This window comes from Apium graveolens, chromosome 9 (genome assembly GCF_009905375.1).
Source record: "Apium graveolens cultivar Ventura chromosome 9, ASM990537v1, whole genome shotgun sequence".
Lineage (NCBI taxonomy): Eukaryota > Viridiplantae > Streptophyta > Magnoliopsida > Apiales > Apiaceae > Apium > Apium graveolens.
In genome coordinates, this window is record NC_133655.1 from 258,112,846 (window position 1) to 258,184,934 (window position 72,089).

At 32.9% G+C, this 72,089-nt stretch overlaps 5 protein-coding genes across 6 annotated transcripts; 3 read left to right on the plus strand and 2 right to left on the minus strand.

Annotated features, from left to right (window-relative positions):
• Nucleotides 1-10,845: 10,845 nt before the first annotated feature.
• On the plus strand, nucleotides 10,846-13,937 carry LOC141684130 (RAN GTPase-activating protein 2-like). Of its 2 annotated transcripts, none has more exons than XM_074488971.1 (2): nucleotides 10,846-10,983; nucleotides 12,081-13,937. In XM_074488971.1, the coding sequence occupies exon 2, from the start codon at nucleotides 12,084-12,086 to the stop codon at nucleotides 13,704-13,706; it is 1,623 nt and encodes a 540-aa protein (XP_074345072.1). In that variant the 5' UTR covers nucleotides 10,846-10,983; nucleotides 12,081-12,083; the 3' UTR covers nucleotides 13,707-13,937. The 2 variants fall into 2 exon arrangements, with proteins under 2 accessions (XP_074345072.1, XP_074345073.1); XM_074488972.1 differs by having other exon boundaries at nucleotides 10,866-10,983; nucleotides 12,076-13,937.
• Nucleotides 13,938-14,226: 289 nt separating this feature from the next.
• LOC141682444 (uncharacterized) lies at nucleotides 14,227-16,919 on the plus strand. The gene is made up of 6 exons (XM_074487145.1): nucleotides 14,227-14,381; nucleotides 14,490-14,633; nucleotides 14,762-14,884; nucleotides 15,741-15,992; nucleotides 16,092-16,256; nucleotides 16,489-16,919. The coding sequence occupies exons 1-6, from the start codon at nucleotides 14,331-14,333 to the stop codon at nucleotides 16,723-16,725; spliced, it is 972 nt and encodes a 323-aa protein (XP_074343246.1). The 5' UTR covers nucleotides 14,227-14,330; the 3' UTR covers nucleotides 16,726-16,919.
• A 114-nt stretch (nucleotides 16,920-17,033) lies between these two features.
• On the minus strand, nucleotides 17,034-19,644 carry LOC141682445 (uncharacterized). Its single transcript, XM_074487146.1, has 5 exons — nucleotides 19,496-19,644; nucleotides 17,904-18,248; nucleotides 17,725-17,802; nucleotides 17,560-17,631; nucleotides 17,034-17,412 (listed from the first exon to the last, which is right to left on the minus strand). The coding sequence occupies exons 1-5, from the start codon at nucleotides 19,526-19,528 to the stop codon at nucleotides 17,188-17,190; spliced, it is 753 nt and encodes a 250-aa protein (XP_074343247.1). The 5' UTR covers nucleotides 19,529-19,644; the 3' UTR covers nucleotides 17,034-17,187.
• Nucleotides 19,645-20,357: 713 nt separating this feature from the next.
• LOC141683486 (putative transmembrane GTPase FZO-like, chloroplastic) lies at nucleotides 20,358-28,819 on the plus strand. The gene is made up of 11 exons (XM_074488224.1): nucleotides 20,358-20,920; nucleotides 21,448-22,007; nucleotides 22,127-22,195; nucleotides 23,396-23,593; nucleotides 24,521-24,652; nucleotides 25,084-25,170; nucleotides 25,257-25,697; nucleotides 25,847-26,014; nucleotides 26,181-26,411; nucleotides 27,125-27,240; nucleotides 28,303-28,819. The coding sequence occupies exons 1-11, from the start codon at nucleotides 20,443-20,445 to the stop codon at nucleotides 28,574-28,576; spliced, it is 2,754 nt and encodes a 917-aa protein (XP_074344325.1). The 5' UTR covers nucleotides 20,358-20,442; the 3' UTR covers nucleotides 28,577-28,819.
• A 1,177-nt stretch (nucleotides 28,820-29,996) lies between these two features.
• LOC141683834 (mitochondrial Rho GTPase 2-like) lies at nucleotides 29,997-48,572 on the minus strand. Its single transcript, XM_074488600.1, has 14 exons — nucleotides 48,176-48,572; nucleotides 47,946-48,078; nucleotides 47,630-47,779; nucleotides 46,855-47,031; nucleotides 46,489-46,740; nucleotides 36,994-37,062; nucleotides 35,977-36,032; nucleotides 35,463-35,544; nucleotides 34,708-34,919; nucleotides 34,393-34,462; nucleotides 31,335-31,447; nucleotides 30,874-31,024; nucleotides 30,489-30,675; nucleotides 29,997-30,256 (listed from the first exon to the last, which is right to left on the minus strand). Exons 1-14 carry the CDS (start codon nucleotides 48,376-48,378, stop codon nucleotides 30,183-30,185), a joined length of 1,929 nt encoding a protein of 642 aa, XP_074344701.1. The 5' UTR covers nucleotides 48,379-48,572; the 3' UTR covers nucleotides 29,997-30,182.
• Nucleotides 48,573-72,089: the final 23,517 nt, after the last annotated feature.

The window sequence follows — 72,089 nt, forward strand, 5'->3', positions numbered from 1 at the left end:
TCAACCTATTCTGCATATCTAGTTAAAGTCAACATGACTTATATGCTACTACAGATTCTATACAAAGGTGCATACAACACTGTGCTACAAACTTATCATTATATAAGCTACTCACTCGATGGATAATAAATTACTCATCCGTGGGTACTTAAACTGAGTTATCCGTCGGGACTATAATTCTTATCCGTCGAGTGCTACATTATTTCACTAAGTAAAATCTATTTAGATGTTTTGTTTAGGTAATCATCAAGTGCACAACATATTCACAACATCACCCTATAAATTACAGATAGGACAATTAGAAATGGGGTTGTAAGATAAAACAAATTATAGATTCTTGTAATATACTTAGCACGTATTGTGACTAAAAAGTGATGATATTTGATGAAATAAAAATCAGGGTTGGCAATTAATTGAGAAATAATAATTAGGGAAATTCAAAAAAGAAGGAGAATAATAAGAAGAAAGATGATAAATTAACGATGGAGATCTCATTGTCACGGACATCGAGGTGGGAAGCCATGGAAGATAATCTGCTGCTAAAGAAACGCTCTCTTTTTGTTTTTGATTGACTACTCTTGCTTGATAGTGTTTGTAGAGAAGATGAGAGTGATTTTTAACATTATATAGATACACACATTTACTCAAGCTAATTGATGTAGGTTTTACAGAATGGAATGCACCAATTTTATCACTTTCTGTAAACTATTGACAAGAAATACTACAAGTTAAATCTTGGCATATACTCATATAGTCTTACCCAGACTTTTTGTTTCACCGCCCTGCATCAATGATGAAAAGAACAAAGAAATTTCCACATAATTATTAGAATTTTCATTCTACAAGTCCATAAATTCGACTTCATTGTAAAAAAAGAATAAATACATCAATTATTTTCATTCATTACAAGAAAAAGGGCCACCGGTTTGTTATTATGTGCTTGAACACAAAAAATAAAGAACAAAGTGGTATAATTATAACAAATTATAAAGAGTCTATAAAATTGGATAATAAGATGATAAAAATAATCTTGTATTGCAAATTCATAAACAATCCTAACGCATAATCATCTACTTTAGCATTTGTCAGAACAAACAGCCAAATGTGCCCTCAATTATACAAAAACTAAAATTGACAACAAATTTGTCCTCTATTCCCATTCCCTTCCATATGAAAATGAGTAGCAAATTAACAGATAAAAGCAGTATTGATTAACACACAAAAACCCTTATCAAAGAATAACATACAAAATTAGGCAGATAGATTAACACACATACATGATATACATCATAATTAGTATATGATTTACATATATAAGCATACAATGTATAAAATTACCGGCCGATTAAAAGAACACTATGGTTTTAATTACATGGCATGGCCACAGTGATTTTGTGGAGAAGAAGAGAACGGCTGAAGAACAGAGGCCATATTATTTATTTGATACTAGATCGTGGTAAAAAAATTATATATAAATTCATCAACAACTATAGCACACAGACCTCAATTGTTAATTTTATTTTCTTATTCATTACTACTTAATATATATTTTTTCTTGAAATATATGCATAATTTTGTTATTTCACATTTTTGTTTTCTTAAAAATAAAATAAAATATTTTTATTTTAAACAAAAATAAACTGGAAGACATATTTTCGTTAATAATATAATAAAAACTAAACCTCCATTTGTTACCTAAAATATATTTACAAACAAAATGTTTCCTGTATTTTTCAACAACATTTTTTTGTGATTTGAATTTTAGAAAATAATTTTCATATTTTCATATGTTTGTTTTGTACTTTAGAAATAAAATATTTTTTAGAATTTATTTTAGGAAATTTTCCTAAAATATTTTTTGTTAGGAATTTTGTCACCGAAAATTTTCAAAAAAAATATTTACAAATAGTTATATTGATTTTGCCAAGAGAAAATAATTGCGAAAAAAATTAAAAAAAAATCAAAAATATTGAATTTTTTTATTCAACTAAGAAACAAATACTAAAAATAATATTTTTAATATTAGGGTAGACTGGTCGCTAAAAAAATGTCCACAAAACTACATGAAAAATGAAAATAAGTAAAACAAATATTTTGCTACTCAGCGACGGTCGGAAATATGTTTGGGTCGCTAATCTATAGCTGATGTGGCACTTTCTGCTACTATTATCGGTCGTAGATAAAATCCGGTAGCTAATAATAAAGCGACAATTTTCACCGCAATTTTTTTTTCCGGGAAAAATTTTGTGCCGACTGATTAACAACGAAAATTGGTCGCTAATAGTACATTAGCGACGCTACTTTGTCTGTCGCTGATGCTGAGTATTAGCTACCATTTTGCGGTCACTAAAAAAGTTAGGCGCTGATAGACCAGTTTCTTGTAGTGTGAGTTAAAGATTTGTCGATACTAATTGTAGTTTGTGTAGGTCCAATATTTATGGGTATACGATAACTGAAATTTGTTGTATTTAGAATCGACAATGTCTTCGTCAACATTCATTGATACCGTATTGAAGTGTCCGTACAAGATTGTTATATTCATGGCGACGACGTGAAGTTAACAATATATGTATGTCGTATGAGATACGTATTTGGGAATATTTTATAGTGATGATCGTGTTGATATAGGTCATACATGGATTGTTTTCTAGTATATGGATTAATATAGCATTATTTTAATCGTTGACGACTTTTATTCGTGAATGATTTCAATCTTTCCCCATATACTAATTCAATAATATTATTAATTTATTTTTCAAAATTATTTTTATAAATTCGACTTAATTCTCGTGATTATTTGTTTAAATTTGTAAATCCTTCTAGAAGTTTATGAAGTAATTCTATGACATTTTTTGTGATTAATATAATTTTATTTCTATAATTATTATAGAATGAATCCAATCAGATAATATAATTAGTGTATTTATATATATTAATTATTTTAAATTAAATATACGTTATTAGTAATAAATTGGGATCAAATATTTATATTGAACTGTTGTATATATTTCATCGTAAATATATAATACTTGATTTCAATTTGATTAACCATGCTTCATATCGTGTGTATTTAACAAAATATTACATATATATTAATTAAAAAAATATTATATGAAAATATGATACAAAATAACAAATGTAAAAGAAAATATGATTATAAGTTATTAGTAAGTCTCAAAAATTGAAATACCAAATATTTATTCGTTTAAAGATACACAAGAATACCTAATATGTGTATGATTAGTAAGACTCAAAAATTGAAATACCAAATATTTATTTGTTTAAAGATACACAAGCATACTATGTGTATGATTAACAAACACTTATGATCTAAGTAGCACAGTGGCTAGAGCTCTTTCGTAGCAATTGTAAAACCTGGATTCTATTCATTAGAAAAATATTTTTTTAGTAACTTAGGACATGTTTAATTAAATTCATCTACAACAATGTGCCTTTTTCTTAATATATCTTCAATATTTTATTATTAAAAAATTATTTTATCATTAAAAATAATAAATAGTAGAGAAAAAAATAGTGTGTTCATGAAAGTTTATTGTAAACTAACTTACAAGGGAAGATGTGCTTTAAAAATAAGGTTCAAGTGGTGATATAAAGTATCACTAGGACTGTTGGAATTACTTTTTTTGTCAAATGCCCCATATTTTGATTTAGGACATCGTATAAGGCACGCGTTGGACTTACTCTTATATTTTATAATAAACTTTCATGAACACTCTCTTTCTCTCCCTACTATTTAATAATTTTTTAATGATGAAATGAATTTTTAATAATAAAATATTAAATATATAGTAAGAATAAGGCACATTGTAAGAGATGAATTTACTCAAACATGTTCACAGTTACTAGAATATAATATTTTATGTTATTATATTCTTATATATAATTAGAGTAAAGGAGATCATATGGTACGCTATGTTTAACTAAACAACTAAACTTAACTAACATCTAATAAAGGCTCACCAGGTGTTAACACTCTTTTGAAAAAAAAATTAATTCCCTAATATGTTTAATGTATGCTATTAACTTATACGGAAAATTATAATATAACAACTTAGATAAAAGTTATAATATGGTCAAGGGTGTTTTTTAATATTTGGTTATAAAGGAAAAATAATAGGAAGATATATTTTGTATAAATAAAAATAAAAGAAAGAATTTTTTATTAAATTTAAAAAATATGAAAAAAGGACACCACTTGAAATACATAAAAGTTACAACAATATAAATTATATGACTTTATTTTTATATGTGTATGAAAATTAGGATTATAATACAAGTTAAAGAAATAACACATGATCAAATTTTATGTAAATAGAAATGCAACTAGAAATTTATATAAAAATTGGCAAACAATTTTAAAAATTGAAATAATAATACTATTTATATTAAATATGGAATACATAAAAGTTACAACAATATAAATTATATGACTTTATTTTTATATGTGTAAGAAAATTGGGATAATAATACAAGTAAAACAATTAGCACATAATTAAATTTCATGTAAATAGAAATGTAACTAGAAATTTGTATAATTTTAAAAATTGAAATAATAATACTATTTATATTAAATATGGAATACATAAATGTTACAACAATATAAATTATATGACTTTATTTTTATATCTGTATGAAAATTGGGATAATAATACAAGTAAAACAATTAGCACATAATTAAATTTCATGTAAATAGAAATGTAACTAGAAATTTGTATAATAGTTGACAACAATTAAAAAAATTGAAATATTTATATCCTATATATAATTAGTGTAAGAATTAAAATAGTGGGGTTAGATGGTTTGGTCTTTAGGATTAATAAGGTCATTTAAAAACTAAAATTAGTTATCTACATAACACACAAGCCACAGGCTCTTGGGTTGTACTAACATTATATTGAGTAAAAATAATAAAATTTTAATATTTGTTAATTTCAAAATATAATATATTTATTTTATTTATTCTATTATACTATTATAATAGTTAATAAATTGTATAATAAACACAATAAATAAGTAATTAAGAAATTGAACTATAAATATAAACTAATAAAATAATTATTATGTTATATATGTGTGTGTAATAAAAGTAACAATTATCTTGATAAAAATAAATATAAATAAAAATTAAGAAATTATTTATTAATCGGGCTAAAATAATATCATTTTTTACAAAAAATTGAAATGTGCAAGTTTGATTTAAAATATTGTTGAATAGATATTTTTTTTTATCTTATAATATAAAAAACCCATTTACATCATATTTAGGTATAAATATTACGTGTATATTGTTTCTTTTAAAAAATTAAATTTAGAGTACATCATCAATCCCATAAAACATTAAAACGAGAAAGAAATATAATAATAATAATAATAATAATAAAACTATTATAATTTCAAATTGAATGTAAATCTAATAAAATTATGTGCCTGTAATCAATTAACAAAAAGAAATAATAACATTATTTATATTAAATACAAGTGAAAACCGTATATTCAATAAAATAAATAGTAAATAGAAGCGAAGATAATTTATATAAATAGAAATGCAACTAGAAATTTATATAAAAGTTGTCAAACAATTTTAAAAATTGAAATAATAATACTATTTATATTAAATATGGAATACATAAAATTTACAACAATATAAATTATATGACTTTATTTTTATATCTGTGTGAAAATTGGGATAATAATACAAGTAAAACAATTAGCACATAATTAAATTTCATGTAAATAGAAATGTAACTAGAAATTTGTATAATTTTAAAAATTAAAATAATAATACTATTTATATTAAATATGGAATACATAAAAGTTATAACAATATAAATTATATGACTTTATTTTTATATCTGTATGAAAATTGAGATAATAATACAAATAAAACAATTATCACATAATTAAATTTCATGTAAATAGAAATGTAACAAGAAATTTGTATAATAGTTGACAACAATTAATAAAATTGAAATATTTATATCCTATATATAATTAGTGTAAGACTTAAAATGGTGGGGATAGATGGTTTGGTTTTCAGGATCAATAAGGTCATTTAAAAACTAAAATTAGCTATCTACATCACACACAAGCCACAGGCTTTGGTTTGTACTAACATTATATTGAGTAAAAATAATAAAATTTTAATATTTGTTAATTTCAAAGTATAATATATTTATTTTATTTATTCTATTATACTATTATAATAGTTAATAAATTGTATAATAAACACAATAAATAAGTAATTAAGAAATTGAACTATAAATATAAAATAAAAAAATAATTATTATGTTATATATGTGTGTAATAAAAGCAACAATTATCTTGATAAAAATAAATATAAATAAAAATTAAGAAATTATTTGTTAATCGGGCTAAAATAATATCATTTTTTACAAAAAATTGAAATGTGGAAGTTTGATTTAAAATATTGTTGAATAGATAATTTTTTTATCTTATAATATAAAAAACCCATTTACATCATATTTAGGTATAAATATTACGTGTATATTGTTTCTCTTAAAAAATTAAATTTATAGTACATCATCAATCTCATAAAACATTAAAACGAGAAAGAAATATAATAATAATAGTAATAATAATAATAAAACTATTAAAATTTCAAATTGAATGTAAATCTAATAAAATCATGTGCCTGTAATCAATTAATAAAAAGAAATAATAACATTATTTATATTAAATACAAGTGAAAACCGTATATTCAATAAAATAAATAGTAAATATAAATAGTAAATAGTAATTTATATAAGTAATACCTAACACCATTTATGACAAAAAAAATATTTGTGTAAGGAAAATTGATATAAAGTTTTAAATAAAAGTTCAAAACAAAATATAATAATAAAATTTATATGTAACAAACACATTAAAAATATTATTAAAAATTTCTCGTGCATTGCAGGGGTAGAAAGCTAATATATAAAACTTGAATTAGGACATTGTTGAATTTACTCTAAATTATTTAAATTTATGTACAAATTGTACGCCACTATGGTAGTACCAGACTATATGATCGAATTAATCGAAATGTTTGGTTGTCAAAAATCAAATACAAACTCGTTTATTCAATTTTCATGTAAATTATGAGAGTTTACGTAAGGATAAGTCATAAGGACAAAGTGCGAAGTGTTCGGTTTGGCTGGTGCACCCTGCACCTAATTACAATCGCACCGTCGTACCAAACATGATAACATTATTCATTTATGTAAATACTATTTTTTGGTCCTATCCGCCGAAAATCATGTTAATATATATGGATCTCATTAAGGAACTCGGCCCAATCCAAAATCCAACCCACATAGCCGGCCCTATTTTAGCACGGTTTTGATTTCATTAAAATGACTTCGTTTTAAAATCACTTACTTTTTGGGAAATGTTTCCTCATAGTAAAAAATGGTGAAAATACCGAATCATCGCATGCATTCATTTTGTTCGGAGCAGTCCTAAAAATGGTTTTAAACATGTTTCAAAATGATATATTAGGTGATTTTATTCGTTATAATCGTATATATACGAGTGTTTTATATTATTAATGAGAAAATAATCAATAATATAACGATAATTTATCATTTTGAAATCGTTTTTGAAATACTTTTTGGGGAACTATCAATTTTTTCGGGACTTTGATTGTTAATGCAGGAGAGACCATTTTATCTTTTGAAATTTATTTTACTCTGAAAAAAAAATAGTATTGAAAATAACATTTTACTTTTTTTTACATAATTACATGAACATTTACTTTGAAATTTATGTTGATAATTTGACGTTAATGCATTTACATAGTTATTATTTTTAGAATAATATAAGTAAAATATTAGAAAAATGCCACATACGCAACACATTTTATATGTTCTTATAAATACAATTTTTTATGTTTTTATTTTATTTTGTGAATATAATGTTTGAGTTTTAGTTTAATAGACTAACAATTACGAAGCTAAAAATATAACTAAATATCAAAAAAAATTAAAAAAATGTTCATTTCAGCATGGCATAATGTTATAAATCTTTTTTTTCCTTTACAAATATCCATGATTACAGATTTAAGAAAACGAAACTGACCCGTTGTGACACTGATTTATCGGACGATTTTTGAAAAAATTGAATAATCAATATATATATATATACTTTTATATAGGAAAAGACATGGGCGGTTAGGTGGCGCATCTAAAATCGTCTCATTCTATTTTTTCTAATTTTCACAATTTTTTGAGATAATAAATATCAAAAATTACAATTACTCTTTATTCTCTTAAATGTATTCTTTTAAATATATTCTCATCATTCGTAATATTCTTATAAAGTTTCTATAATATATTCCATTAAACTTATTGAAATCAACTTACAATCATAAAAAATTTCTGAAACTGCTACTTTTTTTTTAAATCAACTTACCATCGTGATATTCTTCTAAATTTTCTTTTTAATACAATTTCTTCTATTTCTCCTAAAATCAACTTACTATATTCCTACTCCCTGTGTGCTTAAGTTACTAATAATCTTATAAGTCGGCAACAACTTATCGATAAATATTTATTGACCCAACTTATAAGTTTGATTTATAATTTAATAAATTGAATGTTATAAACGACTTATTTTTTCTCAACTTATTTTGATTTTTCGCTTTTTATTAACTTAAGTTCTTAAATATATGTTTTAAATTTCACTCTAATTTAAAATTCATGAATTAAGATAAATATATTTAAAAATGATTTATTTTTATTCATTTAAGTTAAAAAAAATCTTACATATAAGTAAAATTATCCAAACATTTATATAACTTATAAGTATTTACTTACTTCTCACTTCTAAGTCACTTGTTCATTTTAATTAATAAGTTACTTATTTTAAAATTTCTCAAACGGGTAAATTATATTTTCCTAAAATTTTTCTTTTCATTTATAGCCTATGAAATATTATACAAACAAGTATTTATAAATATATTTATCATCATTTTTAATATCCATATTCTCCTAAAGTTCCTACAACATTATCCATTAAGATTTTTAAAATCAAATTACCAACGTATTCTCCTAAAACTTCTCATTTTTTTTAAATCAACTTACCATCTTGATATATTTCTAAATACTCTTTTTAATAATATTTCTCCTATTTCTCCTAAAATCAACTTACTATATTATATTTTCATAAAATTTTCCTTTTAATTTTTAGCCTCTGAAATATTACAAAGACAAGTGTTTATAAATATGTTTTGTTAATATTTTTAAAAATTATTATATCATTATATTACTATACTTATGTAAAGAAGAAGACGACTATTTATATAATTTTCACATTTTTTTATATATATTATAATATAGGAAAAATATTACATTGATCATTAATTATTAAAATAATATAATTTTATGATATTAGATTTGTGAATAATGAGAGAGCGGTTCATTGGAGTAAATATGTTTAACGAGAGAAAGATTTTTTAAATTTCTCGATTTTAATACATATTTATTGTTCATAATTTCAGAATAATCAAAATCAGACAAGAAATATAAAAAAGAAAAAAAGCATATGTACTATATTATAATAGACGAAACATTAAAAGTTTGGTAGTCGGTCGGTCGAAACTTGTTGAAATTACTTAATTACCCTTAATTATTCTAATTCTAATTACTGGGTCGATCAATTCTATTTCTAATTGATATCGAAGTCAACTTCTTCGATTGATTTACCAATTTCAATTATATTTTATAACGAACTCTATATCATTATAATATATATTAAATTCAACTTCTTCTACCAATTTATATTTTAGTTCATATCGAGTTCTATATTATTTTACTTCAGGCTAAATTAAATTTAAGCAAACTAAATATAATTATTAAGATTTAGTTGATATATCACGTGACTCGAGCTAAGATAAAATAACAATACTATCAATACTCCTAAATAAATTATACTAATGAATTTGGATAAATAAAATAATATATGTTATTTATCTAATATAAAAAAATACATTATACAATCGATTCAGACTAACATAAAACTAAAATGAAAATACAATTCAACCAACAAAAATAAAATCATATATAATAATTATTCAGTCTAAAACAAAATTATCTTATTGATCGAGACTTAAAAAAAATTAAAATTAAACTAAAAATAATTAGTTTGATTTGATCGGTGTATTGGGCATCAGGCTAAAATAAAATAATGTAAACCAATGATCTGAGATAAATCAAATTTATATTAGACTAAGTAAAATTCGTATCCTATTGATGTGAACTAAAAAATTAAATTTTAATTAAAACATAAATATTAATTTTTTAAAAATACATATAAAATTATCAATAAAACTATATTGTTCAATTAGTAATATTGTTTTTTTTCAAATATTTTTTTATAGAATTATAGTTAATCGATTAAGTAATCATCATGCTAAAATAATATTTTTTTAAGCTCCCAACATAATGGAGACATTATATTTTTATCCTCAATAAAATAATAATTTCGTTATAATTATATTATTTCTACCAATTCTATCACTTTAAATTAGTTTAGATGTTTTAAAAAGTTTTGAACATATATGTCTACTAATACAATTATTATCAATTCATATCATTTAAAGTTCTAAATGAACAAAATTAAGAATTGAATTTAAAATATTTTTTTTAAAAATTATTTAATATTAAAAAAAAGTCTATGCGATCCGTGCATCGTACGAGTTTTAAGTTATTTTATTTTAAAGGGTCAAACATTGAAAAAAAAATTGTAACTTTTTCCTAGTAAATTTCTCCAATTTTTTAAAAAAGTTTGATACACAACAAAGTATACTTATATAAATATTCAGCATTTATCCATCTCCATTTTCCCCCAAAGCATTTGAAAATTAAAACGCTCCTTCCGCCACCACACTACCCACTCTAGGGTTGCGCTTTTCTCCCTCATCCTCTCTCTCTCTCTACCGTTTCATCTCTCCCCCATCTCATTGTAAGTATCCTTAATTTTTCTCATTCGATGCATTTTTTGTATCTATCTTGTATCTCTATTTTTACAGATCTGTTCTTTTTTGCTCTATTTTTCGATTAAAGGTCAGATCTTTATGCACATTTTTGCCCTGATTATAATAATTCTGCTTTTTCTGTGTGTATCCCTTTTTGCTGAGATTGTATATGCTAGAATCTGTGTTGAATATTGTATACCTGTTCTTGAATTGTTGGATGCTGTGTCTTGTTTTGTTGATTTGATATTAAGTTTTACGGAATGTAAGTTATGGGGTTTCGTTTGATATGCAATTGCGAAATGTTTAGATTTATGTGGTAGCTGTTTAATTTCAAATTACTGTCGAACCTAGATAGAGATTACTCCGTAAATTAGTAATCTTGATAAAATTAGGCTTTTTTATCATTCCAAAGTGTATTTAACCTCGATAACTTATGTTTAATACTTTTCTCCGTTTATGTTTTTTCTTCTTACTTGTGCTTTTAACTTCGTGCAATTTGTATAGTTTTATTTATTTCAATACCATCATATATAATATTTGAAGGCTATGGAACATAAACAATGTCTCTGGGAAGGTCCCAACCAAGTCAGACATGTGTTTCCCTGGTTTGTATGTGTAATTTGCCACTTTCAAAGTCGTATCTGTTCTCGTGCATTAGAGTTTGGAAGCATCTGCACTATGTCCTTGATTTGCATTTTTTAAAGGTTGTACCTTTTTTTGTCCGTATGGGTTTAGGAATTCTTGCCAAAAGTTTAAATTTATTGGTGTATTACTACACCTTTCAATAATATAATTTTTGCAATTCTAATGGTCAGGTCTTTTGTATTTTGTTTATGTCTTGTCTGCAAAGTGCTAATTGTAGTTGCGAATTGTGATAATGTGATTAGTACATGTCACCCGTCAACATGGTAAGAGGAACTCATATGAAACCAGCCGAGCACATTTTAAAAAACTATAGGAATTGTTGTTTCAGGGCTTGGTTGCTTGCCTACTTATTCTTCTTCTTTTTTCTTTATTTAAAAAAATGACAATTTGATTGGCGGTTATTATAATCTCCTACTTTGTTTCTGATTGTTGAGATCAGGTTATGGATACTGCACCTCGAAATCGCACAATTTCTATCAAATTGTGGCCCCCAAGCCAAAGTACAAGGCTAATGCTTGTAGAGCGAATGACCAAGAATCTTACGACTCCATCCATTTTATCTAGGAAGTATGGTCTTCTTGATAAAGTAGAAGCAGAAGAAGATGCTAAGAAAATAGAAACTGTGGCATATGAGGCCGCAAACCAGCACTTTGAGAAGGAGCCGGATGGCGATGGAAGCTCGGCAGTGCAACTTTATGCTAAAGAATCCAGCAAGCTTATGCTGGAAGTAATCAAAAGAGGTCCTCAGCCAAAAGAGAATGGAGAAGCTGTCAAATCTGAGGAAGTTGCAGAATCTCAAAATACCTTTTTTGATATATCTGGAGATCGCCGAGCCTTTATTGAAGGCGAGGAGGCTACTGAACTGTTGAAGCCACTGGGGGAGCCTGGAAGTAAATACACAAAGATATGTTTTAGCAACAGAAGTTTCGGATTAGATGCTGCTCGTGTTGCTGAAGAATATTTATCAGCTCTCAAGGATCAATTAACAGAAGTTGATCTTTCAGATTTTGTTGCAGGAAGGCCTGAGACAGAAGCTCTTGAAGTCATGACCATATTTTCATCTGTTTTGGATGGTTGTGAACTGAGGTATTTAAATCTTTCTGATAATGCGTTGGGGGAAAAGGGTGTAAGGGCATTTGGGAGCCTGTTGAAGTCGCAGGGAAAATTGGAGGAGCTTTATTTGATGAATGATGGTATCTCTGAGGAAGCTGCTCAAGCAGTGTGTGAATTGATCCCTTCAACTGAGAAGCTGAAGGTCCTCCAGTTTCATAATAACATGACGGGCGACGAAGGTGCAATTGCTATCTCACAACTAGTGAGAAATTCCCCGTTGTTGGAAGATTTTAGGTGTTCTTCCACTAGGGTGGGATCTGAAGGGGGAGTTGCTTTAGCTGAAGCACTTAAGGTATGTACCCATATAAAAAAACTTGACTTGCGTGACAATATGTTTGGTGTTGAAGCTGGACTTGCTTTGAGCAAAACCCTACCTGGATTTGGCAATCTCATTGAAGTTTACCTGAGTTACCTCAATCTGGAGGATGAAGGAGTTATTGCTCTCGCCGAAGCTCTCAAAAAATCTGCCACTTCACTTCAAGTTCTGGAGATGGCCGGAAATGACATCACTGCAAAAGCGGCTCCTGCTTTGGCAAGCTTAATAGCTGCAGGGGACTCAATAACTAAACTGAACTTGTCAGAGAATGAACTGAAGGATGATGGTGCTATTTTACTTGCTCAGGCTCTGGAGCAGGGGCATGCCCAACTAAAGGAAGTTGATTTGAGCACAAACGCCATTAGAAGGGTTGGTGCTAGGGCCTTGGCTCAGATTGTTGTGGTCAAACCCGGGTTTCAGCTGCTGAACATTGACGGGAATTTCATTTCTGATGAAGGCGTTGATGAGGTTAAAGTTATATTTAAAAGTTCCCCTGCTAAATTGGGTCCATTGGATGACAATGATCCTGAAGGAGAAGATGACAATGAGGAGGATGAAGATGGTGCGAGCAATGAAGATGAAGATGACGAACTTGGCTCCAAACTCAAGGGTCTTGAAATTAAGCATGATGATTAGTTACAATTTGTTAGCCATCTTGGCATATTATTATTCCTGCTTCTTTCTTATTTAAACAGACTTGTTTAAGCAAAAAGCTCGGCTTGCAACTGTTGTAATAGTCTCATATTGAAGTAGACTAGTAGGAAGCATAATCTTGTTATGTAGACTGTAGTCATCTCTTAAGACTTGGTATTTTCCTTAATTTGCTGTAAGCTTTAAGTAGAGCTGGTGACTATCTGGTTCTTTTTATTTGGTTTTTTTGTACTATTCTCTTGGCTAAAATGGTTTACTAATAGCTAGCTTAAAAATCTCCTCAGGGGTACTGGCATTTCATCTAAAAGACCCAGTGTCTTTTACTCCAGCAATCTATTTTAAAAATGACAATTCAGGTGAAATAAATTATGTAACTATATATGTTTATGAAAATCTTGAATCAGATTACATTGACTGAAAAATAAATGTATCAGACTAATTTATTTTTAGAAACTAAAATGGCATTCAAATGTACAAACATGTTAAAGTGTGGCTAGTCTTGAACTAAGCAATTGCACTTTGGTCTCAATACCTTTAAAAACTAGCCGTTGCATTGTCTTATTCATTATCTATCTTTAAACTCCCCCCAACAAGCAATCTTTAACAATAATGGCAGCTTCAGATTCAGTGGATTTAGCTTCTCCAGTTGTGCTACACAAGGTAATTCTCATTTTCATCTTCCTATTACTACAACTAGTTAGTATATTCGACTCGTTTTATGCTTTTATTAATAAATTGCTATCTCTATTTACTGGCCTCCAATTACAGAAAAATTCTACAAGAGTCATGGAATCCTCATCTCCCGTGTCCAGCCCATCTTCAGAGAAGCGTTTGTGGAGCTCTCTACGTGACCGTGTTGATACGATTCTGGAGAATCACAGCTCTGTTGATCAACCTCTAACAGCTCTATCCGTAAAATTGTTATCTCTATTGCATTTACTAAGATTTTTTATTTTGACCTATTTTTTGAAGCAGACTTAAATCTTGTGAATCTCATCACTAAAATGAGGAAACGGGGTGCTTTCAATTTTTGTTTGTAGAATGGTGAAAGATCGAATCGAGCAAAGCGAATGAAAGAGGACGCGTTGCTGTTGCTTAAAGGATTTGACTCTGTTTCTAGTTCTCTGTCTCAGTTGTCTGCTAATATCACATTTGCCCTTCAGGTTTATAAATCTTTGTGCTATTTATCTCTCACACTTCAATTAACATTAAATTTCTAAGAACTAAAAAGCTATGTTGCGATGTTTATTGTATAGAGTATTATATTTGTACTGTACATGTCCAAATTGGATCCTGGATGAGCTCCGAATTCATTTATGATGACTTAATAATGATGTATGATGAGAAAAATACACACACATTTAGTTAGTATATGTTCATATGGAAAAATATTTCATCATTTTTACTGCATTTGGAAGCTCATTTGGCCCTGTAACATTTCTCATTGTGACATAAGAACCTAAACTAAATACAAGGTTTGAGGTTGAGAACCAACGATAGTGTCGAGATCATCCATCCGAGTATTGTAGGATGATAAGTGAGTGTAGTAAGCATTCTTTCTCATCATTTCAGTTATGTTTATTGGTCTAATACGATCAGATGCATCAAATTCTGAGAACTAAATAACTTAATGAGGTCACATCCGTCTAACATTTGCTGTGAACTGAACTTGATATTGAATTGCAGCATTTTAGTAGAATATCTGGATATGTACTTTTGAGAAGAAAAAGGTTAAACATATAGTTAGAAGTTGTTTTTACAAATTTGAGTATTTTGCCTTTCCCTTTCGGTAACTTCCTAGTTTTTAGTCCAAAACTCCCTGTCATTGAACCAATAAATTTTCTTAGTTTGGACTTGCAAACAATAGCCTTATAAGTTAAATCTGATTTGGTTCCCTTGGATGCTCTATCACTTACCCCAAACATAAAGAAGGATCATTGTGAATTTAAGGGCACACCGGCTTTCTCTTCAACTAGTTACTTTTTTGCCTTGCTTCTTTCTCATTGTGTTATTTTTTAGGGAGCAAGGGATCTTAGTAGACAACCTACATTATCTGAAATAGTTCACAGCACCCTGGAGAACACAGAAACTGAAGAAAAACAATTAAAAGATAAACAAGAAGAAAAAGAGGAAGAGACTAATGGAAGTAGTAGAGGATTAAAAAGAAAAGTAGATTCACAAGAACGTGCTGAGAACGAAGGAGAGGATAATACAGTGACAGAAGATCGGCAAGGTCTTAAAGAATTGGGGAAGTTCAAAAAATGCAAGAACGTAAGTTTCATATGTTGCTCCATGTCTTCTTTTTATAAACTTTGTTGATCATATAATATATATGTCATTTTACTTAAATTGTTCATTATTATTCTGAAGATCGCAATTGTCATGGCAAATAAAGCTGCCTCTCTTGCAAGAGAGCTAAGATCGGTAAAATCAGATTTATGTTTCATGCAACAACGGTGTGCTCTTCTAGAGGAGGAAAATGGAAGATTCCGAGATGGATATACTGACGGACTTCGGCCTGAGGAAGATGATATGGTAAGTTATAATCACTTAACTGTTGAAACCAGATATATGCATGTAACATGTTCAGAATAGTTCATGCATTCAGGACCCGCCCTGAGCCAAAAAAAAATCCGAAGTTAAAATTTTGTGTACGTGTGATTCTTAAAATCAGGGCTCTTGAAGTTTGGAGGCCCTGGGCTCAAATTTTTGCCCAGTCTCTTAGCCCTGTGCGATCATGTTCTAACAGTAATGTATATTTGATCAGATGAGGCTACAAATGGAGGCACTTCTCGCTGAAAAGTCCAGGCTGGCAACTGAAAATACAAATTTAACTAGGGAGAACGAATGCCTAAATCAGCTTGTAGAGTACCACCAGCTCACCTCCCAGGACCTTTCGGAATCTTTTGAACACGACGAAATCAGGGGTTTGTGTTTGGAGTTTTCATCCCCCCCATCTGTCCTACTTAAAGAGGGAAGTGAAGATATAAAGAAATTGAAATGAGGTAGCAGGAAATATACTGGACGAGGTTGCTATGAAGTTCATAGTAGCTCATGTTTATTTCATTCATCGCATCTGATTTTTAGCTGAAATTTTAGTTGTAAGCAAATAGGGTGAAATGACGTAATGAAGTTTTGAATTCTTAATTTACAAAGTCAGAAGCTAACTATTGCTAATATATCTGGTTAATCCTACTCAACATGCTTGGTATCAACAATTTATACGTTTTTTTTAAAATGTGACCTTCACGAAAGATCACCGCAAGGGATGGGTATCTTCTAAGATGATGTGGAGGAAAATAAGTCAAAAGATGCATCTAAAAACATAAACTTCAACATTGTACACTGGATCAATTTACGTCCGCAACCATTACATGAATAAATCTCAGAACAATATGAGTAAAGCTCATAATACCCAAAATGCTAAAATTATATGGAGCCTCCAAGAAAGTTAAGCGATATTATTTTACTTAGCAATAGCGTCCTGTTTGTTTCCCCTTTTGCGACGCTCATCTCTAGATGGCGACCTAGTCACGTGTGTGTGGCCCGGTTCATTAGAAGCAGAAGGGACTGAATATCCATCAAGCACTCTGTTACATAGATTTACCACTGCATCAGTCGTTTTGCTCATATTTGATACCATTATAACATCCTTCAACTTGTCCAGTACATCATCCTTCAAATTATCATACTGCAATACAGTAGATGTTAATTGTGACTACGATATGATATCATCAGAAGAACATGTTGCAGAGGCAACTTGATGCGCACATAGGTTTTCAGCATAAATATTAAAAAAATAAGTACAATACTGTTTCTGCATAGTAAAGAGGTATACCGCTTCGATTTTTGCTTGAGCAAGTTGTAACTGATTTTGAAGCTGAACATTTTCCTTTGTCAATGCATCAATCTGAAAACCATACACCATTAAAGACTCAAAGTTAGTTACACAATTATCGAGCATTTACCAGAATATAATGAAAAGGAGAAAGAGAAGCATAACCTTCTTCTGAGAATATATATATAGGCCTTTGTAACTGAGGGAAGCCGAGCCTTTAGTTGAGACGTTCTCTAAGTTCACCTACTCGTTAATTTTCTCAAAATGGTGAGTTTAAGCTACTGAAAAGGCACACGAATACAAGTAATGATATATGTATATATATATATAGTTTAGTTTAAGACCTTGTGTTTTAATAATTCAACATCCTCAAGAAGCTGGTCAACCCTTTCTTCTAAGCTTTTGCCTTCTGGAATTGGTTCTGCCTCCTCAACGAAAGGCTCCAGTTCCCTCTCAGCTTTATCAAGATCCGTTCCATCGTCCATCTCACTTTCAACAAGATCAATGTGCTCAACACTGGCGTCTGCCTCTACATCTTGAGCAGGCTGGATTAAATTTTGAAGACGCGAGGATCGCCTAGGTGTCACAGTTCCAGGCTTTAAAGATTTCTTTCTCACTGATAAGCCAGCAGAGTTTTTCTCTATGTGGGATTCAGATCTCTCTTCTCTAGTACCATTTGTGTTTTGAGGCTGCTAATTTAGAATTTTCATTAGCAAAATGATGACAAGTAATGATCAAAAGATTTTACATCCTGAACTATATTACTACATAAAAGGGCAGTCTAGCACATAAAAAAAGGCAGCAGATTCAAGTCTGTTCTTATTAAGAATAACTTTCCCTACTGTAAACGTCAATGACGATGTTGCATATAAATTGCACCCCCTCCCCCCAAAAAAAATTAAAAAGAAAGAGGCAATACAAACATACATATATTACTACAGGAATGCCTATATAACGATGCAGAACCAGCTGGATAAAATGATAAGATTTTTTTCAACTCCTTCCAGACCTTATTATTTATGTATTTCCAAGAACACAAGTAACTTATCTGTAGAAAATTTGTTACATTGATTTAATACATAAGAACAGTGCTGTGTCGAAAAGGCAAAGACCAGAAAGTGTGAAGGGTGATAATTTGGTATTGCAGAAATAAAACCTTATGCATACACAGTACAGGCATTACAACTGAAGTATTCCAGTGAATTGCATATAAAATTATCAGCAACGAGCTAAAACTTTAATTAAGCCTCCGCCAGTCACTTCATTAGTTCTCATTTCTCAACTAAGAATACCTCATAGGTTTTTAAACTCCATACCAAAAGTTAACATACAGTTTGATAAGCTATAAGTTTCAAATGTATTTCCTCGCTTTCTCTTGAAATCTCAATTACTAGAAAACTCTCAATCGAAACTACTTCTTCTCTCCTTTTCTCCATAACTTGTTTTCTTTTAATAAAACTCGGAACTTTAAGCCACAACATAGACATGAAAGATCAGATAAGTTTATCATCATAAAGCCCTAGAGTTAGACTATTATTAGGCTGACAGATGATTTAAGCTTGGTCCCTGTATAAATTGACAAGGTTTTTTTGTGTGTAAACTTAAGATATATATTAAATTGACAAGGATTCTTGTTTTACCACATCAATTAAGTTCTTTATTAACAAGTAAACCAAGCCAATGCTATACTCATAGATCATAATAAAGTTCTTTAATAAGATCCTTTAAAATCTGTGATCCAACTGCTGCCCAGTGCAGCATGCATCTAGAACTACACATAGAATCCTAAACTAACATCGAGTTAGATTAGAGGCACAAAGATGATTAAATCGCCTAATATATAAAAAACAAACAAGCACAAACATCATGCATGGAATAAAAACATATAGAAAATCTCGAAAAGGACAGATCAATTAACAAATAAAAACCAAATTACCTCTACTGCTGCTGCTTTGCCTTTATTTGCCATGCTTAATCCCTTCCCTCTCTTCTCTTCTCTTTCTTTTTAATACATACTCCCAACTTTTTAGGGACCAGACATATACCCCAAATACCAAAACCCTGATTTTTATTTTTTACTTTTTCTATGCAACTTAGGATTATATTGTATTTAAACTTTTCAATACTATAATTATTTAGTGATCTTTATTTAATGACAGTACAAATATGAATGTTATAGAAAAGGTAGTCGTCAATATGTTTATAATATATTTTATTTTTATATTATGTCAATAATATAAAGAGAAATTATCAAAATATTAAATTTTTTAATTTTTTTATAATTATACTATTTTTTCAAAAATATATACTGTAATATCTTGTAATCAAAATTAATCTAATAGACATCTCATTTTCATGGCAAATGTATATGGTTGCACAAACTCGTTTAAGTTAAATTGAATTAATTCGCAAAAAAATATATTTTATAAAGAATATTTTTTTTTTAAAATAAAATTAAAAACAATAAATTCTTACAATTTTTTCAAATAATAATATTTTACAAAAAAAAAACTTTTTGATCTTGGATATTTTGAAAAGAACCCTAAATATAAGCCGAAGATAAATTGTTTTTATTTAAGTTTGATAAAAAATTAACATTATAAACCTATTCCTCAATTAGAAAAACTAAATATAAATTCTTTATTTTATTATAAATATAACATTTTCTGTTTTATTATAAACTTGCTTCGAACTTAATCTGTTATACAAAATTGATTACGATCCGTCGGAATCTTGATTTATCGGTGCATCTGTGATCCAAACGCGGCCTTAAAAATTCAAACATTTCACAACCATAAAACCAACCCTCACTCTCCATTACAACAAGATAAGCTCTCTCTCTCTCTCTCTCTCTCTCTCTCTCTCCACATTTCACACTTCCCAATGGTTTTATCACTTCTCTCTCACTCCACCTCCATCACCACACACACTTCTCTCCTCTTCCACCGCCACCTCCATCCACCACCGCCGCTCCACCTCAAGCTCCGGCGACACATCTCCGTCACCTCCGCCGTCAGCAACAGCTCAACTTCTTCAAACTCTCAGAACCAGCCTCGAACGTTGTTTCCAGGCGGTTACAAACGCCCGCAGATCAAAGTACCTGCTCTCGTGCTCCAATTGAATCCACAAGATGTATTAGATAATAGAGATGATGCTTTGAGTTTGATCGACGACGCCGTTTCGAAGAATTGGATCGGCATTGTTGTGCTTAATGATGGCGGTGATGCCAGTGGCGGGAAAATATACGAAGCGGCGCGTTTGTTGAAGGAGGTGATCGGTGGGAGAGCTTATTTGTTGCTTTCGGAACGTGTTGATATTGCTGCTGCTGTTAATGCTAGCGGTGTTCTCCTCTCTGATCAAGGTCTCGTAATCGAAATCGATATGTCCTCGTGTTTTGTTACTCTTAAATTTGCAGTCATTTTTATAACTTTAATATTTCGGCATTTTTTATTGTAGGATAAATGTAGATTGATAATACTTGGAAGATGTACATGTTTGAACTTCTCGTACAGTTGTAGTTAAGTTCGGAAATTATTAAAGTTAACTTGTACAATCGAAATTAATTGCAACCTGTTTTTAGATATTGTAGTATTAATTGCAGCTAGTGTTGTGCAGATTGAATTTTGTGTTTCGTGCTGAAATACTGAATGGTCAAGTACTAGTTGTATTAACTATTACGTGTAGCTAGTGATGTTGCACCTGAAATACCAGATATATGTTTACTGATAGTGAAGCTAGTGTTATCAGATTGAGTGCCTTCATATTATCGAGCCTTTAATAGCAAACTCTTAGTGCTATACATTGTGTTTTTCAGTATCAGAATTTTTCTTTCTCATTCAAATTACTTAGTGTCGTGCCGGAAGTAATAGCCTGCTCTTTATTTTACAGGTCTTCCTGCTATTGTGGCAAGGAATACGATGACGGACACGAAATTTGAATCTGTCGTTCTTCCATTGGTTGCAAGGAATGTGCAAACTCCAGTTGCTGCTGAAAATGCTTCTAACTCTGAAGGTGCTGATTTCCTAATATATGATGTTGATGGAATAAAGCCTCTAGATGAAGGGGTTAATACTATTTTCAGGCGTATCAAAATTCCAATTTTTGTTATGACCAATTCATTCAAGGGTGAGAAGTTGTTTGACGAAGCATCAAGATTGATAAAAGCAGGAGCTAGTGGATTAGTCATTTCACTGAATGAATTAAAGCTTTTGAATGATAATGTTTTGAGCAAAATGTTTGAGAGTGTAATTTTGTCAAATAAGAGACAACAGGAGAAATTGCCTTACTTCGGTGACAAGCTCAGAACTAATGATGCTAGTAATGGTTCTTTTGTGACGAAGGGGGTTGTTGGTTTTATTAACCTGGAGGATAAAGTGCAACAACTCATGGAAACAGAGAGATCCGTGTTGACCGAAGCTATAGACGTTATCCAGAGAGCTGCACCACTGGTGATCTTTTAATGTTAACATTTGGTAGATAAAGTTGTTTCTAATTGCAATAGATTATTCTTGCTCATTTTAATATTTCGTTTTCTTATCTAATCCTTAGACATTGTTTTGAATGACAGACGGATGAAGTCTCACTTCTTGTTGATGCTGTTTTGCAACTAGATGAGCCATTTTTACTGGTTATAGTGGTAATTGTGTGCTGAACTTCAACAATTCTGGTTCCACGGATATACATGGGTATTAGCTCTATATTTCAAATAAGTAATCTAGGCTATTTGGTCCAAAAAACAACTTGACTTCCACAATACTTTCTCATATTAAACATTTCTTACATTTACCTTGTCAGTAGTTTTCCAGCTTCTATTTGTTTGGTTTGACGTGTTGTTTACTTTGAACTTAAACAACATATTGGAATGGATATGTCTCTAGCATGTATCTTCGTATATTTAATAGATATATAAGCTCCTTCGGGTTTCAGTAACATCCAAGTGGAACAAAGGAGATCAAATTAGCATGAGTTTTCGCAGTGCTACCAAACACGACTGATATATCTCAGGGACAGTTAACAAAGTATAACTGATCTTCAACGACATCGTCTTAATTGATAAGAAAAACATTTGTGTAAAATTGCTTACGTTGACTTGCCAATATTTGGAGTATCATTTTATTTTGTTTTTTGCTAAAACATGATAGTAGTATTCTTGTCATGGTGTGTACATGAAGGGCAGGAAATGATTATGATTGTTCTTCCTTCTTTTTTCTTTGTTGTGATTGAGTGCCATTAAGGTATTAACTAACACCGATGGTTTAGTATCTAGCAAATTTTTAATGTAGTAACAGACTGGTGCTTATACTATGCAGCATTTATGTATAAAATAACCTGTAGTTTTACCGGGGAAAGCCAAATTTATCTGGCTGTGGTAATTGCTCTGTGAAAGTTGAATCAAAATAAGAATATTAAGTTTAATCTATCATCCAATATTCTATTGTCTGCTGGTTTATCCTTAAAAAAAACGAGTACATATGTAAATAATATTGGGATAAATGCTATATTTTTTTGGTCTGATTTTGTTACATATAAAATTGTTTACTTCTTGATAGCCTGAATCATGAGAAAATTGCGACTTGAGCTGTTCTGAGTTTTAGCCAGCTACATATAAATTGATTGCTAGAGTTTTTCATCAATTTTGTTTGTTTTTAGATCTGTTTTTGTCTTGTTCCGTCAACATCTGGGAAAGTGATTCTTGGCCTTCCTTTGTGCTTTCCTGGTTTTGGGCATCCAAATAAATCTGCTACTATTGTTAATTTTTCGTATGTTATCTGAGTTTTTTAAGTTTATCACTACATATATACTTATTACTCTTTTCGTGACTTTGATCATCTCCTAGGGTGAATTCAACTCTGGGAAGTCAACTTTCATAAATGCCCTTCTCGGAGAAAAATATTTGCAAGACGGGGTTGTCCCTACAACAAATGAGATTACATTTTTACGATATTCCGACTTGGATTCCAATGAGCAGCAGCGTTGCGAAAGGCATCCTGATGGTCAATTTGTGTGCTACCTACCTGCTCCTATACTTAAAGAGGCGAGTAAATTTTAGACTATTACTTCTAGCTTTTAAAGTCAATTTTAAATCTTAATAATAGCACATATCTACAACATTTGACTGTAGAGATGCAGAAAGTTCAAATTTTCTGGTATATACTTGCTGAATCTGTGGTCTTTTTTAGCTAAATTTCAAATTTGCATTACATCTCTAATTTTTTTATTTACGATTTTTTTTCCATGTCGCACATAGCTGATACTTTCCTGGAAATACCACATATAGTATTTAGCTTACTTATGCATCAACTACAGATTATGGTTGACATATTTCTTTATTTTCGTCATCATCTTTTTTACCAATTCTTTAGAAAAATCTTTAAGTTAATAAAATTCACCACGTGTACAGACCAACTATCCCTCCCAAACCCACCAGAAAAAAGGGATATATCAATAATCGTTATTAAAAAAAAAATCACACATCTACCGAAGTTTGCTTAATTGATTCATTGTAACAGGGAAAAGAACTTTGAAAGCTTTTCCCGTTCCTCTAATGCCACCATTATAATAATATCATCACTTCATGATATTAATGTTTTTTTTAAGATAAAGTTGTTTATATGTAATGGAAAACACATCAGGTGCACAAATATGGAAAAATATAGTGATCTACAGCTGTGTGCCTCCGCCAGCTAACAAAATTGATCTTATTATAGATCTCTGATACTGGATGTGCAAGAAAGAAAAGTCACCGGCTATTATTATGTTATCTGGGAATATGAAATATAATGTATTTTTAGACATGAGTTTATATGAAAAGATTAAAAGAATAATTTTACGGTATATCTACACCTGCTTTGATGTTTTTTGCATGTATATCTCAAGTTTTAATAACTAGCTGCTCTAGAATCCACTCTTGGGGCTTCCTTATCTCATGAATAATAAACTCCAGCTTCTTAATGTGTAGCAGATGATAATCGTTGATACTCCAGGAACAAATGTAATCCTTCAAAGGCAGCAACGTCTTACTGAGGAATTTGTGCCCCGTGCAGATTTGCTTCTCTTTGTTATATCAGCTGATCGTCCATTGACTGACAGCGAGGTATGAAAACTGTCCATTGATAACTAAGGTGAATTAATATACCATCTTATATTGCAAGAAACAAAAGTGGTCACCCGCTTTATACAAGTTTAGCATGATGAATATATTTGCGCTTTGACCAGAAGAGACTAGATAATATGTGGACCTGCAAGTATACAAGAATTTACTTTTCAAGTACAATATGATGCATCAGATAGTAATTTCTTACACATTTCTGTCTTCGTAAGCAGAGCTGGTAAAGGCATTTTCCGTGGTCATTATTCTACCAACTTTCTTTTCTAAAATCCTTTTTTTTTATCCGAGTCGGTGTTCAGCCTCAAAAATCTCTACATTTTTATAAACTAAAATAAGGACTATATTCTTCCTCTTCACATGTTTTAAAAGAATTGATTATCTACCACTTCTGAATACTGATGCATTAAGAAATGCAGGTTAGTTTTCTTCGTTACACTCAGCAGTGGAAGAAAAAAGTAGTGTTTGTGCTAAATAAATCTGATATATATCAGAATGCCACGGAGGTACAGTCATGCACCTTATTCAGTTTTATTAAATTTATCAATAAGGAGTGCAAGACCAGTAAGTAAATTTTGAATGTTTGATGCAGCTTGAAGAAGCTATATTATTTATCAAGGAAAACACCAAGAGGTTGCTTAACACTGAACATGTGACATTATATCCTGTATCTTCACGCGCTGCTCTTAAAGCCAAACTTTTAGCTTCATCTAGTGTTGATGAAAAGAATGAAAAACAGTCAATAGATCACACTCACCATAGAACCAGTGGCTTCTATGATCTTGAAGAGTATTTATTTAGCTTCGTAGATGGGTCAACTAGTACTGGAATCGAAAGAATAAAACTTAAGCTTGAAACACCTATCAGAATTGCTGAGCAACTACTCGCAGCTTGTCAGAGGCTAACAATGCAAGATTACCAGCAAGCCGATAAGGACTTAAAGTCGGTCAATGAACTGCTTGACAGTGTAAAAGATTATGCACAGAATTTGGAAAGTGAAAGCATTTTGTGGAAAAGGAAAACATTGTCTCTGGTATACACTCATTTTTTACACGTATGGTATATTAGGCATCTAACTAGCACTGTCAAGTTTGTTTATTTGTTTGTGTTTGTAAGAAAATTATTATTTGCCACTTTTGCAATGTTGTTTTGTAAATTTGAGCTGTTTTGCTGATACTGCAGATTGATGATACCAAAACACGTGCTATAAAGCTTACAGAATCAACACTAGTGATATCAAATATTGATATTGTGACAACATATGTTTTCAAAGGAAGTAAAGGTGCTTTAATTCCTGCTGCCTCAGCGATTCAAAATGATATCATATGTCCTGCACTCTCTGAGGCACAAGTAAGTCACCCACTCTTGCTTATACTGTGGTTTGGCTTTAAACTTATTAAGTAATAGTGGTGGGCTCAACAACTTTTTCCTGTTGAGCTTTCCATATTTATGCTTCTGGTTCCAGATTTCTAATTGTAACGGATCTAACTTTCTGTTACCATATATTGAAATTTAGAAACTCTTGGGAGATTATGTTACATGGCTGCAGTCAAACAATGCTCGTGAAGGAAGATCGTATTTGGAGTCTTTTATGAAAAGATGGCCTTCTGTTGTCAGTGCTGAGAACCTTGAAGAGTTGGAGACTGATAAGTTTTGGGGTAGAAAATATGAGCTGAGCAGAGAAGCTATAGAAAACTTTAATGCTGCAGCGGCTTCCAAATTGTTTGATCAAGAAGTCCGTGAAGCAGTGAGTTATAAACATTCTTTTTCATACTTAATTTTCACCGCCAAAGTAATGCGTGAATTCGTAAATTAATAATGGAAGATTGGAAGCAGACTTTGATATCTCATAAGTATGACTGTTCAATAGTTCACACATGTATGCAGGAGTAAATAATGATTAAATTCACATTGAGTATTCACCTAATTACCTTTCAGTCTTTCACCTGCTTGCTTATAAAACACACCCACATACCATCACTACATACAGAGTAAAAATGTTTTATTTTGCTGTTATCCACACAAGGTTGAACCATGTGATTTTTTTATTGTTGCTGCATGCAGTAAATTGTCATAAATTGTGGGTAATATCTTCGAAAGTCATCTGAATTTCAACTACTCAGTATATGTGTACACATTAGAAATTTGTAAATGTGAATGATGGTGAATAACAGTTTCGAATATATGGTGTACTGTTTCCTCCTGAAAACCTTTCAGAACAATATCTACATCATCAGATAACTCTACTTGCATCAACTCTACTTGCATTAGGCAATTCATGCGGTTATGAAAATTATCTTTGCGTTGCCTGGAAGAGTGACCTACATTTGAACTTGTTCCTTTATATACAGAAAGTCCGGAACAAACGCTGATGATGTTAATTATAGTGTATTATGAACACTTCTTGTAATGTCGCTTCAATAAATAACTTACGGTTATGGATTCTGTATCAATTTTCAGTTCCTTGGAAGTTTTGGGGGACTGGGAGCAGCTGGTTTATCAGCATCACTTCTGACATCTGTTCTACCAACCACATTAGAGGATCTTCTTGCTCTCGGCTTATGCTCTGCTGGCGGGTAGGCTTACTTTTCCGTTGTGCGGCATTGGAATTTATTCTTAGTTTCTTTTTGCTTTCAGTTTCATATGCCCCTCCATTCTGAACTCTTTTGATCAATGTTACTCGGACTCTACATTTTATCTTGGAGTACCGGTGTCGGACACTCGACACTCGGACATGGACACTCGGAATTGGACACTAATTTTAAGCCAAAAACATGTGCATTTTTCAAAATGTTGCACACTTGGACACGCCTTGTCGGACACTTATAGAAGAGTCCGAGTAACATAGCTTTTGATATCTTGATTCTGTAGCTAATTAAAGGCAAATCCTTAAACCTTTAGCTACCTGAAGGTATTCGATTCACAAACAATTTCCAAGCAATAATCAGCTTAATCCCGAGGTCCTTTTTAACTGTTAGTGCATATAAATTGGGTCTTCAGGAGGGTGAGGAGGGAAGGTTTTGGGGGGGGGGGGGGCAATGAAGGTAAAAGTTTAGCCAAAAGTGAGCAGCCCCTGAAAATCCAGTATCATTCTGGTAGCAGTTTAACAAAATGTTATCTAGAACTTGCTGATACGCCCTTGGCATTGTTTGAGATAAAATAATAAAAATTGAATCACTTGCAATTCCAAAATGAATTCTAAAACTACTCTTTCAGAAAGAATGAAGCACTTGCCCTGCGGTAGTTTTTGTTTCTCCATGGGCTATTATTATAAGACAGGACTACATGACTTTCTAATTTTTTTTTGATTTAGGAATATGAATACCATAAGTGTGTGCATGCATGTAGACAGTAGACAAGCACACAATATTATTTATGTAATTTTAAGTAAATGAATATAAAAAGTAGTCGAGCACAAAACCAGCTATTGTCTATGGAGGTTTTTATAAAAATATTGTTAACAATAATTAAAACTTGAATTGTTGATTGAAAATGTTATTATATAAAAAATTACCACGTTTTCTCTATTGTAGATTTAACTTATGGCCTTTGTTATATGCCATTCTATTGCATGGTATTTTGTACTGAACTGTTTTGGCTATATGCTTTTTCATCCTGCTCTTTGCATTCTATGGCAGTTTGCTAGCTATCTCCAAATTCCCGGCACGAAGGCAACTTGTGGTTGACAAAGTGAAGAGAACTGCTGATGGCTTGGGAAGGGAACTTGAAGAAGCCATGCAGAAGGATCTGGTGGAAACAAAGGAGAGTCTGGAAAACTTTGTAAAACTAATTGGCAAACCATACCAAGACTTAGCACAACACAGACTGGAAAACCTCTTAGCCACACAAGAAAAGCTAACTAGCATGGAGACCACAATTAAAAATCTACAGATAGAAATTCAGAATCTCTAGATATCATGACTGCATATGCATGTGCGGTAGTTTTTTGTGCACATATAATACGTGAATGCAATGGCTAGGTAAGCACATATAATACGTGAATGCACATGTATTGGTATTATATCTAGTTTTTGTATCGCCTTTGTGACGTGTACAGTCTGGGTGCATTTAGGAAGGGGCATAAGGGACAAGTAATCCCAATTTTTTTTATTTTAATTATTGAAATTATTATAAAAATGTAGGATTTTTCCCACAGATATGGAAGTTAAGGGGTGTCCTTCCCAAATATATTTTTAGTCCAAAAATATAATTTTGTATTCACTTGAATGTATAGCTCACTTGCATTATCAGTTCTTTTTTTTTTTGACTAGTTAGACTTATACTCTCTCCGTTCCTTTCAATTGTTTATATTTTTTGGAGAATGTCCGATATATATTTTAAGGTGTATATAAAGTATAATTATGTAATTTTTTTTATAAATTTATTTTTCTGAATAAAAATTAAAATATTTAACTTTTGTTCAGAAAAAAAAATTGTAAAAATAAGTTAAATAATTATATTTTTTATGCATCTTAAAATGCGTTTCGGACACTTTTTCGGAAGGGGGAGAGTATGTCTTATGATTAAATTGAGGGAGTTTATGATTAAGTCCTTAATTACTTGAGAAATTATAGGAGACTTGAAGGACCTAGATTTATTACACGTTTTGCTGGTTTGTTAACTTTTAAACCCTCTGGGTACGATTTTCCGAGGCGTGTATTTAGAATTTGAATTTCATTTATAATAAGTAATAAATAAAGGGTTTGTTAAGCACTAAATTTTATGAATTTGTAGTGTTTTTATTGATGTAATTGATGTAAATACAGGGGGGTCTATCAACATTTATGATTGAAAAACCAATCAAATTTTTGCACATATATTCTTATCCTGTGCCCAGCAAAAAATTCGATAAAAAATAAAACAAAGATATCAAAGTTGCAAACAATTATTGCCATGTCTTTTTAAAAAAAAAAATTAAAACTGCTAGCTCTACTAATTAAAATCTTATTCAATAAATCATCGGAAGTGCAGAGGATTTAGTGGCTTGACAGAAACTTGGCTGGGATCAGAAACATTTGATGAATATATTTTGTCTGGTATATAAGGCTACCTTGTTCTGAACTTTCCGCCTATTCAGAAGATTAACTGTAACATTTTACCTAGATCTAGGTCGGAAGTTATGAAGGGAAAGAAAAATAAAGGGTGCAGCCCATTTAGTTTTATTTTTCTTGACTGGAACTTAGAAGATCCTCTCGGCGTTTGCAATAACAAAATCCTGGTACCTCAGAGCTGAGAATAGGAGTACAGGAACTGGTCTCGCTAAATTGCCAATGGCATGTATACCCTATATTTTCAACAAACTGAACCCGGCAAAAATCAACTGCAAACAAGGTGCTTTAATATTTCCCAGACTTTCTAAAATAAATTAGTAGTGCGAATACATGAAAAAAAAACTTTATCTTTAGCCTTTCAATAGAAACTGTAACTTTTTCCTGTATACAAGAATTATCTTGAGTACGTTTATGAACACAACTTCAAACTGTTATGCTATGTAACAAGCTCAAAAAAATTATTCCATCTAACTGGAGGCATTTTTCCTTGCAGCATAGGCACGATAAGCTGCCAGTGCAACCACGGTGACAGCAGCACTCACTGCATGGTAGACAAAAGAAAATTTAAGAAAGAAAAAACTATTATAGTTGACAGAAATGTGAACTTTAGTAATGACAATGCAAGTTATGTAGTGGTAGTTTTAATAAACTTTGTGATTACAAGGCCTGTATTAATATAAATCAGTAGAAAATATATCTTTCAGTTTAACATGCATATATGAGTTCAAAGACTAAAAATATGGGGCCCACTGAAAAACAGAGTCTTATAATACCTGAGACGAACACTAGAGAATTATTTACAATCTGACGGTTTCGCTTCTTGTACTTCCCAATCTCAGTTTCAGGAACACCAACATGAGGTTGTTCGGCCGCATTGACGATTCTATAGAACAAGTTGTTCATATCCCCGTCCTTTACGCTGACACTTATTGGTGCATGTATACCCATATCCTGACAAATCTGAAAGAAATAATTGCATTCTGAAAGTTAAATTCAGTCATATTGATATACATATCAAGTTATCTTGGCTTTCATCTTTCTTCCTCTTCATTAGTGTTTTTTACTAAAAAAATCCATATAACAGGATAGTGCGAACAAGAACATAACTTTATATATATACAGAACACCACCTCTTGATACACAGAGTTCAGTAATTACCATCTCCGAATCTTTTATTGCCATTGGATACGAATCTAGATCATCTTTAGCTGCAATAAAAAGGCAAGGTATCCCAAAACCACTTTCTTCTCCTCGCCGGGCCACTAGCACAAGTAACTCTGCTGCTCTTTTCATAGAATATTCATCCGAGCTACAATATGAAATATAAGTTATGTAGGTAAAGAAGCAGAGTGATTTATGAGTGTTGTTGGATCAACAAATGACTGTAAGGTTGACATTGCTTCTTATTGACTGAAATAACCTTACAAGTCATTGCATAATACTAAATGAAAATCAATTAAAACTAATACAAGTTTGACAACCGACAAAGATAAGGGCAAGCTCAATCTGTAGCCACATATCTAAACTCAGAGTTTTCATATATATATATATATATATATATATATATATATATTCGCTCTTAAATTTCCTACATCTAAAGGACAAAACATCATACCGACCTGTCATACAAAAAGACTGCTACATCAGTAGCCGCCAAACACTCTTTATTAGACAGAAACTTTTTAACTCCATCTTCTGGAATCTCCTGCAATATAAGGGTCTTCTTATTTCCCTACAACAAGAATAAATCCATCAATCATGTAGTCATATAAATGAACTTAAAAATAATCAGATACAGAAATATAGAGTTCTCATAAACAACATTTTGGTTTAGAAGAGTTAGAATTGTAGCTGTGGCAGCAGCCATGAGCAATGCAGGTAAAATATAATAAAGAAGATCTTTCATTTATCAACTATCATTAAATATTTAATATGCAGATCAAAGAAATGGTTGTTAATGTGATAATCTGTATTTTTTTATTAGAAAAAAATGTAGTTCTAGTGATTTAAAATATTCAAATAGATTTTTTTTTAAAAAGTTATAGGTTTGGTTTTAAAAAGAAAATAATTTCATGTGCATGTATGGTATATGTGTGTTTTGTTAAAAGAATGAGTCGTCCTTTATCATTTAAGAAGCTTCCATGGCTAGTAATTCACTCCTGCACTTGTTCAGTTTTGTTGCATAGCTTTGTAATGGTCAGTACACATCTATCTTATAATTTTTAGGCATTTATAATCAATAAAGCATGTTTTCATTTATTTAAATGTCACTGAAGAAGTTATAATAACATCTTCAATGCAGGGATAGCTAAGATGCTAACAAAGGTGTTAATTTAACGACTCCTTTTCCCCTTCAAATAACACGCTACGTGATAAAATGCCATAAACTGATAAGATTGAAAAAATTGCATTAATTCTTTTGTGAGTTAAGTAGGCCTTTATTTTATTACATGTGTTAATAATAATGCATTCGCGATAGTTGTTCTCTTTATTGAAAAGAATGAAGTTATGTGTATTTTTATAAGTATATTTAATAATTATCTCATGATGTTTCGGCCAAGTATTTGTAATAAATAGGTGTAGTTACATGCCTCTGGCTTTAAATTAGACTCGTACCTTATTTATATATATGTAGTAGTTGTCGATGTCTGGTATAACATTATATTAGCTACAGTTTAATACAGGTCATGTAAATGCGCTTACATAAACTTACCGACTTGAGTTTTGTTTGAGGTCAGGGATTAATAATTATATTTGCATCTGTTTTTTTATATTAAATATTTGTTTAAATTTAATTTGTTATTGTGAAATCAGTGACCAATTGATCATTGTTAAGGTAAGTTAATATTTCGTACTTCTATTTTTATTTTGAAATATTTTAAATAATTTTACACTGTTTCTATTTTTAAATTATGGATCAAGTATACTGTTTTAGATATATGAATTGTTGACTTAAGAACCGTCATTAATTGTGTATAGTTCCGCAACTCACCTATGATGCTTTACTAAGAAGTGTCATTTATGATAGCTTCAAGGTTCCACACTCTATGATACCTTCCACCTTTCTCCCGAGTTTTAAAAATGGTGGAAAGCAAGTGAAAGGCAAGTAAAATTATTTCACTTTCACTCATAATTGTCCTCCCGAGTTTTTAAAACGAACAAAAGCAAGTGGTGATCAATTCAAATTTAACATACTTTCACTCTAAAACTTTTATCCCTTACTCCCGAGTTTTTAAAAGGAGTGAAAGCAAGTGTAATGAATACAAATTTGATAAATTTTCACTCCAAAACTCACTCAAAAAATGGGATGAAAGTATTTTACCTCACTATCACTTGCTTCTTTCCCTTTAAAAACTCAGGAGCAAGGGATAACAACAATGCCTTACCCCTTGCTCCCGAGTTTTAAAAAGGATGGAAAACAAGTATAGTTTCATTCCTAATCGTCTTCCCGAATTTTTAAAAGGAAAGAAAGCAAGTGGTGATTAATGTAAATTTTACATACTTTCACTCCAAAACTTTCATCCCAAAAATGGGATGAAAATACTTTACCTCCTTATCACTTCCTTCCCTAATAAAAACTCACGAGCAAGATCTTAGTAAGAGGCGCATTATTGACAAATGAAAAACTAAGAACCTACGATATCGTGTCAACAGACAACGGGTATTTATGGTATTAGCTAGCTCTAAAATTAACTTATATGGTTTGAACTTTTGATTTTGAACAATGATACTGGCTCTATGAAAATTATGAATTTATTGATCCATTAATTGTCGAATTGTTTTAATCTTGGGCTGTATAGCTCTTTACGTGCAAATTTCCACGTACTTGGCTTTTGGATATATATCAAAATAGATTCGGTTTGAGGTTACTTGAAGTAATGTTTAGTGATAGAGTTTTGATTTTGGACCCGCGTCACCTTGGATTTGTCTTTATTTTCGACTAGATGGTTCTGTTTTATTTTCAGATTTTAGAATTTTATTGACATTTGAAACTTATTTTTTTAAGTATTAATGTTGTGTTTGGTTGGGGAGAACAGAATGGAATGAGTAAAATTAATGGGTAATAATGGAGTTTGGAGAGAAGATTAGAAAAAAATTTGGTTGAGTGCAAATTTGTTATGATAGAAATTCTGAAATTGTGAAGAGAATGGGTGCTTGAGCTCTACTTTATGTTGTTATGAATAGAATATTGGAAATAATTAAAAAAGAGAATAATTACATATATTATAGTTTAAATTTCATTCCATTCCTTCCATCTTCATTCATCCCAACCAAACACAACATTGTAGTATTTGAAGTTTTAGTTTAATATTTAAGTCCCAGTTAATAGTTCGAAAGTAGGGTCGTCACACCTTAAGTGACGGAAGAGACAATTTATGTGACAGAAGAGACTGAAGATACTACGAATGACAAGAAAGTGACATCTGACCCCTAGAAGTATGATCAAACAGTTGGCACATTTTTTTAGTACAACTGAAAAGCTATACTTATTCAGTTAGCTATACTTTATCAGTTACCCCGAGTCCAGTTAGCAAAAGTGTAATTCAACCCAATTTCTTTTCTAAAAGAACATAATATGACAACTCAATTACGTTGCCATATTTTTATTAAGTGCATCAATCACTATTATATTACTATTTCATACAGTCATAAACATGTTTTCATGCAAATGCTCACCCTGAGGCGGTCCACGCGATTCACTGCATAACTCCCAGCACTAGTTGGAAAATAATGTTCTGAATAGGGCCTGCATTTGAAATTTGAAATTTGATTTTCATTTTATTCATTCTCATGGCAAACATAAAAGAGTGTATAGTATACACATGCATATGTGTTGATTCTTTCTCGTTATTTGGGGGCAAGAGAGGGGAAGGAAGACGGTGCTACTGCACTGTGAAGAAAGTAGCAAACAATAGGAAGGATTTATAGATCATAGTATCTAACTAATAACAGTTGATTTGAACAAACTTGCATTTCATTTCCAAAATATACCTGCCAATGAATGACTTCAACAGTGCAGTCTTTCCAGCTTTTTTAGGTCCAAAAACAAGGCATTTGAAAACATTTCTTTCTGTTTGTTTTTTCTTGCGGTCTAACAATCTTCTCCTAGTAAGACGTAGTGCTAATGCAGGATCACTATTGTATCCAAGGTATATCAAATTTGCCAAGCTTCGAGACGGGTCCATTAAAGTCATAAAATCCCACTGCAATCACAGATTCAAACATGCACTATAACAAAAGACAGATATGAAATGCCCAAATGATAACATGTTCTTACTCTAAATTGAGACACTAGCCAATGAAAAGGCATGACTTATATAATAGCACCAAACCAAAAAATATATACTAGCACTCTAAAATCTTTCGAACCTATTTAAGAAGCTGAATCATTAAATAAAGCTCTTCTCAAGACAAGAATTAAAACTACACAACATGGATGTCCTGCAATAAAAAATTGATATTACTTGCATCATCCAAAGATCCTCATGCAATTCTTGCAAATGTTATGGATACATTTTTAGGTCATAATTACCTTAAACCTAATGAATGGTCAGCCTAGCAGCATTATGAGTAAAAGACTGGGACATAACATTTTAGCTTACAGTCCATAAATTAACCCAAAACTGAAAATCTACTTGTGGAATAGAGGAAGCACTAATTGTAATTATCATTCTAAAAAGTAGCACCACATCTAGTAGGAGTAGAATATACAACAAAAGTTCTAAAAATCAAATATGCATACAGACCTGTGATAGGAACCCTGAAAGAGATAAATGATCTAGTGCAGTTTTCTCTACTGCATCTTTATATGGAGCTTCCTCCCAAGGGCTAAAGTTGAGAAGAAAAAACAGAATGTGTAAGTATATATGCATTTAAGAGTAAAATTAAGTGGCCAGAGTAAGATCACTGGCATCAGATAGAGCACACAAGCTAACACCACCACATCGTGATACACGAAAAGACTGTATTTATAGATAGCTATTAGCAATTATGGATTACTGGCAATAAGGTTACCGATAGTCAATTATACACAACACGGAACAGCCTGTAGTTCTTCAGAAAAGGAGAAAAGATAATGGTATATAAGATAATGGTATATGAGATTACGATGTGTTGTAATTATTAGTACACATAAATACATAATTCTATGGGCAAGATCACATCTATTGCTGGGTCAAATATGTTGTAATCATCAGTACAGGTAAAAACATAATTCTATGAATAAGATTTACATCACTTGCAGGACCAGAACAGCATTACCTCTCAGGGGCTGTTGAAAATAGATCATCCAGCTCAGAATATCGTAGAGCTCCATCCTATATAATACAAAGTTGTAGTAAATTATTTCGAAATATTGAAAATCACATTCAACTTTAAAAGTAAAAAAATGGAAAGAAAACTTTGCTAAAGATAATATTCATAGCCGCAACTGAAAAGTGATCAGCTCCGACAAATTTTACTTGCCTGCATTAGAACCAGGTCTTATACATCACTATTTTAATCAGTTAAACATCCCCCTTATCATCCCTCCATCTATATGAAAGGCAACTATATTTCAAAGAATGATCGTGATGGCATATACATTAGGACATCTAGAGGTCATTCCTTTACACTATAATGGTTCATAATCAGCCTATGCTAAATCGTTCAGATATTTAAATTGTTTGGATTATTTATTTATTCAGCTGAACAATAACAAAAATTTCAACATTAAGCCTAAAGATTATCCAAATGATTCAACCCATAAATTTGGACTAAACCACTCATAGATTGAAAACATTCAATTAAGACAAATTATATTTAACTAATGGCTACTACGTCTTACAGTGACAAATAATATGATCACTCTACAGCACCGTCTTTGACCCCAGGGTTAAACACACTTCGACCATTGACTGAAACTAACCATTGGATCACCAAAACAAAAGAATATAGTACTCATAAGTTAGACTAAACTAGTTTTCCCGCTCACAGTCTGCTACTACTTGTGTAAAAGATTGTAAGTCATTGGTCTAGTTACACCGAACATGGGGCGTAACAGTGTGTTGTATATGTCAATGATCATAAAAAAACCTATAAAAAAATGTTGAACTCAAGGTATGCCAAACCCCATTCAAGTTTACTTCCTGTTATCTAGGAAGCTGACTAATGCAGCCATACATGTGCAGGTCGCAGTAATGAAATATTAAGCTCTACACCAAAAAAATTGCATTTGATGAAACTATGAAGTAATCAATCACATGACTTAAAAAATTAATTTACAAAAAGAACACATACATTATCAATGTCAAACATACTGAAGACTCCTTTCAGAAATTCCAAGGCTTCACCTGTTAGCTCCATACTCTGTAAAAAGATGAAACATACATTAAAAAAACAGTGGGATGGCATGGCATATATTATATTAGTATTGAATAAAATGCGTAACATATAATGTACGTCTGAGTTTATATTCAGATATCAGTGTTCCCTGGTTGCTAACAGAACCAGATATGCATGACACTATAACAGATATTATCAATATACACAGATCAGGTTCAACATCACTTTTAAGTATAACCGATTCTACAACTATTGCTGCTCAGACATAGCATACCAATTTATCCACATTAAAAAAATCTCGATGCATATAGAAAAGCAACACTGCACATTAAAAAGTAAAACGAATATTCAGCAGTTCATTATTAGTTCGGAAATTCTAAATAACAATTTAGAGGCTTCCGCACAAGTAAACACTCACTCAAACTGACTGTTACCAATACAGTGAAACAAAAAATCATAAATTCGTAACTGACACCTACTAAACATATATCATCTTACCTTTTGTAAGTTCAGTATGATGAGTACAGCTTATACTGTCATTTAATAAACAAGTGAAGTAGAATCGTAAAGCAAGAACGACTGAAATTGATTCAATCTTTAATTCACCAATAGCATGCTTACACAAAATCATATGTCGGTATGCAACATCCATACATATAAGGCTCAGAACTTCATATAACAATATCATTAATTTTTATAGACATAAGAAAAAAAAAAGCAGCAGAATTAAATCAACTTAAGGTTAAAATTCTACTCTATCAATATGGAAGGATGCTTCTCTTTCCCGCATCTCATCCCTTCTTTTCTCTCAAAAAGAAATCTCTCGCTAAGGATAGAGCAAATTTTGGCTTACATAATTGTTCCTTGATTAAAAAATGAATTATAATCGGGACAGAGGAAGTATTAAATTTAGTTGCAAAGCATAAGGATACATCAATACAATAAATTTTTAGTATTGGGAAACTCCTGGGAATATATATATATATATATATATATAAGTTCTTGGTGTCAGTATAATGTATAATATTATTCTTGAGCGGGACATACGTTAATAAATCATCACTAGCAAGTTTAGTATTTATAGAGTAACGCTTGAAATTATGCATCACGGGTGTCATTAGGAGAATAAGTTAGATGATCAATTCATTTTTATAATTATAATTAAATAATAATAAAATTTTACAGCTATATAATAAGTTAAAAGTAGAAGGAAAGGCCGAAAGGGTAAGAATAGGGTCTCTTAAACTGATACACTGGGGAGGGAGGGAATAAGTCTGCAGTGATCAAAAAAAGTTTGCTAAGTAAGGTATTTAGAAATTCACTCAATTGTGTTTCTTTATTTCAAAGTACAAGTTGGATTAGTAACGCGACAAAGTAGTATTATTCTTCAAGAAAGGGATAAATTCTCAAATTAAGAATCTAATTCTGCTTTACATGTGAGTTTTATGTGAGTCACTAGAATACAGTCATTTTTTGGAAGTATAATTATTATAAGTAGTATTACTGTAATTTCAGTAGAAGGCATTAATACTAGATTACATATCCCAAGTTAGAGCTTAGAGCTCTATTGAGTAATTACATAAATTTGTTTATACAAGAGAATAATGTAAATTATGTGTTAGTTTAAAGTGTTTAAAGTATGAGAAATGGCATAGTAAAATAATTTATACCCAAGGAAGATCTAACAATAAGATGTTCTTAACAAAAATGTTCCAGGTGGTTATTCTAATCCAAAACTTGAAACTAAATCATATTTTTGTATATTTGTTAAGGGTATACTGGAGTTGGAGACAACTTATATATAGCTTAAACAGTACAAAAGAGCATTCGAGGCAAGTCTACTATCCCTTCCCATTTTTCATCTTCTTGTGATGCACTTGGTATAATTTCGCCAAGAAGATGGCCCTTTAATTTTATCGCTAAATATTTTATAATTAAGACGCTATTTTATTACTTGTGGAAAAGTTCATTTCTATAAATACTTAACACAATTTTTATTTACACATTGTTATACACTAGCATACGGCATACAGCTATAGTCCGTGCCAAGCACGACTTATATAGAGAAAACCGGTTTCCCAAGATGAGCTAATTTTACATTAAAAATAGAGTGATAAATTTGTAAATATCTCCCCCCTGCATTTACAAGAACACACTTCTATATTATACTAGATATTGTTCTAACCTCAAGTGAGTAAACGCTTTTTATATAATCTAAATGAACTTTATACAGAGATTAACATAAATAACTTAAATTAAATATTAACACCCATTTTACTTAAATTAGACAACCCCTACTAACGGAGGGAGATCGCTACTAAGTTGCATATTTTGGTTTCAGCAAAATGAGGCTATATTGGTTGGGAGTAGAACCGGCCAAATGAGCGGGCCGACCGTGCCGGGCCAAATTTTTGACGGGCCGGTTTGGTTACTACTGAACTCGTGAACGGCCGTGAAGAGAAAACATTAACTCGTAAACGGCATGCGGTTCAGGCGAGTTAAACGGTTAGGCGAATCAAACGGTTCAGGAGGAGAATTAGGCGGTTTAGTTTTGCAAGTAAAGCAAGCAGGTGACCATTTGTTGTTGGATTTGAAGCAGGTGAGAGGAGAGGATGAGGTTGTTGTTGGCGCGTGAGAGCAACTCGCGGGCTGAATTATTCGTCCGTGCCGAGCGGTTCATGAATTGGCGGGCTGTTGAATTTACTGTTTTTTTTACAAATGTTTTAAAAAAAAAACAGTAGTGCCTCTTTTTTTTGGTAAATAATTCGGGTGCTTTTTCATATTTTAGTTCCCTTTTTTTAAAACCAACAAATATATATATGAATGATTATTAATTAATAAAATTTATAACATTTTATATATTTTTAAAAGTTTTTCAAATTAGAAAATTGAAATAACACATTAAAAAAATGTAAGACATACGAATTAGGCGGGACCGTTCGAGTTGTGCGTGCCGGTTGAAAACCGCATGCCGGTTCCGGGCCGGTTCCGGTTCAACACAATCCAGTTCGTGCTCGGCTCGTTTTAATATACGGTTTGTGCCGAATTATGAACCGGCACGTCACGAGCCGAGTTATACGAGTTTTTGGCGAGCCGATTCACGAGCGTGCCGAGTCAAACCGCCCGTTTGGCCGGCTCTAGTTGGGAGTAACCAACAATAACACTGCATGCAACATGGAGCTCTATAGGAAGAAGTGGACCTAAACTTGGGCCATAATCTCAAATTTAGTAAAATGTATACTGTTTTACAGTACGAAGCACGGACACGGCAAAAAGGTTGTTGTATGCTTGTCGGACACAGCCGACATGGCCAACACAGTATCAGTGCCTAAGTTGTATCCGATGTGGCGTATCAACATGCAAACGACAGGATACACGGCTGCGACAGGAGACGGACACGCGACCGACTCGGCCTAGAGACTCGCCCCACCTCATAAAAGTCTAAAAAAATCTGATTTTACCCTGCTATCAATTTTCTGATCTTTTGTATCCTATCTATGTTTTTCATCATTCTTCTCACACATATTTATATGTATGTGTCTGTGTGTATATTTACATATATATATATCAATATGATATATCTACATAATCCCATATATACATACATCCATTTACATACATATAATATATGTATGTATATGTATGTGTATATATATATTTATAACTGCTTTAAATAAAGATGTAAATAATATTGAGACTCAGCCCACAAAAGGACAAAAAGGACAGCTCACGAAATGCCAGCACGGCTCATATAAAAGTTTGTTACAGATACTAGATATAGAAGGAATGTAGTGATGTATAAGACAAGATAAGTAGTATATTTCATTTTTGGCTTATTCTGTAAGATACATAATATACACATTCTTTTTCTTCTTCAATATAGAATGCTTTATAACAACTCAAGTAAGCTCCATTAAGCTGACATGGTAGCTCTAGATCTCTGTAATACATGCTATTAATTCCACTATTCCACTGTATTATACATATCTCTGTGTTATCAAATCATCATAAACAATTAGATCAGTTCCTTTTCTAGAAAAATCGAGGTGAAATTGAAGCTAAACTCTATCATCAATGACGTCTTCTCTGCCGTATCTGAGTGTTGCAACAAGAAATGCAGAAAATGCATCAGGATATGCTCCTCTCATCTACTTCTTATAGCCGTCTGATCATCCAGGTTTAATCCTAATCAGTATCACCTTGACAGAAACAAACTACAATGAATGGTTTAGATCAATGAAAATTGCACTTTCCTCAAAGCTGATATTGTGATATCCTGGATCTTAAACACAATTTCCTCTTAAATTCGTCAAAGTGTAATGTGTATGAATGTTGCCAAAGATATTTGGGATGATTTTGCTATTAGATTTGCACAGACAAATGTACCTAAACTGAACAATTTGAGAAAGGAATTGGCATACTTGAGTTAGGGAAATTTATCAATATCTGCATATTTCACCAAGTTTAGATCTCTTCGTGATGAATATAAGCACTGTCAGCTGTTCCACATTGTGATTGTGGTAAGTGGTCTTGTAATGTGAATGCTAAACTAGATAATTTTAGCAAAAGCACAAAGTTATCTCAATTTCTAATGGGACTGGGTGAGCAATATACTTCTATAAGAGGCTAGGAAGCACCGACACTACAAAAAGGTTGTCGTATGCATGTCGTACACGGCCGAGTACGTGTCCGACACGCCACAGAAAAAGGCGACCGAGACGCTGCGACACGGGTTCGACACGCGACCGACACGACCCACCAACTCGGCCCATATAAAAAAATCCCAAAATCATCTTTAAAAAGCCCAAACCATCTTATATTAACCCTAATTTCACGTCTTTATAGCTTTTATAACATCCCTCTTCACCTTTCTATCCAATAAAATACAAGATGATCATTTGAATGAAAATGTAGAATAGATATTATTGTAGTTTATCACTTATTATGAAAAAAACTCTATTATTATTATTATGAATGAAGTTGTTCAATATTTGACTTGTACAAATCTTATATATTTTATATTTTTATTACTTTTTTTTGTCGAGTCTTGTATCCATGACACTTTGATAATTGACGAATCCCGGTGTCCCGTGTCATGTATCCCGTGTCGCCGTATCAGTGTAGGTGCTTCCTAGATAAGAGGTCATCTGCTGTTAATGACTCTAGTTCCAAATCTCAGTGCTGCCCAATGCAGGAGGAGAATCAAAGAGAATTGGGAGTTAACACTTCTATTACTGACTACGTGGCTTTATCTGTTAAGAATCATGATACTCAAGGTGGAAAGTCAGGATCCTATTCTAACAAAACATGGCAAGCAAAATGGTAGCAAGAAAGCTGTGACTTAGCTCCACAATTTGTGAATTCTGTCAGATGTCTGGGCATACTACAGACAAATGTTTGTGTTCATGGTTATCCTCCATGACATAGACTTCATGGTAAACCAAAGCCAGGCCTAAGACTCAATCTAAACAGTCTCATGTCTATAATGTCAGCAGCAATACTGACGGTAACAGCAATACTGACGGTAACTACAGTAAAAGGTCCTGAGGTTGTAGGATTTACTCATGCTCAATGTTAACAACTCATGTCTATGATAGAGAGTAATTTCAAGGAATTGTCTGCAACAAATAGCAATGTTGCTGCTTCTACTTCAGGCTTGAACATTGGCTTTCCACTGCTTACATGGCTGGTAATGTCATTCATTTTGTATGTCATACGCATAATAAAAAGCCACTGAATGTTAATATGTGGATTATAGATTCCGGTGCCACAGATCACATAACTCCTCACTTTCATTTATTATCTGATGTGCACACAACTAATTTGTGTTGCATTTGCCTAATGGTCACCATACAATAGTCACACATATTGGTACTCTCAGTTTGCATATGTCCGAAGTTTTAACTACAATCAGTTATCCATTCCAAAACTTACTTCCACAAATTCTTGTCAATGTCTTTTTCACTATAGATGCTTGCTATGTTCAGGACCATGTCTTCAAGAGGACCACAGAGATTGGTGAACTTCAAGATGGACTGTACCTGCTTCATCATCCTGTTCATAGCTCTGAGACTCTACCTACTGTTTCAAATAGTGCACTAGATAACAGTACTCATATTCATTCTTTATGTAATACTGTTAAAACTCCTACTGTTTCTCAACTATGGCATGCTCGTTTAGAACACTTATCTGTTTCTTCAATGAAGTTTTTACCATCTACAATGTATAATCATTCCGTGAGTTTTAATGAATGTGACACATGTCATTTGGCAAAACAAATTAAATCACCTTTCTCTGATAGTACTACTTCGAGCTCTAGTCTGTTTGAATTAATTCATGTCGATGTTTGGGGACCCTACAAGTATAAAACTCATGGAAATTGTAGTTATTTCTTTACCATAGTTGAAGATCTGTCTCGAGCCACATGGGTGTTCTTATTTGTTGATAAAAGTCAAGTTGCTACTCAGCAATTTCATTTCATACGTTCTTAAACAGTTCTCCTGTCATATTAAATCAATACGAACTGATAATGGCAGAGAGTTTTGAACTCATCCTTTCAGTCTCATTTAGCCTTTCTTGGTATTATTCATCAAAGGGTTGTACCTATACTCCACAACAGAACGGTGTTGTGGAGAGAAAACATAAAACTCTTCTCAATACAGCTCACGTTTTGCGTTTACAAGCTTCTCTTTCTATTTCTTTCTGGGGAGACTGCATCTTAACAGCCACATATTTACTAAACAGAACTCCCATAGGCACTCTTCGTGGCTTGACCCCTTACCATATTTTATTTTTCAAGGCTCCCAACTATGACCATGTTCGTGTTTTTGGTACCTTGTGTTATGTCACTAACACCTTACCGCATAAAGATAAATTTGAGAATCGAGCACTTAAATGCATATTTTTAGGCTATCCCTTTGCACAAAAAGCTTATAAGTAATGGATTTAGCTACTCGAAAGGTGTTTGTTTCAAGAGACGTTGTATTTTATGAACATCTGTATCCATTTGCTTTTATTCTTGTTTCTTCCACTCATTTGTTTAATCCAGAAATTTCTTTTCCTGAGGATCCATTCTATTCTACACATTTGGATAATCACTCCAACACTCCTGTATCGAATAATACAGAGTCTTCTTGTGATCCGCTAGTTACTGACACTATTAATCATGTACCCCGTGTGACGCCTAGCGTTCTTGTTCCTAGACAGAGTACCAGAATCAAATCTTTGCCTAACAAATTTCAAGACTTTGTTGGTCTTCCTGCTAATATGAGTTTCAAGGTCACAGTTGTCACAGATTTTCCTCCTCTATCTGTATTTACTCCTCAGTATCAGGCGTTTGTTGCTAATATTTCTCATATTCCTGAACCTCAATCCTACAAAACAGCCTGTCAGTATTTAGTCTGGTGTGAAGCTATGGCAACAGAGCTTGTTGCTCTTGACAGTAATAAAACATGGAAGATTATGCCTCTTCCATCTAGTAAACGAATTGTGAGCTGTAAATGGCTGTATAAAGTAAATTTTAATCAGGATGGTACTGTGGGGAGGTATAAAGCATGCCTTGTTGTCGTGGGTTTAATCAAATAGAGGGGTTGGATTATTTCGAGACGTTTGCACCAGTTGCAAAAATGGCCACAGTACAAGTGTTACTTTCGTTAGCAGCTATTCATAATTGGTCTGTTACTCGGCTCGATGTAACCAATGCTTTCCTCTATAGTGATCTTCATGAGGAAGTTAAATGTCTATACCTCAAGGCTACTGCTTACACAGGAGTTTGCCAATTATTCTTCTAAGGTTCTATTGGTCTGTAGGTTGATTAAATTACTCTATGGTTTAAAGCAGTCACCTCGTGAATGGTTTAGTAAATTTCATTCAGTTGTTCTTGCCTATGGTTTTACTCAAGCTAGTTCTGATCACAACTTATTTATACTTGGTAATACTACCGATTTTATGATTGTTCTGGTATATGTCGACGATATCTTGGTTGTTGGTAATGATTCGATTTATGTTGCTCATTTGAAAGCTCACTTGGCTGGTCATTTTAAGATTAAAGATTCGGGGGCAATCAAATATTTTTTGGGTATTGAAGCTGCTAGATCAAATAAAGGCATCTATCTCAATCAACGTAAGACCAGTGTTCTAAAAATCGATATTCGGTTCGAATCGACGAAGGCATGGAGTAACGAATACTCGGAGTACTCGGGAAGTACACGGAAAGAGTACTCGGTTAAAAACTTAGATAATAAAATACTAATCTTAATTTTAATATTTATTTAACTTAAAGTATTATATAATAAATGATGGACAAGATAATTAATTATATTTTCGAGTATCTCGAAATAGTACTTGATATAAAACTCAAAATTTTAAATGACCGGTAACTTTTAATTTAGTATGAATTTAATTTATAATATTTTATACATGATATGCAATATAATTAATTATTATTTTCTTATCTTAGCTAGCCCTTTACAATCATTTTAACATTAAAGATACTTAAAAATTGTGTTTATTTGTTACAAACTAGTACCCACTTGCGAGTCCATGCTTCAAGGTTTGCTTCATAAGATATATGCTGGTGTAGTGGTTAAGCATTAGGATTTTTGGTAGAAACACACGGACACTATCAAGCTTTTCCTCTTTTGCACGCTCTTGGTTAAAAAGCCTCTTTTATCTACCCAATACAATTTTACACCCGTTTCATTCAAAAAAAATTTGACAATTGGCCCGCCTTGGATTTTTCGTCCTGGGTCAGCGATGGGATATACTTGTTAAGGGTAAGGAGTAATATAGTTTCAGAAGATATATTACCTCATTAAATATCGGTAATCTTTCTTGTCATTTGTATTATCAAATTGGAGTAGTTTGATTCTTAAATTTTGGGGGTTTTAATTCATTACTATAATCGTCTCTTACTATTTATTATTCATAATAATAATAAATATTTGTATCTAAGTTGAAAATTAAAAAACTGGTTAGTAGTACTTGCTGAGCATTTATAATCGCTCACTATTTTAACATATTTTTTGGTAAAGTTGGGAAGGGATCAAGCGGATGCAAATGCAATGAAATAGTGTAACTAACACCTTGGATGGCTAGTTCTCATTGACTTGACATATATTTTGATTGTTTTGTACTAGTAAGAATAGTCTATCATCTAGTAGCTAAACTTGGTTTCAAAATTTTAGTTACTTCTTTTAAAACAAGATTGTAATTTGGTCTGATGTGATAAGTTTGGTAAACTTCGTACGTTATGGTGTGTTAATGAAATTTTGACGTGGCAGATCAAGTAATACCTAAAGTATGCTGGGAAATGAAATTCGGGATGTTACAATAGATTTCTTTATATGATTCTAATTAATAGAAATGGAAAGGGGGAACAATCAAAGAAAAAAAATACTTCATATCAATTATAGTCGTATGGTGCAAGTTTTAGTTTAAGAAGACAAGGACCTGATCAGGAGCTCGTTTAATTGGAATCGAAATATATTCCTCCCTGAGCTTTATCTCGTCATTATAACCGAACTTCCTTAAGACGGTCCAGATTGTCTCAAGACGCCCCTTTTCTATAAAAAGGGCATGGAGAAAAAGAAAACCTGTCAGTGTAAGTCCAAGTTCATTGACACCCTCAGGTACTTTCTCTTCGACTACTTTCTTGACACCAAATATTTCAGCAGGCTGTAAGGGGGCATTGAAGCACTTAACCTGTACAGTATACATTATAATTTGGTCAATACAGACATTACTACAACTCTATAGCTGGTGGTAAAAAAATACTAATGATCTGTTTTTATTGTGCTGGGAATAATCTAAATCAACCTGAAATTCATTCAGCTCTGCATCATTTAAGGAATCATCTTCATCACCGTCACAGAGAATGAATATTCTTTTTAAAGCTCTTACACATCGGGGTTTCAAGGTCTGTGTTTCTTGATCAAACAACGGTGCTGTTGGATGAAGTACTGCTCTTTGAGCATAATAAAATACTTCAGGAACCTACAAACATGCAAGTAACCTAACATTACATCCTGCGGTTTATGCAAACTCTGTACAACAATTTTTAATAGAAGAAGGAAGATAGCCAGGGTCACTTCCCAAAATGGCAGGAAGTAAAGTTCCTTACACCATATATATTATGTATAGCTGTGCAAGACAAGATACATGTTTCTAATCTTCAATTTACAGTTATCTGCTTAAATGAAAAAGAAGAACAAAAGGCTTCTTAAACGAGTCAATGTGCATAAAGAGAGCATAATTTGCAAAACGTCAAGACGAATAACGAGAACACGCATGAAAGTAGTATGAGCAGTTTCATTTTTCAAAAGGCACAGGTTGCATGAACAACATTTTTATCTTATTTTTATGCAACCTTAAAGTTGTGAAATGAAAAAGAAGAAGACAACCCTTTGTCTTGTATGATGGAGAAAATTTGATGATTTAAGAGGGCCTGTTTCCTTAACAATTAAGTAATAACTAAATATCTAACCTAAGATCAAAAGTATATCCATTATCGCAATGAACATAATGAACAAGATAAACAGCTGAAATTCGGTACATATTGCAACAAACTGAAATATAACCTGATCTGACACACCTGCACAAGGTTAGCAGCTGAACATTCTATACAAGTCTCAATCTCCCGAAACCTTTGCATAATAGGTGCCATAACCTCCTCTAGACTGATATGGTAACCCTCATCACGCATATCCAGCTTGCAACCAACTATGATCACCGGTACCTTTACCTGTTTAATTAAATAAACAATTTAACTATACTGAGAAAACCGCAACCTTAAACTTAAACTGCATCATAATACTTCAAAATTTAGCTCAATCATGTTATAATCATCAACAATCATTTTGCTGGTAGAACAAATTAACTAGCATTGAAACAGTAAAACAAACTCTAACCTCCAATCTACGGAGCTCGAGAAGCCAAAAAGTACTAAGACGAGTAAGCGTTTCACGCTGATCACAAGCGTAAGTAATCACAACAGCATCAGCTTTTTGCAATTCTTCAGCAACTCTACTCTTATTCTGTATACTACATAATCACAAACATTTAACAAAATCATCAAATCCAAAACCTATACATACAAACTCTCAATATACATATATATATATATAATCCGAAAACTAACCTGGATGAAGTGTCTACAATAACGACCGGAACGCCATCGGGATAGTAATCGGCGGGAAGGCGAGTCGGAGGCAACACCGACGGAACATTATCCGGAAATGATTCCGATGCGGCGGCGGAGATTAAGCTCGATTTGCCGGTGCCGCGGTCGCCGATGACGACGACACGGACGGAGGTACGATGGCCACCGGAGCCACGTGGCATTGAAATATGTAATAAATGAACTAAGATAGATAGTAAAATTGATTGAAGAAGATGAAGAAACCCTAATTTATGAGCATAGTGTTGTGTGATGTGATATCACCGGTAGAAGCTACGAGAAGGTGATTGCACGTGTTGTGTGTGTATAGGTTGTATGTATACACGGTTATGCAGAGAGTCAGAGAGGGAGAGAAAATGAAATGAGTAAAAGTCTATGGAGGGGGTTGGTTAATTTTGGTAGTAATTTTAGCTTTCGGGCCAAGTAACTAGTAATTTATTTATTTTTAATAATTATTTTAATATTAAAAATATCCAAAAATAATAATTAAGCTATTGATATTACTATCAAAAGTTTTAAATTTTGTATTAATAATATTCATAATTAATTTAAAATTTTCATAAGGTGGAGAAAAGAACAAAACCTTATATTTAATAAAATGATATAATAGGGTATTAAAAATTGTTTTATAAAGGTGAAGAATATACTATAATTATATTTTTGGCACTAAAAACTACAAAATATACTCTACATGCTTAAAATACTTGTCAACTTTTACATTAAGCTTATATATGCTCAACTTTTTCTACATGTTACGTCAAAATTAACTAAAAAATAGAATTTTAAATATTAATGTACGTATTTTTTCAAAATAGATTAAATTAAAGTTTAAATTTGAAAATTTATTCTTTATAAGTTTTATGAGTGAATAAAATATTTTTATATTGTAGAAAAGTAGTTTATTTTTAAAGACACCAACTAATTTACAAAAAGATACGAAATAAATAATTATAATGTTTATAATGGTTCTAAATTTTAATTGTGTTTTTATTATGAACTTAAATCCTTTTTTATCTTATTCTTTTTTTAACATATATGAAAACCACGTTTTTGTTAGAAACCTTGAACACCACTTTTGTTTTGCAACTAAAATCTTGCATAAATACAATACAAAATATATTATTTTACGAATTATGTTCTACAAAAATTATTATTTTATTATAAATCTTGAACATCAGAATGTATGTAGAACTTTACAAAATATTTTATTCGACGAAACATGTTGAGTTTGCAGAATATTTGTTTAAATTACAGAACATACACATTAAACTTATTAAACTTAAATAATCTTTAACAATTTTAATAAATAAATGATATTAGTAAAACATATTTTACAAAATAATATATTTCATAATATTTTGATTAAGGTGATCTATGAGATCTCACATAAAAATGTGATATCCATGAAATTTTTCTTTTGGTGAACATTAAAAAATTTATAAGCATCTATATTTTGTCGGTCTTATACAATAATAAGACGTAAATGACTAGAAAACATTCTAATAGAGTGTAACTCCAACATTTCAACTTTCAAGTATGAAGAAAAAATTCCAGCATTCCAAACCTCAAATATAAAAGTTCTCATACACATATTAGTATAAAACTACCAGCTTGGCGTAGGGAAATCTTTTGTGATATGTTCCTTCCGTTCCAATTATGTTAAATTGACCCAACTTTAACCAAAAATTTCACATAATATAATATCGAAAATACTTATAAAATTTATATCATATATATTTTAATTTTTCAAAATGATGAAAGAATGAGTTTTATTTACAGTTAAAATTGAGTCAATTTGACAATTAAAAGTCAAACAAGACAATAAATTGGTATAGAGTGAGTACTAAATTAATTTTATAATTATTTTAGAGTTTAAAGTTGCCCATTTTTATATTTACAAATATATTTATATTGAGATGTCATATCACTATATTTGCAGTAGCATATTTTCAGTCGGCAATGTACATGAACTCCACTATACAATATTTTCAATTCACCATACAATAATGATACATAAAATTATCCTATAATATTTATTAAAATCTGCAACACATATTTATTAAATATAAAAATATGGATAGTTGATTTAATAATTTTATGCTTTTTGAAATAAAATTAAAAAATCTTGTTAAGTGTAATTTTACAAAAATGTTAGGTAATTGTTGTTACCCAACTCTCGCAATATATATAATTTAAAAATTATTCCTATTATGATTATTAAAAGACACTTTAAACATGAAAAATAAGATTAAAAATAACTGATTATTATATTTATTAAGTACAAAATCAACCATTTACTTAATCCATTAGTTAATAAAACAACTTCAACAATTCAAATTTAGTATTAGTGTTAATTTTTATAAATATAGGAATTGCCCATATTTCATACACGAAATTTTTATTTTATACATAATATTATTCGTTTATAATCAGTACATAAGAAAAATACCTTATTTATTTTTCTAAAAATAAAAATACCCAGTCATATATCAATCTCTTACTCCTTTGGTGTTAAGGATATGATTCTAACGAGTTCCCAATGTTCTGGCTACAATATTAGTGAGGGCATCTGCACGTAAATCTAGTAAAACTTGTTACTGTAATAATCTACCTAAGGCATCTTTTTAAACTCAAAGTGGATATGTGACAATGATTAAATAAATTTTTATGTTGTAAAGTAAGAAAAATATGTATCCGCAAGAGAACCACAATTTTTTTCCTACCTGCAACTAGGGGTGTAAACGAGTCAAACTGTTCGTGAGTTACTCGGGTTCAGCTTGTAAAAATTTAAATTCGACTCGATAAAAATTCAAATTCGACTTGAAAATAATCGAGCCGAGTCCGAGCCGAGCCCGAGCCCGAGCTTTTCGAATTTTTAACCGTGCCGAGCTCGAGCTTCAAATTATTCGGCTCGTAAGGTTCGCAAGCCTTATCGTGCGTCTATTATTTGTAATCTTTTTTTATTATAAATATATTTTTATGTAAATATTTAAAATTTATTATATATTATTTATTTTTATCAAGTCGAACTCAAGCCGAACCGATCATATTTCAAATTTTTTGTTAATATTTAGTAAAATTAATTCGAATTTTCGAGCCAAACTCGAGCATACCAAACATTTTATGAGCCGAGTTTCGAACTTGAAATTAAAGGTTCGATCGTGCTCGAGTCCAAACTATTTTAATCGAGTTCGAGCCGAGCCTGACAGTATTCGGTTCGGCTCGATTACACCTATACCTGCAACAATACTGCAAGTTCTTTCTAAACTTAAAATAAATGTAGCATTCTCTAAATATACGGAACATTAAAATCAAACAGTAAATCAAGCCATTCAATATAGAATCATGCACACAAGAGGAATTAACAATGCTTCATCCACAACAAAACAATTTGGAATAATGCAATTTCATTTGATTCCTCAAAAATTGAAGATCTTTCCAATAATAAATTCCGTTATTTTTGTATTGGTACTCTGCTTCAATTTCAGCTGGTTTGTCCATTTCTTCTGCCAAGGCAACAACTCGGCAATATCAAGGTTTCCGTTCTATTTTAGAAAAATATGTAAATACCATCTTTCAGAAGAACAATAACTATTTCAACTTAAAACTCCAAAACATGTACACACGACATTACTATTAGACAACACACAGTACATATTATCATTTTTTACTACACAGAAGTGTCAGAACAATCATTCAATTTCAATTTCCAATCCCTAATCTAAAGGTCTGCAACAACTTCATTCCTCATGCTCACCCACATTATAAAACTTCATACTCCTCAACAATTTCATACGTCAGTCCTATTTGTATTTCATGTCAGAAGATGGTTATTTTTCATCGGCAAAATATCACATATGTATGACTTAAAAAAATGACAAAAAATAATTACAAACATAGCTGGATAAGTAAACATAGTTGTAACGCTTTTTAAGATTTCTACCTGCAATGACACTGACATTAACATTAAGGTGCACCATTATACAATTGTGTATAATTGTTTAGGTGCAAGATTTCTACCTGCAATTAGTTTTTTACTGCAAAATGTCTACCTGCAATTGTTTAGGTGCACCATATGAATAATATTCATATCCAGTATTTAAGCATGAGATTACAGTTGTTACGACCAAATTTCTGATGAGGGTAGAACGTCCTTCGATCTTGTGGAGCGTCCTTCGGTCGGACCTGCAAGGAGAAGAATGTGAGGGTTTGTCCCCCCGATTCACCTATGGTGTGAGAATCAGTAATCGGCCTTTCGTGAGTAAGATGAAACGTACAAGAGCTACGATTGTACCAAAATTGTATATGTTATTGTAGTTAAAATTGTATATCTGATTGTGTGTATAGATTGGTGTATTTATCCAAACCTCGGACATAAATGCTTCGACCATTACGTTTAGGAGGAACATCAATGTTGAAGGGGGTTACTTTTCTTTGATTTACTAGTCCAACGGTTGGCCCATGGTTGCCTTATGGGCCTTCGACTTTTGGGCCTCATAAATCGGGCCACTAACTAACATGTCCTTGTCTATTGGCCGGACTAGTGTGTGGGCGATAGACAATGTGTGTGGCCCATTTTTGGGTAGTAACCCTAAGGCCACTTGTCGTATAACGCTCGGCCAAGGAGATCGAAGACAAACAGAAGCTGGGAGAGGATCTAGAACAAACCAAAGAGTGGTGTTTCCATTCGGATTTGACTATGCTGTTGACAAGGCTCGTGCCTTTCCTGGAATCACAAGCTCTTTCTGGATGAAGTAATGGAAGACCTAGTCGCTCGTCCTGTAGAACACGGTCCTCGTGCGATTTTATTTTTTTCGGGAGAGGATGAAGACCTTTCTGAATTTGATTTTTATTTTATCAATCTCCTGCATTCGGGCTTGTAACTTCTGCCTTCGGGCTATTATATTTTAATGCATCTTTCATCTTTTGTCAGCATTATTTCTGTCTTTTATTTTAGCCGCGTATCCGGCTGTCATTTGCCTTAGAAAGTTCGGCTTTAATCATTCGCCATAGCGATTTTTAATAAAACGAACTGTATCTTCGGCTTTATCGTTTGCCTTAACAATTGTAATAAAATGAATCGCATCTTCGGCTTTATTTATTTGCCTTAGCAATTTTAATAAAATGAATTGTATCTTCGGCTTTATGGTTTGCCTTAACAATTGTAATAAAATGAATCGCGTCTTCGGCTTTATTCATTCGCCATAGCAATTTTAATAAAATGAATTGTATCTTCGGCTTTATGGTTTGCCTTAAAAATTATTCAATTTTCATCGCATCTTCGGCTTTCATTTCGCCTCAACAATGGTTCAATTTTACATTGCATCTTCGGCTTTTATTTCGCCTCAACAATGTATAAGTTTTTAGCATCCATCTTCGCCCCAAGTGTTTGAAGTACTAGGGCCATTGTTCGGAAATGATGTTAGCTTTGTTTGCCCCTTTTCCGAAAGATGGGTCTTGTTTTTTAAATAGTTGCTGTAAATTCTATGGTAAGTATAGGTGATACAGAGACGAAGGACTTATTATCTTCGGGTAGCCCCTAAATAGGTGTTTCATCCAGTTTCTAAATCTTAGAAAGGAGTGGGGGAACGGATGAACTATGTTCTTCGGTAGCCCCTATATAGGTGTTCGTTCGCCCCCTTTTTAGAGATAATGTCTTGTGTAATGTTCCATTCGAACGAAGGAATATTGGGAGGACGAAAGACTTATCTTCTTCGGGTGGCCCCTGGATAAGTGTTTCGTGCGGGAGATAAAATTTTTAAAGAGGGACGGACGAAGGATCTATCATCTTCGGGTGGCTCCTAGATAGGTTTTCGTTCGCCCTAACTAGTATGAAAAGCATGTTTATCTCTAGATAATATAGATTTAATATGAAGCGACTCTATTTATGCCATATCATATTTTGAGGAAATTTTACGTTGCTTTGGCTATTTTCGTGCCTTGATAAAAGTTTCTTCCTTTACACTGCTTCGGCTATTTTGGTGCCTTAGCGTAATTTAGAAAAATTTATATGTGTCTTACGCCTAGCCTTTCAAATTGTTATTTTTGTCCACGAGTTTCTAGGGGACTGAATAGTTTGGATTCAGAATTTTGATTTTTAACCTAGCATAATTTATTTTTATGCTTCTTCGGTTTTCATTCCGTATTTTATGTTTCTTCGGTTTAATATTTACCTTAGCGTAATTTATTTAATTGACGCATCTTCCAGTATGTGTATTAACCTTGGCATAAATTGTTTATTTTACTCATCTTTGATATTTAATCTAGAGTATTATTTAATTTACGCATTTTCGGTGTTTACCTAAAATATTTTTAGTTTACGCGTCTTCGGTATTTGACCAAGCATAATTTATTTAATTTACGCATTTTCGGTGTTTAACCTAGCATGATTTTTAATTTTCGTAAATTGGGTATTTTACCTAGCGTAATTTTTAATTTACGCATCTTCGGTATTTACCTAAAATGTTTTTAGTTTACGCGTCTTCGGTAATTGACCTAGCGAAATTTATTTAATTTACGCATTTTCAGTGTTTAACCTAGCATAATTTTTAATTTACGCATCTTCGGTGTTTTACCTAGCATAATTTTTAATCTATGCATCTTCGGTGTTTTACCTAGCATATTTTTAGTTTACGCGTCTTCGGTACTTGACCTAGCGTAATTTATTTAATTTACACATTTTTGATATTTAGCCTAGCGTATTTAATCAATTTGTGCATCTTTGGTATTCGACATTGGCACAATTTTAAATATTGTTCGAAATTGACTTCTTTGCCCCTAAGTGTTTAAGGGACTGAGCTGTTCGCCTTCGGGACTTGTATATCGAGTCAATTTTTTCTCGAATTTCGAATGCAACAGGTCGGTGTCTTATAGACTTATTCTCTTTCGGTGTATTTGAGCAATTATTTATCTTCTTCGGGATATCCCCTAGATAAATAATTTCAATTATTTATTTTAGCCTTTTTACGAAGTAGGTTGCTTCGTTCAACCTTAATAATATGCATCTTCGGCTATTACCTCAACATTCACAGTTGAAAGCCTTATTGCGAAGTAAAATGCTTCTTTTGGCTTTGATAATATGCATCTTAGGTGTCCCTCAGCATAGTCAGGTATTATAGCTACCTTCTTTGCCCCCAAATTTTTAAGGGAATGAGTAACTTTTGCTTCGGGATTTCAAATAATTAGGTCGATTTATTCTAACCAATCCCGAAGGAAAGATAATTAGGGTCTTAAATACTTATTCCGCTTCAGGGTAAATATTCCCCTTGGATACGTAAAATCCGAAGATACAATTGCCAAAAATTACTAAGGCAAAGGACGAAGACATCACTGTTGAGGCGAAACGAAAGCCGAAGATGCGATATATTAAAATTTTGCAAAATTGCTAAGGTAAAAAGAAGCCAAAGAGCCAATACAAAAGAGAAATAAATTATGCACCAAGGTAAAGAAACATCCAAATATGTGAAAAACACCGCATAACAAAAACAGCCCAAGGCAGAAGTTGCAAGCTCGGAGGGAGGAGATTGATAAAATGAAAATCAATTGTCATAATGGTCTTCATCCTCGCCCGAATTCTTCTATAGTACGACCGACGGGATCTTCCATTCCTTCGTCCAGAAGGAGCTTGTGATTCCAGTCGAGGCCATGAGCCTTCACAATAACATATCAAAGCCGAATGGAAACACCTCTCTTCGGTCAGTTTTAGGTCCTCTCCCAACTTCCCGTTTATCTTCAATCTCTGCGGCTGAGCGTCATATCACGACGAATGGCCTTAGGGTTTATACCCAAAAATGGGCCACACATATTGTCTATCGACCACACACTAGTCCGATCAATAGAGATGGACATGTTGGTGATAGTGGCCCGATTTATGAGGCCCAATAGCCGAGGCCCATTAGGCAAACACGGACCGACCGTTAGAATAATAATTCAAAGAAACGTAACCCCCTGGAACATTCATTTTCCTCCAAGTGTAACGGCTGAAGCATTTATACCCAAGGTTTGATATATACACACAATCATATACACAATTTTAAGGACATTGGCATATACAATTTTGGTACAATCATAGCTCTTGTACGTTCCATCTTACTCATGAAAGGCCGATTACTGATTCTCACACCGGAGGTGAATCGGGGGGACAAACCCTCGCATTCTTCTCCTTGCAGGTCCGACCGAAGGACGCTCCACATGATTGAAGGACGTTCTACCCTCATCAGAAATTTGGTCATAACATTTCTTTTTTTTCTTTTTCTTTTGTGACAATGCAACAAGCCCTGATAAAATAGGCTCGCCGTATCTAAAATCTGTGGTGTGCAAAGATAGCGTAGACTAAGTAGTATCAAAAAATTTGTAGGCAGATGGGTTTTGTTGATCAAGATTTAATCAATTTAAAGTGTTTGCTGACTCGGCCTTAGCTCATCGTAAATTATCTCTCTTTAATCCTCTTTGTCGAATGATTTAGGAAATTCTCCAAGGTAAGAGATCGTCATTTGAGCATTACTCGGATTCTCATAAACCTCGGTCATAAAACAAGAATATCGTAATCAAAGTATATGTGACTGTTAGTGACAATATAAAGCTTTTTCTTTTTAGAGATTATTGTATGCAATTCAATGCAGCATCACAGGCACATACACATAAATAAATTGATTTTCGAAAAATAACAGGGCCATAGCTAGTTTGGCACCATAGAGATTTTCAAGTCAAATTTCATGTTTTACCCAAAGAGTCTGTAAAATCTATAAAATAATATAATCTCTCTTCTTTGATCAGATTTGTACACAACTATATTATGGAAAATATATGGCAAGCATGACATATTATAGATATTTGGCTACTAAATTTGTAAAATAAACCAAGTCTATAATTTCTTGCTACAATATTGCAATAATCAGCTCGCATAAAAAAAAATGTGCAGGCTACACATAACCATTAACGCTAAATCTTGAACTAATATACATACATAATCATTCTATCATAATAATCATGTACAGGAAGCACATGCTAATAATACACTGATTAACAAGGCTCTCGACCAATTAGTTAGCTATTTGTTAGCCCGTACGATGTATAACTATTAGTAATTATCAATTCATGCCTCTGCACTTTAATAATTTAAATAAATCATTGCAACTAAACAGGCATCCACACATAATAAGATAAATGCAACGATTATAGTAAATAAATAAACAAATCACTCTATGAGAAGAATATTGCTCATCTGGTTGTAATTTGTTCATGGCCCCGATGGTTATGCGAGAATCATCCCTTTTAACATCGCTCAATTTCGCCCCTCCTAATTTCTTACACAATCATCGTTTGAATTTTGGTTTAAGCAACTTGTACGTTCCCACAGACGGCGCCAATGTTACGACCAAATTTCTGATGAGGGTAGAACGTCCTTCGATCTTGTGGAGCGTCCTTCGGTCGGACCTGCAAGGAGAAGAATGCGAGGGTTTGTCCCCCCGATCCACCTCCGGTGTGAGAATCAGTAATCGGCCTTTCGTGAGTAAGATGGAACGTACAAGAGCTATTATTGTACCAAAATTGTATATGTTATTGTAGTTAAAATTGTGTATCTGATTGTGTGTATAGATTGGTGTATTTATCTAAACCTCGGACATAAATGCTTCGACCGTTACGTGAACATCAATGTTGAAGGGGGTTACTTTTCTTTGATTTACTAGTCCAACGGTTGGCCCATGGTTGCCTTATGGGCCTTCGACTTTTGGGCCTCATAAATCGGGCCACTAACTAACAACAGTAAAAAACTCTAATGCACATTATTTTTTCTAAGATCTACCAAGTTGTGGCGCCCTCCAAACCCGGGTCAGAAGTTTGGGGTCCACACACACACCTTAATTATAACCTGCTTATAACAATAATAAAGATAATAATAATATATGCAGTGACCCTACTTACCAACCACCACGGACCGCAACAGGTTAAAGTATGCACACAAGCCAAACACACTAATATATTACAAACCGTTCAAATCCCAACTATTTCAAACTCAAACTGAGTATTAAACATTATTATAAACTTTTACAAACTTAAATTATCCCAAAAGAAGCCTACTAGCTCAGCTTTCTCAACCCGAACCCCTTGCTCTCGCGCTGGACTGGGGATTTTCGCTACCAACTGGTTCCTTTTTAACTGGAAAGAATATAAACAACATCGCACAATGAGCTAACTAGCTCAGCAAGTCACAATGACAAAACTGAGAATAATGTTCATCAGGTGAATATGATTATGATATCAAGTGAACAATGGATTATGATTTAGAATTGGATATTATACTTTTAATTTAAAAACCAAGGTTAGGCTGCTGATCAATCACGCACTAACCCCGAGCAAGGCACACATCATTGCTCTAACTACTGGATCCAAGGCACACATTGGCCTAACTTGACCATTATATGGTCTGACCACGAATCTGGTCCATAATTTTATAAAAACAATCCAATTCTAACATAATAACAGAATATGCAATAATAAACAATAACCGAAATCATTAACAACAATAAATGTTTAATAATGAAAGGGTTTCAATCCTTGTAAGGATCAATAAGGGAATTTAAAAGCTTGGATGCTGGGTAATGAAAGAATTGGATAACAAAGGAATCAACATTTCAGGGTTTCAAAGATTTGGGCTTTCAAAGCATAGGATACAATGATTGAATGTACAAGTAATTCAGTTCAGTGTTTGGGATTTTGTTTACATGTATTTGTGGAGTAATATCGTATACTTGAGATTTGTGTTTAGGTATACAACAATCAATGGTCTAGAAAGAATAAGGTTTATGGCTCAAGAACAATAACTGGAATCAGAGTTTAGGTTTTAGTGCTTCAAAGCACTTGCAGTATTAATCTGACTATCAAATACTACAATATCCCGAGAAAGTTCAGAACACTTGCCTGATATTAGCTTACTACACTGCACTCACTTCCAATCACAAGCGTCTTACTCCTCAACTATCAGTTTCCCTTTCCTACGTCTTGCCTCTTCTGCTCACATATCATAAGCATCTATCAATAATTTACTCATGGAATTCTATTCAACACATACTTCTATCTACCCTTCGTTTTACCCAAATCTGATTAACGGATTGAAAGTTATGCGATAATCAAGTAAACACCGAATATATAGACCGATAGTCAATTAACAAGTCACATATAGCACATAATACATCACGTAATCAATGATATATTATTTATAAAGAAGTCTCGGGTTATAAATAGGCTTTCTGGTATTTAAAATGTTTTTTAAAACATTTTTCGGAATTAAAACGGGTCGTTGGATCAATTTCGGGTTAATAAACAGGGTTCGGTTGGCCAATTCTGGCTCCGAAATAATTTTAGAAAAATTATCGAGCCATGGAAATAATTTAGAATAATATTTTAAAGCTCAAAACTATTTTTCAGAATTTTTAAATCTTTTTTAAATAATTAAATCCATTTAATAATTAATTAAAATCAATTAATAATTAATTAAATCAATTAATCAATTAATTTTCGAATTAATTGACCAATTAATCAATTAGAAATTAACTGGAATTAATTAACTAATTAATTTAGATTTATTTGTGAATTAAAAATAATTTTCAGAATTAAAATAATAATTTTTAGAATTTTCAGGAATTAAAAATGAATTTTTATAATAAAAATAAATAGGAAATATGATTTTTAAACATTTTTAAAACAGAAATCCAATTTTTGCAAAGTCTGGAAACTACAGGGACCAAACTGCATCGTTTTCAAAACTATAGGTACTAAACTGTAATTTTCCAGGGGGGTCGCCGGAAAACAGTCGGGGATGGCCGGAGAACACGTTCCAGGGATGCTCAGACCACCATCACCTCCAGATCACATCTACACAACACCAGGAACACAACCATGCAATCAATTCATCCTAACAATCCCTGAGTTGGCCGGAACTTGGCCGTGAAATTTTCCAGTTTCCGGCGAACATCGGAAAACTTCAAAACACAACTCCCTTCTCTACAGACCTCGTTGGTTCATGAAACTTATACGACTAGATTGCAAATTTCACAGAGAACACAACCCACTATAACACAACATCAATCTATCACAGAATAAGAAACCCCCAAATTTCAATTAAGAACATTCATACGGGTTATAAACCCTAATTTTAAAATTCGAAAATCAAACTCAATTTTGAACATGTTATTGAACTCCAAATCAGACGTATGACATATGAAAATCATCAAGAAAACAAGCTCAAAACATGCAATCATCAAATCATACAAACAATCATCCGAACAAAAATTCATATTTTTAATAAAATAAATTCGAAAATAAATAAATTTTTAGAAAAATAACCTTGATTTCTGCAGGTGTATGGATTACAGAATCTGGTAGAGATCTTCAAGACCTTCAGATTGGTTACTCGAGCTTTCCAAACCGAATTCAATAACACCTCCAAATGCTTGTTTGATTCTTAGAACAGTTTTAGGAAATTAGGGTTTTTCTTTGAAAATTATATAATTATCTGTCTGCAAATGATTTTGATACGAAATAAAATACGGTAAAAGGCTATTTATAATTACGGAAAATTAGGATCCCGTTGGATCATTCCGGATATAAAACGGTACGTTTATTTGTAAAAACTGATCCAAACGGTATCGATTTTCGGGATAATTATCCAAATCAGTACAATTTGTACTGCGGTCTTGGTCTCAGCGCCTGGTTACACATATTACGAAGTGATAATTGTGATAGTTTAATAAAAAGCTCCCGTTTATCGAAAATACGGGTTTTATTGATTTACCGAAATGAATATTATATCGAAAATGTTGCGCCGGGACCCGCGCAGGACAAACCGTACGCCGGATCGAAAAAGTTGAAACATGGAATATGCTCGGAATATTACAATTAGGTTTGGAAGGAGTTCTCGAAAGAGTTTCGGGTTCCAAAAACGTAACAACGGTTGACGTCGGTTGGTTCCCGTTTTTATAAAATAGATTTTAATTACCCGAAAAAAGATTTTAGAAATTTCAGATGATTCTTATAAATCCATAAACTAACATAAAAATAATTAGGAAGATATGACAATTATCTATATTTTATTTTGGACATATAAAAATTAAAATACTCAATTAATATTATTTTTGAATATTCAAGTACAGATAATACTTAACAATTAGCTCACAGAATAGATACTGAACACACATAATAATTATATAATAGCAAAAATAATTACACGATATATCCCGGATATTACATCCTTCCCCCCTTAAAAGGATTCTGTCCTCAGAATCTCTAAGAAAACAAATGAGGGTACTTTTCTCTCATATCACTTTCTAACTCCCAGGTTGACTCTTCAACCTTTGGGTTTCTCCACAATACTCTTACTAACTTTACCACTTTATTTCTCAATACTTTCTCTCTTTCCTCTAGAATCTCTATCGGACTCTCTACATATGATAAATCTGCTTGAAGTTCTATTGGCTCATATTCTATTACATGCCTGGAGTCTGGATTATATTTCTTAAGCATTGATATGTGAAAAATATTATGAATGTGCTCCATGTGCGGAGGTAACGCCAACTCGTAAGCTACTTTGCCAATACGCTTTAGGATTTCAAAAGGTCCGACATATCTTGGGTTTAGCTTCTCTTTCTTCCCAAACCTTGTTAGTCTTTTCCACGGTGATACTTTCAATAATACCAAGCTTCCTTCTTCAAATTCCATGTCTTTTCTTGACTGGTCTGCATATTTCCTTTGACGATCTTGTGCGGCTATTAATCTTTTCTGGATAATTTCAACAACTTCCTTTGTCTGCTGTACCAATTCGGGTCCGAGTATTTTGCGTTCTCCTACTTCGCCCCAATATACTGGAGATCTACATTTGCGTCCATAAAAGGGCTTCATAAGGTGGCATCCCAATGCTGGCGTGATAACTGTTGTTATAGGCAAACTCTACCAGGGGTAAATGCTCGTCCCAACTTCCTTTGAAATCAATAGCACAAACACGTAGCATGTCCTCGATTGTCTCGATCGTTCTTTCACTTTGGCCATCCGTTTGGGGGTGATAGGCCGTACTCATATTCAATCTTGTTCCCAAACATTCTTGAAAACTCTTCCAAAATCTTGAATTAAATCTTGGATCTCGATCAGATACAATAGACACTGGAACTCTATGACGAACTACGATCTCTTTCAATTACATATGAACTAACTTGTCGAGCGAAAATCGTTCATTTATAGACAGAATATGAGCTGACTTGGTAAGTCTATCTACTATAACCCAAATGGCATCATGATTAGCCCTTGTCCTTGGTAATCCAACTATGAAATCCATGGTAATATGTTCCCACTTCCACTCTGGAATCTCCAATGGCTGTAGCAATCCGCTTGGTCTCTGATGCTCTGCTTTAACTCTCTGACATGTATAGCATTTACCAACCCATTCCGCAATTTCCCTCTTCATATCTGGCCACCAATAATTCTTCTTTAAATCTTTGTACATTTTGGTACTCCCTGGATGGATGGAATATCTTGAACTATGTGCCTCTTGTAAAATTTCATTTTTCAGCTCCGTCACTGGTGGAATCCAAATTCTTGAAGAAAACCTAAGAATACCTTGATCATCTTGTTGCGTGCATAATTCCTCACCTACCAAACTATTTATATCTTGATCCATTACCTCTTTCTGGCATTTCTTTATTTTCTCCAATAACTCCGGTTGGAAAATCATATTGTACACTTTTGCTTCCTCAGGCTTGTAAATTCTAATCTCCAATTCCAATTTTTGAAATTCTTTATATATCTCTTCAGGTACGGATAACACATTTAACCTTTCCTTCCGACTTAACGCATCTGCTACAACATTCGCCTTACCGGGATGATAATTAATCGAGCAATAATAATCCTTGATCAATTCTAACCATCTCCTTTGTCTCATATTAAGTTCCTTCTGGGTAAATATATATTTCAAACTTTTGTGATCCGTGAAAATCTCACACTTTTCTCCATACAAATAATGTCTCCAAATCTTCAAAGCGAAAACTATAGCTGCTAACTCCAAATCATGAGTAAGGTACTTCTGTTCGTGTGGTTTCAATTGCCTTGACGCATACGCAATCACCTTGTCGTGCTGCATAAGAACACATCCTAATCCTTTGTAAGAAGCATCGCTAAAAATTACGAAATTCCCTTGATCGTCTGGAAGTGACAAAACAGGTGCTGTGATTAATCTCCGCTTCAATTCCTGAAAACTTTCTTCGCACTTGTCATTCCATATAAACTTTTCATTCTTTCGTGTAAGCTTTGTCAATGGTATTGCAATTCTTGAGAAATTCTGAACGAATCGTCGATAATATCCTGCCAATCCCAAGAAACTTCTTACCTCAGTGGGTGTTCTCGGTCTTTCCCAATTTGTAATTGCCTCGATCTTTGCCGGGTCCACTTTGATCCCTTCATTACTGACTATGTGTCCTAAGAACTGAACTTCCTGTAGCCAAAACTCACACTTCGATAATTTAGCATATAACTTCTTTTTCCTTAAAATCTCCAAAGTTGTCCTTAAATATTCCGCATGATCCTCCTCCGTCTTTGAATAGATCAAAATATCGTCTATAAATACTATAACGAACTTGTCCAAATATTCCTTAAAATTCTGTTCATCAGGTCCATAAACGCTACTGGGGCATTGGTCAATCCAAAAGACATCACTAAAAACTCGTAATGTCCATACCTTATTCTGAAAGCTGTCTTTGGTATATCTTCTGGTTTGATCCTCAGTTGATGATATCCCGATCTTAAATCAATTTTGGAGAAATACTTGGCTCCCTTCAATTGGTCAAACAAATCATCAATTCTGGGTAACGGATACTTATTCTTGATTGTCAACTTGTTGAGCTCTCTATAGTCGATGCACAGTCTCATGCTTCCATCTTTCTTCTTGACAAATAATACCGGTGTACCCCACGGGGATACGCTGGGTCTGATTACTCCTTTCTCTAACAGCTCTTGTAATTGCTTTGCTAACTCTTTCATCTCAACGGACGCCATTCTATACGGGGCCTTGGATACTGGTTCGGTTCCAGGTGCTAAGTCGATTGCAAATTCAATTTCTCTATCTGGAGGAAGTCCTGGTAACTCGTCGGGAAATACATCTGGAAATTCCTTCACAACTGGAATATCTTCAAGTTTTGCTGGCTCCTGACTTCTGTCGATCACATATGCTACGAAATGCTCACATCCTTGTCATAGTAACTTCTTGGCTTGAATCGTCGTTAAGAACTTCTTTACCTGCTTCTGTCCCTTGAACGTTACTATTCTTTCATCTGGCGTTTTCACCATTACTTTCTTATTTCGACAATCTATCTGAGCATCATGCTTAGATAACCAATCCATCCCTAATATAACGTCAAATTCTCCTAACTTAAACGGTATCAAATCTACACAAAACTTACTACCAGAAATCTCAATCTCACAATTCCCACAAACTTGGTTAACAGTTACACGTTCTTGATTTGCTAATTCCACAGTCATTATTTCATTTAAATACTCAACTGGACAATTTAACTTACTAACAAAATCTTGTGAAACAAACGATCGAGTTGCTCCCGAATCTATTAACACTTTGGCATATAAAGAATTCACATTAAGCGTACCTGCCACGACATCCGCATCCTGGATCGCATCCTTCACCGACATGTCAAAAACTCTAGCCCTCGGAGTCTCATTCACTGTTAGGGTAGATCCCATAATCCTTAATGCATTACTGACTGGGGCTGGTGTCTTGCAATCCATGGCCATATGTCCTGGCTTCCCACATTTAAAGCATGTGAATCCAATGACTGGAACCTTCACTGCTGGATTCCGGATAGGCTGATCCTTATTTGCTGGCTGATTTTGGCACTCCCTCGAGTAGTGCCCTTTCTGGTTGCATTTAAAACATACCACATTCAACTTGTTACAAACTCCTCCATGTTTCTTTCCACATACTTGACAATCTGGAAAAGTTAATCTCAACTGATTCGGCTGATTCACATTAGCTGGACGATTGCCCTGGCCTCCGTCTCCTGCATTTTGTCTCCTGAAATTAAAATTTCTCCCTGGCTGAAACTTGCCCTTCTTAAAATTTGGAAACTTCCCTGTTTGTGACTGACCCTCACTTCCCTCAACTTTCCTTTTCTTGCTTTCCTTTTCTTTCTGGAACATCTCACTCTCTGTCTCCGCGATCATAGCTTTCTGTACAACCCCGGCATAGGTATCCAATTCAAAAATAGCTACCTTCCCTCTAATCCATGGCTTCAAGCCTTGCTGGAATCTCTTAGCTTTCTTTCTATCAGTATCAACATACGACGGCACATACCTTGACAATTCCTCAAACTTCCCCTCATAATCTGTTACCGACATGTTCCCTTGCTTTAATTCTAAAAACTTCAGCTCCATTTGATCCTGAACAAACTGAGGAAAATACTTTTCTAAAAACAATTCCTTAAACCTTTCCCAAGTAATAACATCTGTGCTTTCCAATGTCTTCACCATCTCCCACCAATAGGTGGCCTCATTCTTCAGATAGTAACTTGCAAATTCAACCTTCTGCTCCTCTTTCACTTTTACCAAGGCAAATGCCTTCTCTATTTCCTTTAACCACACATTTGCTTCAATTGGCTCTAAGGAACCCTTAAATTCTGGTGGGTTTACTGCCTGAAAAGTTTTGAAAGTTACCTGGGGATTGGTCTGTCTCTGCTGTTGTTGTGCCAGGTGAACTGTTTGTTGGGCCAAGATTTGAAGAATCTGGGCTATTGCTGGGTCCATGGGTCCTGGATTCACATTCTGGTTTGTATCATCTTGGTTGTTATTGTTGTTGTTGTTGGTTTCTTCATTCTGGGTGTTGGTGCGGATATTTCTTCTGGGAGGCATTTTCTGTAAAGAATCAATCAATTTATTTAGCTTTTGAATCAAATCTTTGTATAAAAGAAAAGTTTTGTAAAATAGGAATATCTCTTTTTGAAAACAGTTGTAACTAAGTAAATTGCATGCTTCTTTACAGAATATAAACAGTTATGGAAAACAGGGTACAATAACCTACTCACTAGTCAACATCGCTAGTCTATAAATACAACTCAAAAGTCTACTGATACACACTACACACTACTGTACATACTACATAACCATAACAACACTGCTCAGCATCTCCATCTTAGAATCTCTAACTCAGTTCGAAGGAAACTCTGGTCCTGCCAGCCTCTCAAAGTCCTCCATCACCTCAGTAGCCCAGCCCAGCAGTGCATCAGGGCCTCTGCCAGGTAGTGTAGCTCCATGTAGCCTAGCCTCAAGAACCCTCTGTGTCACATAAATCTCCTCTCGAAGCTCCCTCACACCACGATCAATATCTGTAGTCCTGATGATATGCTGTAACTCTCTAATCTAAGCCAACAAGGAATCACGCTCCAATAGAAGAGCCTCATACCGGTAATAAGGAACTGGGGGCAATGTAGACTGGAATGGGGCACTCGCTACTGAATGCCCAGTGGAATCTGAACCAGCTGGTGGGGGTCCTCTAACAGGTGGCCTCATGCCTGGAGGTGGAATAGCCTGCAATGGTACGGGCTGCAACACCGGTGGAGGTAGAATAGCCAATGCTGGTGGAATAACAGGACGTGGATCCGATGCTGGTGCTCCAACTGAAGGCTCTGAGTGATCAGCTGATACGGGAATAAAAGAGTCGGCCATCTCTGCTATCTGAAATCATATCGTAATATAAGAATCTTGTACCACAACGCAAATTATACTAATACCGGTTGTACCGTAACACTCAACCTCTCGATGTTCTATCATCCTATACCTTACTTCTAATCCTATCCCTCTACCCATTCCCATCAACCTAGGCTTGTGTCAGTGACTTATAACCTGTAGCTCTGATACCAAACCTGTGGCGCCCTCCAAACCCGGGTCAAAAGTTTGGGGTCCACACACACACCTTAATTATAACCTGCTTATAACAATAATAAAGATAATAATAATATATGCAGTGACCCTACTTACCAACCACCACGGACCGCAACAGGTTAAAGTATGCACACAAGCCAAACACACTAATATATTACAAACCGTTCAAATCCCAACTATTTCAAACTCAAACTGAGTATTAAACATTATTATAAACTTTTACAAACTTAAATTATCCCAAAAGAAGCCTACTAGCTCAGCTTTCTCAACCCGAACCCCTTGCTCTCGCGCTGGACTGGGGATTTTCGCTACCAACTGGTTCCTTTTTAACTGGAAAGAATATAAACAACATCGCACAAATGAGCTAACTAGCTCAGCAAGTCACAATGACAAAACTGAGAATAATGATCATCAGGTGAATATGATTATGATATCAAGTGAACAATGGATTATGATTTAGAATTGGATATTATACTTTTAATTTAAAAACCAAGGTTAGGCTGCTGATCAATCACGCACTAACCCCGAGCAAGGCACACATCATTGCTCTAACTACTGGATCCAAGGCACACATTGGCCTAACTTGACCATTATATGGTCTGACCACGAATCTGGTCCATAATTTTATAAAAACAATCCAATTCTAACATAATAACAGAATATGCAATAATAAACAATAACCGAAATCATTAACAACAATAAATGTTTAACAATGAAAGGGTTTCAATCTTTGTAAGGATCAATAAGGCAATTTAAAAGCTTGGATGCTGGGTAATGAAAGAATTGGATAACAAAGGAATCAACATTTCAGGGTTTCAAAGATTTGGGCTTTCAAAGCATAGGATACAATGATTGAATGTACAAGTAATTCAGTTCAGTGTTTGGGATTTTGTTTACATGTATTTGTGGAGTAATATCGTATACTTGAGATTTGTGTTTAGGTATACAACAATCAATGGCCTAGAAAGAATAAGGTTTATGGCTCAAGAACAATAAATGAATCAGAGTTTAGGTTTCAGTGCTTCAAAGCACTTGCAGTATCTATCTGACTATCAAATACTACAATATCCCGAGAAAGTTCAGAACACTTGCCTGATATTAGCTTACTACACTGCACTCGCTTCCAATAACAAGCGTCTTACTCCTCAACTATCTGTTTCCCTTTCCTACGTCTTGCCTCTTCTGCTCACATATCATAAGCATCTATCAATAATTTACTCATGGAATTCTATTCAACACATACTTCTATCTACCCTTCGTTTTACCCAAATCCGATTAACGGATTGAAAGTTATGCGATAATCAAGTAAACACCGAATATATAGACCGATAGTCAATTAACAAGTCACATATAACACATAATACATCACGTAATCAATGATATATTATTTATAAAGAAGTCTCGGGTTATAAATAGGCTTTCTGGTATTTAAAATGATTTTTAAAATATTTTTCAGAATTAAAACGGGTCGTTGGATCAATTTCGGGTTAATAAACAGGGTTCGGTTGGCCAATTCTGGCTCCGAAATAATTTTAGAATAATTATCGAGCCTTGGAAATAATTTAGAATAATATTTTAAAGCTCGAAACAATTTTTCAGAATTTTTAAATCATTTTTAAATAATTAAATCTAATTAAATAATTATTTAAAATCAATTAATAATTAATTAAATCAATTAATCAATTAATTTTCGAATTAATTGACCAATTAATCAATTAGAAATTAACTGAAATTAATTAACTAATTAATTTAGATTTATTTATGAATTAAAAATAATTTTCAGAATTAAAATAATAATTTTTAGAATTTTCATAAATTAAAAACGAATTTTTATAATAAAAATAAATAGGAAATATGATTTTTAAACATTTTTAAAACAGAAATCCAATTTTTGCAAAGTCTGGAAACTACAGGGACCAAACTGCATCATTTTCAAAACTATAGGTACTAAACTGTAGTTTTCCAGGGGGGTCGCCGGAAAACAGTCGGGGATGGCCGGAGAACACGTTCCAGGGATGCTCAGGCCACCATCACCTCCAGATCACATCTACACAACACCAGGAACACAACCATGCAATCAATTCATCCTAACAATCCTTGAGTTGGCCGGAACTTGGCCGTGAAATTTTCCAGTTTCCGGCGAACATCGGAAAACTTCAAAACACAACTCCCTTCTCTACAGACCTCGTTGGTTCATGAAACTTATACGACTAGATTGCAAATTTCACAGAGAACACAACCCACTATAACACAACATCAATCTATCACAGAATAAGAAACCCCCAAATTTCAATTAAGAACATTCATACGGGTTATAAACCCTAATTTTAAAATTCGAAAATCAAACTCAATTTTGAACATGTTATTGAACTCCAAATCAGACGTATGACATATGAAAATCATCAGGAAAACAAGCTCTACAACATGCAATCATCAAATCATACAAACAATCATCCGAACAAAAATTCATATTTTTAATAAAATAAATTCGAAAATAAATAAATTTTTAGAAAAATAACCTTGATTTCTGCAGGTGTATGGATTACAGAATCTGGTAGAGCTCTTCAAGACCTTCAGATTGGTTACTCGAGCTTTCCAAACCGAATTCAATAACACCCCCAAATGCTTGTTTGATTCTTAGGACAGTTTTAGGAAATTAAGGTTTTCCTCTGAAAATGATATAATTATCTGTCTCCAAATGATTTTGATACGAAATAAAATACGGTAAAAGGCTATTTATAATTACGGAAAATTAGGATCCCGTTGGATCATTCCGGATATAAAACGGTACGTTTATTTGTAAAAACTGATCCAAACGGTATCGGTTTTCGGGATAATTATCCAAATCAGTACAATTTGTACTGCGGTCTTGGTCTCAACGCCTGGTTACACGTATTACGAAGTGATAATTGTGATAGTTTAATAAAAAGCTCTCGTTTATCGAAAATACGGGTTTTATTGATTTACCGAAACGAATATTGTATCGAAAATGTTGCGCCGGGACCCGCACAGGACAAACCGTACGCCGGATCGAAAAAGTCGAAACATGGAATATGCTCGGAATATTACAATTAGGTTAGGAAGTAGTTCTCGAAAGAGTTTCGGGTTCCAAAAACGTAACAACGGTTGACGTTGGTTGGTTCCCGTTTTTATATAATAGATTTTAATTACCCGGAAAAAGATTTTAGAAATTTCAGATGATTCTTATAAATCCATAAATCAACATAAAAATAATTAGGAAGATATGACAATTATCTATATTTTATTTTGGACATATAAAAATTAAAATACTCAATTAATATTATTTTTGAATATTCAAGTACAGATAATACTTAACAATTAGCTCACAGAATAGATACTGAACACACATAATAATTATATAATAGCAAAAATAATTACACGATATATCCCGGATATTACACAAGTAGTAAAGAGTTGCCTTGAGATATTTAATCTTATCTGTTATATATATATTATAAGCCAACTTGGTTTTCCACCTGAGCAAAAAAAAAATGAGTCATTTTATTCTCCATCAAAATGACTATGATACTCTTATTCACACATCAATAAAATGACAATAATGTCCTTCTTTGACAGTGGTGTATAGCTGCCTCCAACTTCATCGATGTCTGAGATTGGACAGTCTTACGTTTTGGTTCGGCTTCCACGCATCAACCATCGTTCTTCGATTTTGCCCCGCTAATCAGCTCATCTCCCCTATTTCCCAGGGGTACATACTGATCCCTGATCTTTATCAATTGCCTTAATTTTCCTAATTAGTTCTCGACCGAACTGTATGTGTATGTTAATGTGTATTCTTGTGTGTTTGAGAGTGATGGTGCATATGATTGTTGTATGAAAACTTAGGCTTAATGGGTTAATAGAGATATATGGATAAGCATCAATCATATTTGAAACCCAATTTTATGTGGAAGCATGTATCGATTAACAGAAATTGTCAAATAGAAAAACTCTTTTGCGTTTGAACAATTTCTAATTTTGATTAGTTTTACTGCGCTGCATGGCTAAGTGAACTTAATTTAGTTTGCATACTTGTTTAAGTTTGTTTATATTTTTGGCCCTGTATTTTTTCTAGTACCCACACCACTTCTCTTATATATATTATAAGCCAACTTGGGTTTCCACCTGAGCAAAAAAAATAAGCCATTTTATTCATCATCAAAATGATAATGATACCCTTATCCACACAACAGTAAAATGATAATAATGTCCTTCTTGGACAACGATTTATAGTTGCCCCCAACTTCTTCGATATCTGGGATTGGACAGTCTTACATTTTGGTTCGTCTTACACGCATCAACCATCGCTCTCTGGTTTTACCCCGCTAATTAGCTCATCTCCCCTGCTTCTTAGGGTACCTACCGATCCTTGATATCTATCAATTACCTTAATTTCTCTGATTAGTAATCTACTGAACTATATATGTGTATTAATGTGTATTCTTGTGTGTTTGAGAGTGATAATGCATATGATTGTTGTATGAACATTTAGGCCTAATGAGTTAATTAACATATACGGATAAACATCAATCATATTTGAAACCCAATTTAATGTTGGAGCATGTATCGATTAGCAGAAATTATAAAATAGCAAAACTTTTTTGTGTTTGAACAGTTTCTAATTTTGATTAGGTTTTATTATGCTACATGGCTAAGTGAACTTAATTTAGTTTTCATACTTGATTAAGTTTGTTTATATCCCCGGTCCTGTATTTGTTCCAGTCACATCACTTCTCTTATAATATTATAAGCCAACTTGGGTTTCCACCTGAGCAAAAATTTGAGCCATTTTATTCTCCATCAAAATGACAATGATTCCCTTATTCATACAGTAGTAAAATGAAAATAATATCCTTCTTGGACAGCGGTGTATAGCTGCCCCCGACTTCTTCGATTTCTGGGATTGGACAGTCTTAAGTTTTGG

What these genes read in the sequence shown, in the direction of transcription:
- LOC141684130 (XM_074488971.1), top strand. Translation starts at nt 12,084, where the DNA reads ATGGATACTGCACCTCGAAATCGCACAATTTCTATCAAATTGTGGCCC.
- LOC141682444 (XM_074487145.1), top strand. Translation starts at nt 14,331, where the DNA reads ATGGCAGCTTCAGATTCAGTGGATTTAGCTTCTCCAGTTGTGCTACAC. An exon ending in CTCCAGTTGTGCTACACAAG is followed by an intron (nt 14,382 to 14,489) that starts GTAATTCTCATT and finishes CTCCAATTACAG; the next exon opens with AAAAATTCTACAAGAGTCAT. An exon ending in AACCTCTAACAGCTCTATCC is followed by an intron (nt 14,634 to 14,761) that starts GTAAAATTGTTA and finishes TTTTGTTTGTAG; the next exon opens with AATGGTGAAAGATCGAATCG.
- LOC141682445 (XM_074487146.1), bottom strand. Translation starts at nt 19,528, where the DNA reads ATGGCAAATAAAGGCAAAGCAGCAGCAGTAGAG. An exon ending in GCAAAGCAGCAGCAGTAGAG is followed by an intron (nt 18,249 to 19,495) that starts GTAATTTGGTTT and finishes CTAAATTAGCAG; the next exon opens with CCTCAAAACACAAATGGTAC. An exon ending in TTGAATTATTAAAACACAAG is followed by an intron (nt 17,803 to 17,903) that starts GTCTTAAACTAA and finishes ATTAACGAGTAG; the next exon opens with GTGAACTTAGAGAACGTCTC.
- LOC141683486 (XM_074488224.1), top strand. Translation starts at nt 20,443, where the DNA reads ATGGTTTTATCACTTCTCTCTCACTCCACCTCCATCACCACACACACT. An exon ending in TGTTCTCCTCTCTGATCAAG is followed by an intron (nt 20,921 to 21,447) that starts GTCTCGTAATCG and finishes TTTATTTTACAG; the next exon opens with GTCTTCCTGCTATTGTGGCA. An exon ending in ATCAAGAAGTCCGTGAAGCA is followed by an intron (nt 26,412 to 27,124) that starts GTGAGTTATAAA and finishes ATCAATTTTCAG; the next exon opens with TTCCTTGGAAGTTTTGGGGG.
- LOC141683834 (XM_074488600.1), bottom strand. Translation starts at nt 48,378, where the DNA reads ATGCCACGTGGCTCCGGTGGCCATCGTACCTCCGTCCGTGTCGTCGTC. An exon ending in ATTGTAGACACTTCATCCAG is followed by an intron (nt 48,079 to 48,175) that starts GTTAGTTTTCGG and finishes GTGATTATGTAG; the next exon opens with TATACAGAATAAGAGTAGAG. An exon ending in CAGAGCTGAATGAATTTCAG is followed by an intron (nt 46,741 to 46,854) that starts GTTGATTTAGAT and finishes TATACTGTACAG; the next exon opens with GTTAAGTGCTTCAATGCCCC.